The 72089-nt window shown below is 36.2% G+C and overlaps 1 non-coding gene across 1 annotated transcript; it reads right to left on the reverse strand.

The window, feature by feature from the left end:
• Window positions 1-16568: 16568 nt before the first annotated feature.
• Window positions 16569-16713, reverse strand: LOC118150038 (U4 spliceosomal RNA). The gene has a single exon (XR_004737800.2). It is a non-coding gene; the product is annotated as a U4 spliceosomal RNA (small nuclear RNA).
• Between the last annotated feature and the right edge of the window lie 55376 nt (window positions 16714-72089).

A 72089-nucleotide genomic window follows, 5' to 3' on the forward strand; every position in this document is an offset into this window, starting at 1 on the left:
TGAAATCTAAGCAGAGACCCTCAAGACTTCTTCACTTTTGTGAAGCTTAAAGTAGTAAGTTACATTTAAATAGAGCATTCTTCTCCAGAGTTCTTCTATACATTCACAAGGCATAAATCATATACGAACTGTTGTTCCAGGATATCTACTGTGCATTATATTTCACATATGTTACCTCATTCTGTCCTCACCACCATTTTTCTGGTGTTATCTTCCTATGAGACCAAGAGGTTTAGAATCTTCTCATGGTCATGCAGTTCATCACTGTGGTAGAGATGGGAATGGAACCCAGGTCTCCTGACACACAGGCTGCAATTCCTTATTCTTTGGACTATCCTACCTGCGCTTAAGCCCCAAAGTAAACAGCAAAAGGAAAATATCTTGACAACCACAACTGCCTTTGGCATTTGATAGTAAATCACATTTATCAGCTACCGTTTTTCCAGAGTCACGAGACAAAACTGTGACATTCTTTTTAGTTCTGACAGTCTAAATTTCTTCAATCTCTGTCACTGATTTCTCAGAACACTGTCTCCCTCTTCTGTGGTCATGTAAAACTCATTTGGAACACATAATGTTTATATTGACTTGTCTTTTTATTCCATTTTCCCTTTTCAGGGTAAAAATGAAGCTTTTGGGCTGGAGGGGGCTCAAAAATGTTTTTCCCTCTTTTAATGGCAACGGTTTTTTTGTTTGTTTGTTTGTTTGTTTGTTTTGAGACAGAGTCTTGCTCTTGTCACCCAGGCTGGACTGCAATGGCACGATCTCGGCACACTGCAACCTACACCTCTCGGGTTCAAATGATTCTCCTGCCTCAGCCTCCCAAGGAACTGGGATTACAGGTGCCCACAACCATACATGGATAAATTTTGTATTTTTTTTAGTAGAGACTGAGTTTCGCCATGTTGGCCAGGCTGGTCTTGAACTCCTTACCTCATGATCTACCCACCTTGGCCTCCCAAAGTGCTGGGATTACAGGCATGAGCCACCACACCCAGCTGGCAATGGTTTTTAGAAACAGAAATGATAGCAGTTTCCATATTCGAATTTCCCAATAAACATGTCATCAAAAGTTCTCAGAGAGCTCTCATTAATCAAAGTTACTTATTTCTTCCGTGCAAATGAGGAGGCCTTGAAATGATTTAAGCTGTGCTTGCAGTGAATGCAATGGCAAAATGAAAATACTATTACATTTTTTTCAGGGAATTGAAGATGTCCCTCAATAATTTCTGGGTATTGATAATACTAGGAGATCTGTCTTCTCTGAAAATGGAAAACAAAGAGAAGACATCTTATATTTGAAGAAAAAAAAATAAGGGAAAAAAGCAACATCTTTAAAACAGACTTAAGAAAATAGATAATTTAGGTTTCATAGTTTATCTTGTGCTTATTCGAATCTGGTAGATATTGTCTTGAACGTTCTACTGAAATCAGGAGATAATAAACAATGGAGAAAATCAAAATGAAAAGTTAAGTCCTTGCGTGTGTATGGATATGTGTCCCTGTGTGTGTTTTCTTCAAATGGGCAAACCAGCTTGTAGTTTCTTTCATCTGAAACCTGCTTTGGCACAGGCTGGCCCTTACAGAACTCCGGATAAACTACTTAGGTGGGATTTCTGGATTGGTTGCTGGAAATTTGATCTCAATCTGCCCCTGATTTCCTGTGTAACCTTGAGACCTTAATCTCTGTACCCTGTTTCCTCATTAGTAACTCTATTCAAATACATGTGGTTGGGGGAGGGTCACAAGGAGGCCAAGAGGCCAAAAGGGGAAATACGGGGATAATTTCTTTTAAGAATCATAATGTAGATAGCCTGAATATCTCATCAAGTCTGAATGGGCCACACACTTTTGCCAGGAGAATTCATTCTTAAAAGCAAGGAAGAGAAAAGATTTCGTAGGTACATTTGTCTGTAACTCAAAATCATTTGTAGTTCTTTAAACTTAGTCTCTGAGTAAGAAATAGAATTCAGGGTGGATAATAGATGTTTCTACATATCTGTGATCCTCTCATCAATTAAAACCACTAAACAATCAGCTTGTAAGCAGAGAAACAAGAGTGAGAATGTTATTTAAATCACATTAGCTTTCTTAAGGTGACTATGATACAGTGGTTTTCTACCCTGACTGTGTGTTAGAATCTTGTTCAGAGCTTTTAAAAAATCTAAATGCGTGAGCTCCACACTTGAACAACTGAATCAGAATTTCTGGGGATTATTAAATCTCTACAGGTAATTTTGATAAGCAGCCAAAGTTGGAAAATGTTTAGGCCTGAGTGATTTCTGATTGTTTCAGAATGTAAAACAAACAACCTAATCACTAGCTACTATTTTTCTTGCTCACTTTTAAAACATTAAGGAGACATAGTCTTAACTGACCACTTGAGCTTCTGCTGAATTTCATTGTAGGCATTTTCTTACCTCACATGGTCAAAAAAGTTATTTTATAATTCAAATCCCACCCCATCAGACATATAGTAGAATGAATATTAACCCTTGAAAATATCGTCCTCTGAGTCAAGGTTTTCCCTACTGGCAGTGTTGACATTTTGGGTTGGATAATTCTTTACTGTATGGTCTGTCCTGTGCATCATAGGATATGCAGCATCCCTGCCCTTTACCCACTAGCTGCAAATAGCATACCTCCTATCCCCAGTTGTGACAACTAAATATGTCTTCCATCATGGCCAACTGTCCAATGCAGGGCAAAATCAAAGGCAAACTCAGCTCCCATTGAAAACCATTACTCTGTTTGAAAAGAAGAATCAGATGGCAAATTTAATTACATGAAATATTTTTCACATGTGAAACGTTCCTTGATTTGGGTCTCCCAGGTCTCTGAGGGGATGGTCCTAGTGAACTAGCGTAGTATAAGTGGAAGTGAACTCTTTCTGTTGCCATCTTGTCGTACCTTCCAGTGGTCATCCCCACTCTTAACTGTCTCTGCTGTCTCTACCACCGTATTTATGGCTCTACTCTACCATCTCTAGGGCAATGACAGAGCTGCTGAAATAGCTCTGCTTCCCCAGGGCAGGTTCATCTCAGGGAATTAACAGCAAAGGCTCTCAGCCTCAAACATCATTAACTTGATCTTGACTCAGAGGTTAAGAGGACATGGAAAGAGAGCAAATGATCTTTCCTCCAAGGAAGTTTATGTTTAATTGTTTATCATCGTGGTTTTTCATTTACCATATTCCTCCCTCAAACTTTGAGTAACACCAAGAGATTTCTCTTTTGAAATCCAAGACAGATATAGTCTGAAACAATGAAGCTACTGAAAGTGTTGGATACCTTTTTACAAATCTGTAGTACAGTCAAATATCTTCAAAGTCAGGATGACACATAAACCCATCCTGGGACCCAGATCACTTCCAAGAGATAGAAGACAAATGGAAAAGAAAGAATTTGAATGATATTTAAACACAAAATTGATAAATGTAAATACAGAGTGATTATGTTAACTTTAATTGGAAAATCAAGTTTTTTCTTAGCAGAAAGGAGGCTGGAATACTTAGACTGGGATATAGAGAAGTTATATTTAAAATTACGTTTTCAGGTGGAAATTTGTAGCTGCTCTAACTGTCTAATGACAAGTCCCTACACCATTTTTCCCATGGACAGAGGCCTCTGAGCTCCCCAAATGAGCCAACGACATTTTTGTTTCCCTTCACTGGATAAACAAACTGGATTCTGTGACAATTTTTTTTTTTTTAGTTTTGTCCTCAGGATCAGTAATACTATGAAAACTTTTAAGTTCACAAAGCCATTTCTTATACATTATCTTAGTGATTATCTCCATCTTACAAAAAAGAATCAGTCAAGTAAAGATGAAATAACTTGCTCAAAGTTAATGACAGTTCTCATACTAAAGTGCAGATTTGTGGATTCCAGAGTATAATATGTACCTTATGTTGTAGCCTGGTAGCTTAGTAGTTCAAATTGCTTTTTGGTTGACAAGTGTTAGATTTATAAATGTCTTCGATTATAAAATAATTGAAGTGGAGGACCACCTCTCAATGTTGGTTAATTTGCTCTGTTGGAATATAACAGGGCAATATTGAAAGAGGCACAAATGGAAGTTAGATAATTAGAATGTTATGAGAATGTTGTGTTGGTTTCTCAACAAGTCATTTTTGTGCATGTGTAGACACTAGTTTCTCTTGTCATATACCTGGTATGACCTTTGCATTTTGTATTTTTTTAATACTGTGGTTCGCTGAAATAAGCCTCATCTTGTACAGAAAGTCTGTATTTTGGAATGGGAAATTGTTTGCCTTAGAACCCAAGTACTGACTGTGCAGCTTCCTTTATCTCTTCCTCTAAAGGTCAGTATATAATGGAATCATTACCACTCGTGCTTAGATGTGAACACCGTGTTCAATTTTATATTCCATTCTAGTAAATACGGTGAATACCTGTCATTCCCCTTCCTGTCCACACCCTTCCCAAGGACCCATAAAAACGGGAGGGGACAGGTGGGGTTTTCCCTTTTCATAAATCAAGTTTCCTGGAGTTTTCTATTGTTTTAACTGGGATTGGTCTATTAATAAGCAATTAATATTCTGAAACGATCACCTCTTTGTGGAAATTTCCATATTCTTTCTGATAAATAGAAATCATTTTCTAAATGTATTAAAGGGACGCAGGAACATCCCTACCCACTTGTCCTTGTACAAGAACATCTAGGTCATCATCTTTTATAACTCTGACTTTTAAAAAAGTCCATTCAATATAAATAGCAACTGCTTCATCTTAGCCAAGACTAGAAAATGTCTTGGACAAAATACTATTAATTTTGCATCTTATTAACTGGATATTATTCTCATGCTTTAACTGTTGCCCGTTTGTGGAAACTTAAGTATATGTTAATTATGCTAAATATAATAATTAGAAAAATGACTCTCTAAATAAACTTCTCAGCAAGCTGGGTAGAAGGAATAGAGAAAAAGAGGAGCAGCCAACAATGTGGGAGATAGAAAGTATTCTATGAACATCTGCTTCAGTACAGAAGCAAAATCATTATAGCCAAAGCTCTGGCTTCCCTTAAGCTCCAGAAGCTTGGCAAAAAAAAATAATAATAATTAAATATACAGTTTTTCTCATATAAATATATTTATACAGTACGAATTTTCATTTCTGTAAAAGCCCTTTGAGATTTTATAAAATTGTATCTTTTGCTGTTTCATAGACGATCTCATCTTGTTCCATGACTACCCCAGACTGTACTTCTCCCTTTTTTCCCCCAAAGTCAACTGGACACTTTGCTCAAGTGTTTCTGAAGTAACAGAACCTCATCTGTCTAAATTGAAGAAATTCTTCCATAAATTGAGCAAAATGGAACAGGCATCTTAAATTTCTAAATATGCAATATTTTATGCCCGTTCAAACAATAGGTTGAACAAGTGATTGCAAAAACAGGAAATGCCACCTAAAAAAATAAAATGAGCCTGGGGATATTAATACTTTAATTAATTTTATTCAAATGTTTGGTTGCTTGTTTTTCCTAAAGTCATAGGTAGTTATTAGACTTAAAAATTAATGATGGTAAATACCTTTATTACAATCAGAATGTGTTTCTATTGCATTATTTTCTCCTAAAACTTTAATGTATCTTCTTGTCTCCTTCTTCCCATCCTTATTTGCCTTATACTTTTTAAAATTTTCTTTCTTATCCAGAAGTTTTAAGGATCAATTAATTCAAAAGATATGACTAGGTATCTAAACAGATTTCATTATTATCAAAAAAATATAAACTTTTAGTCACTTAAAAATCAAAATAGCATATCAGAAAATAGGCATTTTTGCAAGTGGGCTTATTTTGCCACCTGGTTTATGATTTTACTGCTGCCAACCTAACAGTTTATAGAGACAATATTCACTTTAAGCAATTTCATAATGCTGTCAATGGTTTGCATTTTTTACACTCTATCTAACCATAATAGTATCTGTATAACATTATAAATTAGCATTGTTACTGGTTAAATTCCAAGCTAAGAATTTGATTAGAATGAGACCTCTGATTCTTGAATCAACCCTTTTCATACAGTCTATTTTTAGAACAAGTCATGTAGTGTGTGGTGTGTCCAATAGGGTGAACGTGATGAAATGTTTAAAACCTTACAAGTAAGAATGAAGCCCATTAGTCAAATTGTGCTTTTAATCTGTAAAGGCATTACATCATAAGTCATTTAGAGGAAAGGGTAGAGTTTCCTCTTGAATTCATTACAGCATGAAAAGTAACATTTAGAAGGTAGAGTTTACAAACTGAAATTGTACCTCTCAGGTAGAAGCATTTTTCCCATGAGAAAGTACACTTTCTCCTTAAAAAGAGACCAACTGTATTATTTCTCTATCCCATCATGTGTAAGTGACTGGAAACTTCTGAGCTCATTAGTGAACTCTGTAAAACTCTAGGTACAAAGAAAAAGAGGCAGTAGAAATCAAGGCTCTAGAAGAATACAGCCAAGAGAGACCATTTCATTTGAGGAAATGCTATATGTAGATTTTTTTAACTTGAGTCTAGAAAATTTTCTAGCAGTATAAATATGTAGCTAAAATATGCTTCTTAAATTCCACTGGATAACTAAAATTGATGGCTTGTTTCACATCCTTGTCTTAAAATTCACCAGCTTAATACCCAGGAACTCCTGAAATTGAAAAACTTGATTAAACATTTACACCTGAAAATTAATAATGTCATAATCTGACCTCAAACTATGCCAAAAATAAAACTGCTCCTTTTCTAAAATGATTAATTAAAAAACAGATGGCAATGAAAACTTGTAACACAAAAAGCAGGTGGGTATCAATTAACTTCTCTTTCAAACAAAGTCTTTGCCACTCAGTTTTCTCATTGCAAATGTAGAGTTTTACAGATCCTTACCTACTTCTAAAATTTAATTGGACAATAAATTGAAATGATGTATGTGAAAGTATTAAAAATATGAGCCCTATCAGTGCAATGTAATGAAGAGTTGAGGTAATTCGAAAATATTCAGCCTGGAAAAAAAGAAGACTCACACTGGATAGGATAGATGTCATTAGATACTTCAAAGGCTGAGCCATGAAAGGGATTAGAACCATTCAATATGACACACACACACACACACACACACACACCGCAATAGACAGAAGTAACAGAAAAATAGATTTGGGCTTAATAAAAGAAAACACATTTCTAATAGAGTGTTTGGAAGCTATGGGGTTTGCCACACTAGAAATGTCCCAACGGAAGTAGAAGACATTGTTACATTAATGCTGAGGAGAAAGTTCATATCTCAAATTGGAAACTGAACGATATGATCTGTAAAATCCCTTCCAGAGTCAAGAATCTAATATTTGAAACATGTAAAGTAGATGTGTTACTGGTTTTGTTGTATTGTTATTTTCAATATTCTCTGCATAAGTGTCAAAATTACCTTAAGCATCGGCTTCATATAGCTATAAGATCCTCTTATAGAGGCAAGATTCTTACACCTTTGCCATCTCTACAATTTGCAGAAAGTAAAATGCAGAAGCATCAGGAATGAACATACCAGGAAATAGAGCCAACAAAGCAAATATGCAACAGGCTGGAAGAGAGACAGGTAGGAGAGGCACGAAGATAAGGTTAAGGAGTTATCTAATGGCATTACTTTCCCTGGGACTAGTTCTGTGCCTGCACACAATGGAGAAATAGATGTTTTGTATAATTTCAATTTAGCCAAACTGATAGGATCCATGATGCTAAGATTTCTATATACAGCTGTAAGTAAATAAAATGAGCATTAAGAATTATCAAAGTAATTTATTATAATTAAGTATAGAAATATGTATCATTTAATTAATTAGATTACATATAGTCTAGTTAACTCAGGCCTTATCCCTTTCTTTTCCTCAATATCAGTATTCTTGTTGTTGTTTTGCCATGAATTACCCAGATAATTTCCTCAAAGCTCTATATCTTTGCCTTTCTGGAAACACCCTGGGTGTGCTCAGAACACAATGCTAAGTCTCAGAAAATATTCTAAAAACTTTGGCAACATCCAGCCCTTTGCCTGGGAGGCCTGGAATTGCCTGTTGTACCAAATCCTTCAGTACCAAATTTAAAGCATCCCCAATATTAAATCAAAGGGACATCAAATTTTATTTAATAAATATGATAAGGTGTTTTGTTGCTCCGAGTTGGAGCTATAAACATCCTCAATGAGATAATGTGTTCCGACAGACCTATATTCAATCTCTCTGACTCCCATTCCAAAATATGTAGGTACACTTATCTACTTGCCTCAGATGAATCCAAATACCTTATTTTAAATAAATTTCACAAATAAGGTAAATGTTAGTTCTATAACCCCATTAAATAGAGTATTATGTCGACTGATACATTTGAGTCTGGAGCACATGACAACTCTAAAAAGTTGATTAAATTGAAAGGAATATATATAATCCAATAAAGAAATTAATTTCCAGTATCATTTCTTAAATTAGCACTTAATTATACATAGCTAAAAAGTCCATTTAAAATAAATATGGCAACATAGTAAAGTTGTGGCTTGCCTAAAAAGCTGAGAATCATTAGTGTTCAGACATCTGACTAGAAATGGAAACTTTGATGAAATCCAAAGTTCTTGAAGTATTCAAAAGAAGTCATTCTATTATAAAAACATCAATGTTTCATTCCTCAAACTCTTTTTTTGTCTTTTAAGCCACTAGAACCCACTAAAATAATTATTAAGGTTATAAATCATTTCAACAGAAAGTAAAAGATCAGAAAAATCAAACATTTAGTTGGCTGGAAATGTGTATTTAATTCCTATTTACCCAAAACTGATTCGTATGAAAAGTTAAACCTTTTTGAAAAAAGTGTTCCCCAAGATTCTTTAGCTCTAGGTGTACTAAAATTTATATTTTAAAATAATTCATCAGAAAAATAAATTCATTAAAAGTATAAATTTTGTTGCCCAATAAATAAATTCCAAGATAAGCAAGCCAGAAAAATTGTACAATGAATCACAATCTCCCACCAATAAAGTTTTATAATATATTCGGTCTGCCACCAAAACTATTACCATTTGCGTTCATAAATTTATGTTGTTACTATTGCCCTTATTGCATTTTATAACTAAAACATTTTTACATGAAAAGGTTTATATTAAGTTTTAGGTACAGTTTTGCTAAGTGATAAATTCCAAAACCCTATCCTGAATTAAAAGTCTGAATGCACTGTCACACCAAACATTTGAATCAGAATCACCTGGCATTCTTATTAAATATGCAAACCCCTTGGTCTCACCCCAGACCTATTCAGTCAGAGCCCCTTGGGAAGGCAGGGATGCAAGAAGACACGTGCATTTGCCTTTTTCATGAGTTCCCAAAGTTCCTTTAACAGTAATTTATTTATTTGCTTCTTGAACAAAGGGCACTGCATGTTAACTTTGCATTTTACCCCACAAATTCTGTAGCAAGCCCCACCTGAGAGGAAGAAAACTTTGAGATCATTTTACAACTGAAAAAATTGAAATCCATGTGGGTTGAATGGCTTGGCCATGATTTCAATGCTAGCTATGGGAAGCAAATTTCTAGACTTTGAATTGAGAGGATAGAGCCTGGAGCTCATCAAAACCCCACTTAGAGCATTAGTAGAAATACCTAATGTAGATGACGGGGTGATGGATGCAGCCAACCATCATGGCACCTGTATACCTATGTAAAAAACCTGCACATTCTGCACATGTACCCCAGAACTTAAAGTATAACCAAAAAAAAGAACCCACTTACAAGCCTCCAAATTATTAGAAGACATGGATCTGCTCCTTAGAGTTAACTTTCCTGGGTAATCAAGACCACAGAGAATCAGAGAAGCAGCTAAGGGTGCACAATAACAAGCCAGAGAATAAAAAAACAAAAAAAAAGGCATGCTCTACCAGCCTGCCATGCAACAGCAAAATGAGCCATTGGACTTAGCCAGAACTGTTCTTTCTTTTTCTTTTCAGTGAAAACTTGCAAAAACAAATCTCAAGCAAGAATGAATCAAATAAACATTTTCTTTAAAAACTTTGATAGTGAGGATGTGGTGAAATTGCACTCCTTGTGCATCATTGGTGAGAATGTAAAATGCTGCAGCCACCATGGAAAACAGTTCAGAGTCTCAACATAAAATTACCATATATCCAGCATTTCTACAACTCGATATATACTATATCCAAAAGAATTAAAAACAGAGAATCAAACAGACCAGTGTTTGTAGCAGTGTTATTCACAATACCCAGGTCGAAACCTAACTGTCTATCAATAGATGAATGAATAAACAACATGTGATATATACATAAAATGAAGCATTATCTAGCCATGCACAAGAATGAAATCCTGATGCATGTTGCAATATGGATAACCTTGAAAGCATTATGCTAAATGAGATGGCAGACACAATATTGTATAATTTCATTCATATAAGGTACCTAAAATAGTGAAATTCATGGAGACAGAAAGTAGAATGGAGGTTACCCAGGCTGAAGTGGGGAGAATGGGGATTTGTTTAACGCATACAGAATTTCAGTTGCGATAATGAAAAAGCTCTGGAGAGCAGTGATAATCACACAACATGGTAAAGGTACATATCTCACTGAATTATATACTTAAAAATGGTTAAAATGGTAAATTTTATGCTTATATATATTTCCCTACAGTAAAAAAATATAAGATATAAATAATTTTTTTAAAAAAGCTTTGACCTCCTAGAAAACATATTGTCAGGGTTCCAGATTATTTTCATTTCCTTCTCAATTTAATATCTCAGAAATTAAAATCAAAATTCTAAAAAAAAAAAATCCCCAATCATTATTGACACTTGAGTGCCCGAAGAAAATGGTAAATCCAACTTATATTAGAACTAATTTGAAGAATGTTATGAACAAATGAGAAATGTAAGAACATTTAACTGTCTCAGAATCAACCGAATTTTAGGGTTAGAGAAAACATCAGATATCATCTTTTTCGGTGTTTTTCAAAATTTCACAGACCACTCATTCCACAATATACTCCATCATAAAGGGCTTCTATGCCAAGTCATTATAAAGAGACTACACTTCTTTTTTTTAGTTAATTGATTTACTTTTTTACTTACTTACTCTCTTGCCCAGGCTACAGTGCAGTGGCCCAGTCACAGCTCACTGCAGCCTTGACCTCCCTGGGCTCAGGTGATTCTCCTGCCTCAGCCTCCCAAGGAGCTGGGACCACAGGAATGCATCACTATACCTGACTAATGGCTAATTTTTGTATATTTGGAGAGAGGGGGTTTCATCACGTTAAATATCATCCCTTGGTGACTACCTATAGACATCAGTATATCAGCCCTGTGCCTTTTAAATAAACCAGACCTGTTTTGCATGCCAGTACTTCTCAGATTGTAAAGTACACAATAATCACCTGAGGATCTTGCAGAAATGCAGATTCTGGTTCAGAAGATCTGGGTGGAATCCAGGAATTAGCATTTTTAACAAGCTCCCAGAGCTGCTGCTGCTGGTCCTGGATCATATTTTGTGAGACAAGGTTAGAGAGGGCACTGCAACCTGGGACAGTGCAGGGGTGAGCGTGTGCAGGTACTTAGGGCCATACCAGTTGTGAAAATAATGACATACTTCCATGCTGACTGATAAATAACCACTGAAGGAGCATCCAGATTCCCCAAAATCCAGAAACAAATATTGGATGCCACTTGGGAGTGATATGGTTTGGCTGTGTCCCCAACCAAATCTCACCTTGAATTGTAATAATCTCCACCTGCCAAGGGCGGGGCCATGTGGAGATAATTGAATCATGGGGACAGTTTCCCCATACTCTTCTCGTGGTAGTGAATAAGTCTCACGAGATCTGTTGATTTTAGAAGTGAGAGTTCCCCTGCACAAGCCCTCCTTCCTGCCACAATGTAAGCTGTGACTTTCTGCCTCCTTCACTTCTGCCACGATTATGAGGCCTGCCCAAGTCATGTGGAACTGAGTTAATTAAACCTCTTTCTTTTATAAATTACCCAGTCTCGGATATGTCTTTATTAGCAGCATGAGAACAGACTAATACAGGGGGCCTCAGAGCCACTTTAGACTTGCAGCCATCATTCATTCTGATTGGTCAATGACAGGCTGACCAGTTGCTCACTGTTTAAAGTAGGTTACCCTGGAAAAGGTCTTACGAGATAGGCAGCTCCCAGTAAATCTGTGTTGGATGATTCTGTGGAAATTGTTTCCGAATCAATGCAGTACAGAACACTGCTTATCTTTACCTCCTTTTCCCTAAACTCACTTAATCACAGGTCCTTTTGGAGGAAACATTGATCTAATTCAACCCATTCATTGTGCTAATAAGAAAACTGGAAATCAGAAGGTTGGGATGATTCACCTAAAGTCAGATAGCTAGAGAAAAGCCAACACAAGCCCAGAAATCAGTTCTTCTCACTCTCATAGTCATTCCCAGATGAGTTTTTCTAATATATAAGATGGTTTAGTTCAGCTATTGTAGAAGGGGGGATAACCTATAAAGCTTATATTGCAAACCAGTTAAACTATCTGAATTAGCATTACTTTAAAAAAGAATCTATTTCTTTAACTCCAAACTCTCAGCTTCAAAATATACTTTTATCAGGGTTATAGAGGTAGTATATGAAAATTCTACTCTATCTAAAATCTTTAGATCGTGCTCTCCAAAACCCCTCACCAGAGATGCAGAATGGAGCTAAAGTGACTTGCTTAATGTCACCAGCACAACAGCTATTTAGTGGCAAATCCAAGACTACTACCCAGATCGCTTTACTCTCATTGTGAAGCTTGTTTCTGCAAACTGCAACTGTATCCACCTTAGTTTTCTAAAGGAAATATCTGTTTGAATGACTATTTAGCACAACCCAAGCCGCTGTGTAACTAGGTCACTGAATACAAGTTTACTTTTCTTAAGAACAAGGTGTGAACAACCACCATCTGAGCAATGAATGAGACCTGCGGTGGTGTACTATAGGCTTGAGGAAACTGCCCTCTGCTGGGATGCAGTGATGCTGCCTTTCACCATACCTTTAAAAGAAGGACTGAACTATTAAATATTCCCTGAAGTTCAATGAGGAATAAAGGAGGTATGAAGAAATATTGGTACATGGAAACAAAATATTTTGCCATATGCCTTCTTAGAAAATTATTTTCCAGCTGTAGTATTTAACAACTGCATCTGCATTTGTAACCCCTACTCAGCATCCAGGCTGCTCCAGGATGGCCTTGGGGGATATCTGTTACAGGGCTGGATGCTCTCTTATGAGAAATCTGGAAGTTGTATCCCCTGACTCTCACCCACCTCAAACCAAAAGGACGCAGTGGTTACCATTTTGTGTTACCAGATAAGGTTACAGAAGGGATCAGAGAGGTGTCTGTGATTCAGTTCAAGGCCAAGGTAATTGCTACAACTTCAGCACTGAAGCGTTTTACAAAGGAAATAGCACCATCAGGTTGCAACACTGGTTTTCCTGTTCAATCCTAAAAAGGAACTGCCCTCAATAAATCATCTTCCTAATGGAAATGACAGAATTATTCTCCCAGGAGGACAACACAAACCACACGTCCCTCTTAATAGGAAGGAAATGCAGAGCCACAGCTGCCTGAGAGGATCTAAGGCTTCCAAGGGATTTGTTTCCCCTTTCTCCCTCTGAGGTCACTTTCAGCAAAATTTCTAAGTCATTGTTTACATGTAAACATAGACCCCCCCCCATCTCCCCAAATGTGCTGTCTGTTTAGTTTTTTCTAAAAACGATCTCTATGGTTAAAGTAAGGGGGAAAAAAATCATTATATATCTAAAGCAAAAGACAAAGTTGTAAATCCATGTGTGGTATGTTTTTGTTAATAATGCCAACAAAATTAAATGCAAAAAATTGAGTGGTAGCTTTTGGAGAAGACTGTGTGATTATCTCTCCTTCTGTGTTTGTCTTATTTTTAAATTTTCTATATTTTTATAATTGGATCACAAAATTCTTATTTAAAATCATTTATTCGATCATATGTAAACTATCATAAGGGTTTCATGCATACCAATATCACTACAGCTTTTTGAAGTGGAGCAGAAATATATGGATCATATAATGGGATTTTAAACCCAGAACTAATAATTCACTTTCACATTCTCCTTCAATTACACTGCTTTTAGTAAGAATTAGTAATAAACTTTGCATATGGCCTTTGGCAAAGAAACTTCAATTCATTCCTTTAAAAATGAATTTGTTAGAACTTTAGGGTTTTTTCCAATCAAAACTTTAGGAAATGCCACTCCCAAACCAACTGAGCAGCCAGGCTTTGGGTTTCTGAGAAATTCTTGCCCAGGTCACCAGAGAATGAAAGGTCAACTTTGAGGAAGTTTCTGGAACAAGAAAGAATATCAGTGAAATTGGCAGGAATTTTTTGAGTGGTAAAAAAATATATATCCCTTGACTATGAAATAAGCTGTATGTGAGTAAGGTCACGGTTTTATCAAATTCATCCTGGGCATTTGGTCAGATCCTTTGAAAGTTTTTCCCATGATTAACATTCCCTTTTGTTGCATTTTTGGCATGATGACTAAGAGATCTGGGGCACTGGCCCAAAAATCATAGTGTGTTTTGTTGTTGTTGTTGTTGTTAAAACAAATTAATAAATTAGAGGAAATAGGTGTTCTTTTATTTAAAAAATTCACAGTGAATAGCCCACTCTGGGGAGAAAAAAAATCACAATTTTTTATATGTTCTTTTTGCATTCTCAATTTTTTTTTTTCTGAAAGGTGCCATGATAAATCTTATGGAGCTCTTATACAGATGAGTTTTCCAAATATGGTCCTTAAGACCCTTTCAGGAATTCTGCAGTTTTCTTCTTCTTCCATCTAAAGGTCCGCATGAAGCCAGTTTCTTTATATGTTTCAACCACAATAACATGTTGTAGTAGACTGAATACAGAGGCAGCTAAGAGAATTAGTCTTCTATCAAGCCAGATATAAAGATTTTCAAAAATGTAAAAAAATGACATTTTTTTCACTTTCCTTGTTTTGAAAAATATTGTTACTTTTCACAGAAATATATCATTTATGGAAAGAAGTTTGGTATTTTTCATTAACTGCTTCTGTTCCTTACTATTATTTGTAATGTATTAGTAAATAAATTTTTTAAATTTTCTCAATTTTAATTTCAAATGCAGTAAATTTCAATAGAAAAAACCTGAACAGAAACTCTTTGGGATCCTCAAACTTCTAACAATGTGAGCAAGTCCTAAGATTAAAAAGCTTGAGAACTTCTGAAATAGAGAAGTCCATTTCTTCTTCAGCTTCAGGTACACCTTTCTGGCAGGGAACAGAGCCTGTGCTATGTCTCTGCACAACTCTCAAAGATACTTCTTTGAATGTTTGAGATTTTAAACAGGCTGATAGTGTTGACCATACTGCTCTCAAACAATGTATAAGGGTATTTACAATCTGTTGCCCTGGATAAGTCATAAATAAAATGGAGCTAGTGAAAACTTTTTATCTGGGTTAAACAATAGATGGTGAATTAAATAAGACAGCAGCATTGTCCTCAGGCAAAAAAGGCAAATAAAAAAAACCCCACGCATTCCATCATGCAGGAATTTAAACACCATGTATGAGTACATTTCTATATCTTATTCGATGAATTTGTGATCTATTCTGTACAGGCATTCTGATTTATACTAAATATAAGCCAGTTCAGCCCTCTAAGCAGCTCAATCAATACATACATAATTTGTAACACATGCTGTACAACCAAAACTCTTCATTTCTATTCATCTCCTACTACAGTGGCTTCATTTATATTGTTATTCTTGCTGTAAAAATGCCCCCTATTCTTTCCTTTACATTCATAGATCAAGCTAAGTTGTACCTTCCCCTACCAAGATTTCCTTGATAAAATTCCATGAAGTAAACTGATTGCAAAAATAGCCCTAATTCTCTACATCTCCCTGTATCCACGCCCTTTCCATGTGGCTTTAACATTTCTCTCACCAAAGAGTAGAGTCTGTTTTCCTGTTCTTTGAAACTTAGCCTACCTTGTGAATCACTTTGCACAGTAAAATGTAATGGAAATAACAGTATACCAGTTTAAAGGCTGGACCTCTCTCCCCTGCCCCTCTGTCTTCTTTACAAGAAAATCACAAGAGCAGTTGGAGGATGAGAGACCACGTGGAGCACAGCCTTGTCATCCATGTTGCGGCGATTCTAGATCATCAAACTCCAGCTGGCCTACCATTTGGCTGAAGATGCATGAATCAGCCCAACCAAGAGTAGATATTTCTAGCCTCGATGCCAAGAACCACTTAGCCAAACTATAAGCTTGTGAGAATAATAATTGTTTTAAACCACTAAGCTTTCAAGTGGTTTGCTATGCAGCATTATTTTAGCAATAGATAACTAATTTGCAAATCCTCTAATTTCCCCCAGAGAATTTACCATATATTTGCAATGAGTCCTGCACATTTTTCCTTTACTATATATTGTCTTAGGTTATGAACTGATGTTTCTAAACTACTTGGAGAATACAGTATACCTTAGCTTTAATTTTTTACCTCAATAGATATTTAATTGGTACATGGACCAGTTGGGAAATTTAAATTTCTAGACATAGAAGGATTCTTTAAAATTGCTAATTTCTTGGGAAAAGTTTTCAATTAGCAATAATCGTGCCTCGGATAAACCTCATTGGCTACAATACCTCCACTGCGCAAAGCTAAAATTGCTAATTTCTTACCTGACATACATTTGTCTCTGGAAATTAAAATTTTTAAGAAATTTACCTTTTAAGGAACAAGTTTATCTTTCTTTTGCTTATTTTTCCTCCAAGACTCAATCTCAATAAGTCCCAAAACTTAACGAGTAGGCAGAATTTATAACCACACCACTACAGTTTAATCTGCCAGAAGAAAGTACTTTCAACTTAATGGCTTTCACATTTCTATCCCTGAAATTCTAGAGCTCTGTAATCTACTGTCTCCATCATTTTTATTAATATTATTTTGGAAACTCCAAAAAGAAAGTGAATCACTTTGCCTTAAAGGCGATTGGCTCCTTCTCCAGGGTGTCCTCACAGTTCTACCTCTCAAGAACACTCTGTTCAATCCCTGAAAACTTGTGCCATGAGCAGTCCATGACAAAGATGCAAATATTGTCCTCCAGAACCTCACATTCCTCTTCTGTCTTCCTTTACTCCTTTCTTTCTGGTCACCTCTCTCTCGAACATCCTAAAAAATGCAATGCTTCTTCTGAATAACATAAGTCCCACAATGTAAAAACTATTCTCCCTTCAAAATGCTCCATGACCCAAAGGTTATTTGCCTTCTTCCCTGAGTTTTTACCAAAATCATGATCCTTACCAAAGTGTCATTTATCTCACTTTGGTGTCTTGTAGAAGAATTTTATTAAAATAATTCATGTGAATAAGTGGTAGCTTAATAAACTAAGTAGAACAATCATTTGCATAAAGTGTATGATTGTTAATAAAATTATGCCAGTGGTAATAAAACTCTGTGGCAGGATCTGCTATCTGCTCACAAAATATCATGTTCTACTCTTCTTCCTGGGCACATTATTTCTCACCCACGGTTACTCAGAAATTGCATGTTGAAGACTTTCCATTTACCAGGTTTCCCAAATTACTGCGTGGAGAGACACTGCTTTTCTAACCTGTTACCTGTTATATGAACAACACAGAAACTTTAATTTTGCTTAAATTATAAAAATATTAGGGTTTATAGAAACTAGAGTTACCCTAAATAATTCACTATACTTTATTCAGTATGATTTTCCTTTTAAGGGAACTTTGTATTCATTTATTCACAAGCAACATTCACCAAAATGTCTCTATAAAAGGCCAGATAGTAAGTATTTTAGGCTTTGTAAGTCATATAGTCTCTGTTGCCACCACTCAACTCTATTGTTGTAATATGAGGCAAGCCATAATGGCACATAAAATAAATGGGCATGCCTATGTTTTAATAAAACTTTACTTACAAAAAAAGGAGGGAGGCAGGCTGGATTTGTCCCATAGGTATATTTTGCTAACTCCTTGGATAGATGGAAGGTAAGTAAAACTGGAACCACATCTTTATGATATTGGCTGGGGTCACTCCCACAACTGCATTCAACAGAGTATTTGGTGGTGTCTGAAATTTTAAGATAGTTTTATTCTTACATCTGGAGCTTTATCCATTGTGACAGAAACATCTGAAGGCTCTCTGAGCTCAAACTTCTTCACATGGAACTAGATCCCAAAAGTCAACCATGGGAGCTGCAAACCTGAAAACCTTAAAATATGTAGAAAATTTAAATAGGGCAACACCTCTTTGGCCCTGGTAAAGAATATATTGGTATAGAAGCCAAGAGTTTATGCTCTATCTCATCCATGAAGAAAGACTTGAGTTCACCTGCAAGAAGGGTAAGAATATGAACTCCCATATGACACAAAAGACTTCCCCAGACACTGTGCTCAGAGACTTGACCAAATATTAACTTGACTTCCACCTGTTATAGGTGGAAGCCATGCCCCTAACAGTTACCCCAGACTTGTATTGAATCTTCATTCAAGAATGTACAGCACTTCCAAGCCATAAAATAATTCATTGTCCTAACCCATCTTGCCAAATGATTTGCAGTAATTTTCCACCTACACTTCTGTAGTTTTTTTCACTTCCACGTGGCCCCCGAGTCCATTTTTGTTTCCCTTTTTTATTTCCCCATAAGTCCTTTGTTGTTCCCTATCTGTTCTCCCCTTAAAAACCTCAGTTATCTCTGTCTTAGTTAGAGTTGAGGAGAATTGGCAGCCTGTTTGCAGATCCTACTATAACAACTCACATCCTGTTCACAAGTATTGAGTGGTCATAGCAAACTTCTACATTCAAATTGAACAGGAAAAATGGATGGAACCTAAGTGGCTCAGTCTATACTGGAATCTCTCTTACTTACTGAAATAAGTCTAATTAAATTGTCTTGCTGCCTTTAACACGAGTCCAGCACTGTTTTTCTTTGATAAGTGTATAGAGAAATAATTAGAAGAAACTGGGGAAACGCTCCCTTATTTCCAACAAATACATCAGCCACACTTTATTTTCCCTCCTCTAAGGGGGGGGTGTCTGAAAGTAGAATCATGTTTAGATTTGGTAATTATATTAATTACCTATCGCTACATAAAAGAAATCCCAAAACTTAGTGGCTGAAAATAACGATGATTTTTTTAATGATTATCTAGGTTGGCTGGGCTCATCCACATGGTTTGTTTTCTCTTCCTGATATTGGCTACATGATATTGACTCCTAAAGCTACATTCAGCAGTATGCTTGATCAGGGCTGATCTACTAAGAATGACTTGTGCTCATATCTAGTGACTTGCTCAGCGTGACTAAAAAGTCTGGGAGTCAATGGAGCTCGAGCTTCTTTACATGGTGCTGGGCCCCCTGAGTTCAACAATGGAAGCTTCAACGGTTCTTCAAATCTACGTCTGGAATCACATGTTTTTACTTTCTGTATATTCTACTAGTCAAATCAAGACACAGGGTGGCCCCAGATTCAGTAGGAAGGGAACTGGACTCTCCCTCTTGAGGATGAAGTGGCACAGAACTGCAGACCTGGGGAGAATTGGCAGCCATGTTTGCAGATCCTACTGCAACAATTCACATCCTGTTCGCAAGTGTTTTTGAGTGGTCATAGGAGAATTCTACATTCAAATTGAACAGGAAAAAAGGATTGAACCTAAGTTGCGAGTTTGTGCGGAGGCGCCAACAGAAAACAGAAAAGAGTAAGACTGCTGCAGGCAACCTTGGAATAGTTCACATGCAAGAACATGGGTGGGTATAAGATGAGTAATGCAGGCTGTGAAACGAAGGAAGAGCTGATGGACCTATATTTATCCATGATCATCTCTTAAGTGCAGAGTGCAGAAGTAAGGTGATGGTTTCCTTTCCCTATCCTCTTGAATTACGTCACAGGACCCTGGTCTTAATATAAGGAATAGACAGTTTCCAGTAAAATCATTTTGTTTTGCAAGCTTCTGATTGAAAAAAAATTTTTAAAGATAAAGTTCAGCACCTGCTTTTCAAATAAGCAACTACACAACCTGTAATAACTGTTATAGATATTTGTTATAGCTTCAGTATCCACATTTCAAAATAATAAGGAAAATAAAATTATAGCTTTTAGCAATTTTTGTTTCATTTAGTCAGGAGATTCAATACTTTATATAATCAAATCAATTCATCATATTTTATATACATCATGCAAGGACAAGCTAGTAAGCAAGAGTCTTTCCCATTGTTATATAACAAATTACCACAAACTTAGCAACTCAAAGCAATATAAACTTACTATCTTATGTAGATGAAAAGAATCAAACTGAGTAAAACATTTGAAGAGATTTATTCTGAGCCAAATATGAGTGGCTATGGCCCATGACACAGCCCTCAGGAAGTCCTAAGAACATGTGCCAAGGTGGTCAGGGTACAGCTTGGTTTTGTATATTTTAGGGAGGCATGAGACATCAATCAAATACATTTAAGAAATATACTTGTTTGGTTCAGAAAGTCAGGATAACTTAAAGCAGAGGCTCCCAGGCTATAGGTAAATTTAAATATTTTCTGGTAGACAATCGGTTGAGTTTATCTAAAGACCTGAGATTAATGGAAACTAATGTTCAGGGTAAGATAAGGGATTGTGGAGACCAAGTTTTATTGTGCAGAGGAATCTCTCGGATGGCAGACCTCCAAGAGAAAGCAGATTGTAACTTGTTTCCTCTCAGACCTAAAAAGGTGTCTGTCTGTCCCTTAGTTGATTATCACCTGGATCTACAAAGAAAAAAGGAAAATGAAGGGGGAAGGAGGTTTTTTTACCGAATGTGGATTTTTCCCATAAGAGACTTTGCAGGACAATTTCAAGGTATGGAAAGAAAATAATATATTTTCATGTTAAATATTTTTTTCGTTGTCTCATAATGTTATGCCAGAGTCAGACTGAAAAGGAAGTCATGAATATAAGGTCAAATAAAACCCATATAATGAGAACTCATGGTTTTTAGGGCATGACTCCCTAGACTCTTTGGAAGGAATTTGGGCAAGATAAAAAATCAGAGCTTAGTCTTCACGGTATCTATGGGTCAGAAGTTTTGGCACACGTTAGCTGGATCCTGTGCTTATTAGGGTTTCACTAGGTTGAAATCAAGGAGTCAGAGGGGGCTACCGTCTTTTCTGAGAATCCTGGTCATCTTCCACATTCACTGGTTGTTGGCAGAATAGGTTACTTACCTCTACAGGAAAAACGCATTGCTTTCTTGCTGGCTCTCAGCTGGGGGCCACTCTCAGCTCAGTTTTGAGAGACCACTAGCCGGCCCAGCGCAATGGCTCACGCCTATAATCCCAGCACTTTGGGAGGACAAGATGGGTGGATCACGAGGTCAAGAGATCAAGACCATCCTGGTCAACATGGTGAAACCCCATCTCTACTAAAAATACAAAATTTAGCTGGGCATGGTGGTGCACGCTTGTTGTCCCAGCTACTCAGGAGGCTGAGACAGGAGAATTGCTTGAACCCAGGAGGCGGAGGTTGCGGTGAGCCAAGATCGCACCATCACACTCCAGCCTGGTTAACAAGAGGGAAACTCAATGTCAAAAAAAAAGAAGAGTGACCACTAGCCATTTAAGGCCAACAGAATACCCTTGTTTTAAAAGACACTATAACTATGTGCCTTTCCTGAAAATATTGGTAGAGGCTATTCTTTTTGTGCGTTACTTGTTGAGTTACAAATTTAGCCCATGCTCAATTTTTTTAAAAGAATTTTTACCAGCATTTTAAAAATGTATAGTATAAGAAATAGTGTGAGAAAATTGAAGCAAGGAGAAAATAAGTACAGGTGAAGTAATCCGCAAGGTGAAAGTTATATCCCAAACTGCATAATATAAAATTCTACTATCTGGCTGGTGGCCTACACTTAAAATCTCAGCAGGCCGTTAATAGTTAACAAAGCAGAGAAGGAAACTGATATTCTTTCAGAAAAGATTTTATTCAAATAAAGAAAACTAATAAAAATTTCTTCCATGGGTCCTCACGAAAAGGGCACCATGTCGTAGAGTGAGCAACACTGCTACTTGACCTTCCTAAATAAATCCAAAGGCATAGTTCCAACACAACACTTCCATAAAAATATTTAATAATTGTATAAGCAAATAAAAATGTGGTTTGATTTGGCATTACCTAGGCATGTAATTTTAAATCATTCAAAAACACATAGATTACAAATTCTTTAGTAAGTTATCCATGAATAACATTACTCAAACTGAGTTTTTGATAAAAATTACATGGCAAAGCATTTTAAGTTATATTATCTGGCTAAAACCTGAAGGTTATACATGGCATGTAGGGAATAGCTAGCAGATTATCATGCTTTGATAACCAAATAAGCCTGCAGGGATACTGACATCCCCTTATTAAAATGAGAAGCCTAAGACTTCAACTTGGATAGACTCTCATCCAATAACAACATGGAGTTGATCCAAGGCAGTGACCCTGGGCAAAGCCAACATTTTACTCACTTCTGGGGCTGCTGCAAATATGGGCAAATGAGTAACTTAAGGCCAAAATTCTCCATTAAAGACTATTACTGCAGGAATTTTTATATTGACAATGTTATGAACAGGTGTTACAAATAACCAAAGTGCCCATTGATAATCTTGGTAAAGTATCCATACAACAGTGACTATTAAATCCTGAAATTAAACTAAGTTTGTCTTCTGATGATTCTTTACAGTAAATCAGAAAAGCATTGGTACAGATTTTTCTCCAGCCTACTTAGAAGCCAAGGAATAGGAAAATTTGTTTAGTTACATTGGTCCAGAGTTTGAGATTGTCAAAGCGTCATGACAGATCTACCATAAATTTCATAAAACCACCAAAAGATATTAGATCTGAAGAACACAGCAGAGTTAAGAACTTGACAATTATGGTGAGGGTCGAAGGACAGGCGAAAAGGGAGCAAGATAATGGGAGTGATAAAATAAAGGGTCCCTTTGTTAAAATATGAAAATTCTGGCTTTCAGTTTCCTAAGAGAATCAAATCTAGGGGTGAGAAATTTCAAGGTATAATCACACACATGAATGGCTATTGTGAAATTAAGGAAAGTTTGTAGAGTAGAAAAGCTTAGCAATGGTGAGCCTAGAGGACTCAACGTCCAACAGCCAAAATATACTCACCTACTTCAAAAGAACTATAAGCTGAGCTTCAATTATTTGCTAGTTGTTATTTCCTCTTTACCTATGTAAGTTACTTAGTTAAACTGATTGGTTTGAAAACAATAGCCAACAAAAAATGTGCAAATTTTTAAATAACTAATAGACTTTGTCAAGCTAATTGAACTCTACATGCTAAGGACTTTGGCATCAACAATGATGACTAATAGCTGAAATGGGAGATGAAGAAACGTTAATGTGAAGGAAAATAAAAACTTGGATTTATAGTGTAGTCCAGTTGACTAAAATGTCAAAATAATATTGACATACTGATAGCAAATGGACAAAACGAATGGTGGAGAAAGCAGTTACAATTTCACACGAAACCACTTCCAAGAGAAATACCATTTTATATTGCTCATCTTCTAAATGGTTGTTTACAATAATCATTTTTAAGAGAAAGTTTTATTTCCATTGTGGTTATTAATGCATCTGAGTCACTTGTATGTTCTTCTCCAGTGTGATGTTAAAAAGGCCAATGAAGAAATAAATCACTTCAGTAAAGACCTATGTTTAACAGAAGATCTTAGGAAGGTCATCCTTAAAGACCACATGTTAAGTTGGCTGAGTAGCAATACAATTAGTATACATTGATTCACAAGAAACTTATTTCCCTAGGGCTCCACTTTCTAAGAGTGGTCCACAGTGGTAGCTTCAAGCTGAACTATGAACTTGAAATGAAATCCTATGTTATTGGCATTCTTTTTTTATTCTTCAAACTGTGAGATCTTCTTACACATTTCTGCTAACAGTTCCAAGTTTTAAAATTTGGGAAGTTAGAGACACATTATTATAACTTTTATTTCAACTTTTATTGTAGACACAGGGAGTACATGTGCAGATTTGTTACATGGGTATATTGTACCAAGTAGTGCTCATAGTACCTAATGGGTAGTTTTCCAACCCACAACCCCTTGCTCCCTCCCCGGTCTAGTGGTCTGCAGTGCCTATTGTTCCCATGTATCTGTCCATGTAGGGCTAGTACCATAATCCTAAGTGAATTAATGCAGGAACAAAGACATGTTTTTGTTTTTCTTTTTTCATTTGAAGGCTACATCTGGGGCTGGCTAAAATTGAGATTGTCTTGCAGATATGTCAGTTCCAACTTGGGCTTCTTTTGTGTGTGTGTATAAAAAAGAAATTTTATTTCTTTATTTGTTTTTAAATTATAAATTCAGAGGGTACATATGCAGGCTTGTTACATTACTGTATTGCATAATGCTGGGATTTAGGCTTTTGTGAACCCATCACCCAAACATAGTATCCAACAGGTAGTTTTTCAATTCTTGTCCCTCTTTCCACCCTCCCCACTTTCAGATTTCTCAGTATCTATGTTTTCCATCTTTATAGCCACCAACATGAGTCTTTTGATTAAACAACACATGGCTGAGGTCAACAATTTAAAACAACACTCCAATATAGATTCTCATCTATATTCATGATCCCTGAAGAAGTGTGCTTGATGTGGCTAAAACATTATCAAATGAGTAAGTCAACGCAGTAGAAGAAAAGAACAGTTCTTTATCAGATTAAATGAATGAAACAGCTAAATGTCAAGTGACAAAGCATTGGGACTGACTGTATAAAATGCTAATAACATCTAGATAATAGTTTACATTGTGCTGACCATCTTATGCATGTTATTTCTTTGATTCTTTTTAACACACTGTTGTGGGCTGAATGGTATCTCCCAAGAAGTCTTGTTGGGATCCCGTCCCGTAGTGCTTCACAACGTGACTTTGTTTGGAGTTAGGCTTGTTGAAGATGTAATTGCTTATGATGAGGTCATACTGGAGTGAGGTGGATTTCTAATCCAATGTGACTGATGTCTGTGTAAAGGGGAAATGTGGACACAAGCACAGATATAAAAAGAACACATTGCCATGTGAAGATGAAGGCAGAAATCAGAGTGATGTCTCTACAAGCCAAGGAACACCAAAGATTGACAGAAAATCACCAGAAGCCAAGTGAGGCATGAAACATTCTCCCTGAGAACCTTCAGAAGAGAGCAACCCTGCTGGCATCTTCGTCTTGGACTTTGAGCCTCCAGAACTGTGAGGCAATACGTTTCTGTTGTTTAAGCCACCCAGTTTACGGCATTCTGGTACAGAAGTACTAGAATACTAACGGATGCATAAATACTAACGTATTTATAAATGTATAATACTAATGGATGCAATACTAATGCATTGCGCACATATTTTAGGCATAGGTAGGGTAGATTAAAAACTTTCTTCATGAGGTTATACTTATGAATTAAATCAAATACTTGAACTAAATAAGGTATGGTGTATATATTCTTCAGACAGAGGCAAGAAGTAAGACACTTCCCCACTCCTCATGGATATGAAGAAAATTGCTAGCACAAGGAATGGCACTCTTGTGTGCTTCTTTTTCAGGGTCTTAGCAAGCTCAGATTTCAAGCCTCTTCATTTTCTAACTTCTCTGCACTTATTCCAAGGCCAACTAAGAGAAGAGCAACAGAAGAGTATTGCTATTCCTTTTCAGAGAGTTTTCATTCCACACAGAAAGGTAATAAGCTGTAGGCCTCTCAAGAAATAGGTTACTGTGATGTTTTAGGAGGGTTGAAAGGCAGACAGAGTTTTTAAAGCAGTGGAAATGCTCTGTATGATACTATGATGATAGATACATGTCTCCATTCATTTGTCCAAAGTCATTGAATGCACAACACCAACGGTAAACCCTAATGTTAACTATGCACTCTGGGTGATTCTGATGTATTGATAGAGGTTTATCAATTATAACAAATGTACCACTCTGGTGTGTTGTTGATAATGTGAAAGACTATGCATGTGGGGCAGGAAGATGGGAAATCTCTGCACCTGCCTCTTAATTTTTTGTGAACCGAAAATTGCTCTTAAAATAATAAAGTCTTTAGAAAATTGCTACAGTGCCCATTAGCTAAAATTCCTTTGCCTTTGTGGCCCCTCTCTTCACCGAAGGATTGCTGAAAAGAGTGGGAAATTGCCCTATAGCAGGCAGTAGAAGACGGGTGACTAACTGATATCATCATCTCCATTTGTAAATGAGAACAGCAATACTTAAAGTATTCTGCTCAAGCTCTCACAGTTAATAAAAGGCCGGTATTTAAATCCAGAAGTTACTCCAATCTCGTGTTCATAACCACTGGGCAATGCTGCTTCCCAAAAATCACTTATTAGCATGAGATAATGATAATGTTTGGAAAAGGTTTTCTACTCCGGATGGTTTTTATGTAAAAAATTATATATGCTTATTGAAATTAGTCAAATAATACTGAGTCATATAAGGAAAACTTTAATGTTATCTGCTTCCACTTTCTTGTTAGAAACTCACTCCCTTTTAGTAACCAATGGCAAGTTTGATATTTATCTTTCCATGTGTATATCTACTCTACACAAATAGATCCCAAAAAAAAGCACAGAGGGGTTTTTGTTCCTGTCTTCTTTAAAAATTGGATGATATTCTTTATATTGACCATTCCTTCAGGTATTTTAATCGATATATATTTAAGTGTGTGTGTCTGTGTGTATACAGCTAATAGATATATGTAACTATATATGACACTAATACCAATCTGTACCAAAAAAATTAAACTTATAGCAACTGCCAACTACCTCTAGAGAATTTCTTACTGTGATATTGTGAAATATATATTTAGTATCTGCACCTGGTTCCTGAGACAGAGCTCCGAATACCCTCATAGACAGGGGTGCTAAGAGAATCTCTTGTTCTAATATTTGGTCTTTGAGCCCAGTTTTGGCACAGAGCTCTGCTCATAAGACCTTCATAATTTCCTGAGCTCTAAGACTGCCTGACACAGAACTTCTAAATATCTTGGAATTTCCTAGGCGATAGAAGCATCCTCTGTTCTAATGAGGTGACTCTTGGTAGATACCTGGATAACCTCATGACTGGGGTTGGTGGCTGCCAGAAGAACAAATCAGGTGATTAGGGTGTTGGAACTTTCGATCTCAGCCCCCAATCTCTGGGGAGGGGAGAAGGGCTAAAGGTAGAGTTGACCACTAATGGCCAATGATTGAACTAATCATGCCTGTGTAATGAAGCATCCATAAAAAACTAAAGATCATGATGCAGAGAGCTTCTAGATTGCTGAATAAGTGTTAGTTCCTGGAGAATGATGCACACAGAGGTATGGAAGCTCTGTACCTCTTTCCACACACCTTTGTCTATACATCTCTTCTACCTGGCAGATCATCTGTATGCATTATAGTATTTTTTATTTAAAAATGGATAAATGTAAGTAATATGTTTCCCTGAGTTATATGAATCACTATAGCAAATTAACTGAACCCAAGAAGGAGGTTATGGAAATCCCAGTTTCTGGCTGGTCGTTCAAAAGCACAGGCCAATTTCTGGAGTATGTGATTGGCACCTGAAGTTGGGGGGAGTCTTGTGGAGCTGAGCCTTCAACCTATGAAATCGGACACTACTCCAAGTAGACAGCTGGGTGAATTAGAAGACACCCAGCTAGTGTCCACTGGAGAACTGTCTGGTGTTTGGAAAAAACTCACACCCATTTTGGTGACCAGAGGTGAAGTGCAGTGTGTTAAGCTGAGAGTAGAGAGTGGGGAAAAGTTTGCTTTTCTATCAAAGGTACCATGTCTGTTTCTCATACTACTTGAAGGAGTCTAAATCATACTACCTGGAGACTGTAAAATGTAGCATCTAAAAGTTTTCAACTTTTTTGGTGGGAGGCAGTCTATGCCTCCCACCAAAATTCATAAGGTATGAATTCATCAAACTAGAGAAAGAGGGTTTTGGTGCTAGGTGGCAGAAAAGAATAATTGATCTGTGCACCATATCTTCTTTTTGAGTTTAGCCATTCTAATGGATGAAAATGGGTTTCCTATTCTTTCTTCTATGACACCTTCCTAATATGTTTAAGATATGTTTTATTTTATCTTCCTAATTTGTACTTTTACATTTTTCAATTACTAATTTACTTTTGTGTTTTAAATTTTAACGTAATTTTTATTTTAGTAATATCTAAAGTGTCAATCACTTTATTATTCATGTACCTTAAAATGTGGCTATGGTTTGGACATTTGGATTAAGTAATGACATTGTAATTCAGCCAGAACTGGCAGTAAGCATCAGGATTTGAGATGTTTTGAGAACAAAAGTCTCAGTTCCTGGAAGGGTAGCTCTTCATATGAACTCAGAGTGCACACTCTGTGGCGTCATCCAAGACAGCTGAATGATCTGCCTGCCTAAAATATGTCTTCCACCAGGTTTTTATAAACACTGGTATTACCAGCTTGAAGGCTATTTTCTGATTTAGGGCTTAAAACCTAGGGAACATGTTAAAAGACTGAATGAACATTCACTGACTTGTTAAGTCATTAAACTTTTTTGAGTTTTTTACTTGACAAATAACAATCATGTATCTATATAGGGTACCACGTGATATTTTTGATGTATGTATACATTAGAGAAATGATTAAATCAAGCTAATTAACATGTCAGTAACCTCACATACTTATGCTGTTTCTGTGTGCTATGAACATTTAAAATCTACTCTCATAGCGATTTTGAAATACACATTACATTATTGTTAACTATTGTCACCATGCTATGTAATTGATTTTAAAACTTATTCCTTCTATTTGACCAAAACCTTGTAAATATTTTAGGAGTGTCTCCTATTAGCCTTACCCTGTTTGAGGCACTAATGGCACATAGTTGAATATCAAATTTGAACCTCTCTTCTTAGGCATATAACCATAGGCAAATTATGTCAACCCTTGCCAGTTTTCACACTTAAAATAGAGATGATAACGCTGCCCACTTAATGGGACTGTTCTAAGAATTAAATGACACTGTTCACAGTGCCCAGAAGGAAGGTAGGCCCGCTGGCAGTCAGCACACATAATGGACCAAGGGGTCTTTGAAGAAAGAGCATACTCAAGTACAGGCGATGAGCTTTTAATCAAGCACAGTGTAACAGTGTTGAATGGCAGGGTGGGGGTGCTACCTGTGATCCTACCACAGTCTGATGACAGGGCCAACACCAAAAGTTGAGATCCAATCAAGCACCTATGCAAGGATGCTGTCCAAACCAGAGACAGTCTATGGGGACTGCCAGTTAGTTTTCTAAAGGACATCCCTCCCACCCAAGTCTCTCCCCAGTCTCTGATAAGAAGAGCCACCTTGAATCTTTGGACTCCAAACATGGCTTTATGGGACAACTTTAACATAAAGGTTTATATTCAATAACCTACACATGCCATAATTATCATCACTACCATTATTTAAAAACCTAAAGTTAATTACAACAAGGTATGACAAATCTATAATAGATATAGGCTAGGCTGCTATGGTTGATGAGAGGACAGAGGAACTTCCCAAATTGGGGCAGAGGAAAGAAGGTTTTATAGAAGGCACCTAAAGGAGAAAAAACTTGAACCAAGTCTTCAAGAATGAATATGAGTTATTCTGGAGAAGAAAGTATGTGTGTTTGGCAGGAAGTACAAATGCTTGGAGAAGACATGAAATAGCATATCTATACTATGGGGATGTGAAAGAATGCGGAGTGTTGGTAGACTTATCAAAGGGTAGCATGGTCCAGGACATAATCTAAATGCGGGAGAATGGAGAGAGAGGATGTTGTTCAAATTATGAATGGCTTTGGATACCATGTTGAATTGAGACTTTGTGCTCAATATAATAAGGAGACATAAAATGACTTACAGGGTAGTGGATGTGGGGAGGTCGTGATATTTGTATTTTAGACTTCCTACTCAGAGAGTAGTGGGGAAGTTGACTGAATGAGTTTAAGATTAGTAACCAGGAGCACTCCATCATGTCAATGCAGTAATCTCATGCGGAGTGGTGATGGCTGAACAAAAGTTGTAGCAGTAGCAAGGAAGGAAACAATCAGATACACACTTAGGAGGCGGAATTGACACTTGAGACAATTGACTGGAGAACACAGAAAACTCTTCAAATATTACCAGGTCCCTGTCCTGGACAACTGAGTTGATGTGGCATTATCATCAAGTATGAGATGCAGAACTCCAGGGTTAGTTTGGTGAGTATGTGTTGCCTCTGAGATGTCTGTTGAATATTATTCTAATGAGACCTGGAGCTCCCGGTCACATATAAAACACATATAATCACATATAAAGCACAACAGCCAAGCTGGGAGAAACTAAGTGGCCAAAGAGAAAGACCATGTAGAGATATTTTGATCAAAGGCCCCAGCAGAGGTTTCAGTCAACAGCTGGTATCATCAATATAGTGACATTTTCATGATGTGACAGATGTGTATTTTGTTCCAAAGTTGCAAAAGGTCGTCTCTATGGAAAATCCTTACTGGTTCTTCTATCTGATTGAACCCTGACTGACAAAACAAATGTGATCTTTATAAACCTCTTTTTCATTTTATACAGCCTGGTATATGCAGTCTAACTCTCCAGACACTTTGTTCTTTGGGACCAAAGTTTAGCAGTTCTAGAGTTCCATCAATCTAGCACCCTGCTGTTCAGTTAGCATTTAGCCAGTGGTCCATCTCCTCAAACTCAGAAATCATGTGTACAGTAGATTGACAATCTAAAGCAGGGATTGGCAAGTATATTCCATAAAGTGCCTAATACTAAATATTTTAGGATTTGTAGCCCATCAGGTCTTTATCACAACTATTCTTCTCCCACTGTTAAATAACAAACAGCCATAGACAATATAGAAATTTTAAAATATGGCTGTGTCATGATAAAACTTTACTTACAAAAACAAACAGTACAGATTTGGCCTATAGACTATGGTTTCACAATGCCTAATTTAGACAAAATAGTATAAGTTGTTTATCATAAAAGTACATTTAAAATGGTCACAAATACATTTAATATTGAGAAAAAAAATAAATTCAAGGTCAGACTGCCTGAGAGCTAATCACAGCTCTGCTACTCTCTGATGCTTCATTTTCTCATTTTAAATAGAGGCGCGAAAGTAAGTGCTGTGTTTTAAAATATATCCACAAGTTTTTTGACATGCTTTCTTTCAAAAGGTAACGTCTAATTCCCTTCCCCCTGAATATGGACAGGACATAACGACTCCCAATAAATAGCATGTTGCAGAAGTTGTATTTGCGTAATTCCCAAGGCTAAGTTAGAATAAAAGATGATTCAGCTTCAACCTGACTCCCTCTCAGTATAATCACACATAAAACACAACAGCCAAGATGGGAGAAACCCAAGTGGCCAAACAGAAAGGCCATGTAGGGATGTTTTGACTAAAAGCCCCAGCAGAGGTTTCAGCCCACAGCTAGCATCATCTGCCAGACATACAAGTGAGTGGGTTACAGATGATTCCAGTCCCTAACCCCAACTTTTGGAGTAATACAACTGATGCCAAATAGAGCAGAAATATTTGTCTGCGCAAGCCTCACCTAGATTGCAGAAACTTGAAACTGAAGTAAAATAAATTATGTCATTATTTTAAACCACTAAGTTTTGGGGTGATTTGTTACATAGCAATAGATTGCCAGAACATAAGGATTTCCAGAGACTCTCCAGTTATTACAATAAGAGAACTTTGTGGGAATCTCCCTAATCTCTGGACCTGCTCACTTGGATATCAGTACCAAAGATAAGTATGTGTATGCACTTGACTACTGACGAGAGCTTCTCAACCACCAAAGAAAACTTTGAGAAAGTAAGCCAGAATACCATCAAAAGCCACAGAGAGGATTTAAGAGGCTGACCCTAATGATCTAACTTGAAATTTGACCAAAACTCTAGGGTTGACACTTCCAGCTCTTTTTAAAACGATGTCATGGGACTTTCAATAACCAGCCTAGATCAGGACTGGAGCTGGCCAAACCATCTTTATGTGAAATGGAACACCACTGCAGAAAAATAGGTCAATGAATTTTGAACTAGAAAGCTTTGGCTTTAATTTATTTTGACCAGAATTCTTTTGGACAGAAATGTAAATCAAATTTCTAAGTTGGCTTCTAAGAGACATGAATGGCTACAGGTCAGTTACAATTGGTTAACTTAAGGTTCATTCTGAAGTTCAATATTATAAGGTGGAGTGGGAAATAGAATGGCTTTTTGATCTGACTATTGGGATAAAAACATCTATGACTAGGATAATTATTTCATAAAGACAAAGATGATACTAAGAATAAAAGAGAAAAGAGAGAAAAAACCAAGAAACACGGGATTGTAGCTTGATGATACAATGTGTGGATGTTAGATATGAAAAGAGAAGGTGTTGGTTGTATAAGTGAGTAGGTGTGAGTGAATATAAATATTGAAATTCAAGAACAAGGTTTACAGAGAATGGAACGTCAGAAAGTCCTTCAACTTCATTTCATTGCAGCATCTTTTTCATTTCTGAAAACTACATGTCTTTAGTGACACTGACCTACTTACTCATCCTTCAGTTTGTCATTTTTTCCAAAATGACATAACTTTGCTACTCTAGGACCTTTTCCTAGAATGTTCTCACAGCAGTGTTTTGAAGTAGAAGAAACATAGAGTCATGCAACCATGGATCCAGGGGTCACATCTGCTTCTATCTAACTGTAAACTTGAGCCTTTGTTATTTATGACCATTAATTTCAAAACCTGTAAAATGGGGATAAGATATCCAGCCATCTGGAGGTCATATGGTTCAAGTAAGACAATATTCATGAAACACTGACCACAGTACCGCAAGACAACATGTAGAAAGGTTTAATAAAAGTTAATCTTCTCAGAGCCTCCAATTTACTACTCTGTGGCTTCTACTTAGGCTTTATAATCCTGTTGCAGTATCACCTCCTCCAGGCAGTCCTTGCCAAAGCCCCCAAGCAAAGTTTGGTATCTTTCTCCAAGCTGTCAAAGCATCTTAGTTATATTGTATGGTCTTAATATAATCACATATCTACCTACCCCGTGTGGATTTGGATTTTATCAATTCGTTGTATTTCGTACCTTCATCATGATAGTCTAGGGATTTTTGTTTTGTAACAAAGGCATTAATCAAGATGACATTTATAAAAATTAGTATGTACTATTTGAAAATGTTGAAATGTGGATTACTCAGTTCCTGGAAGTGTTATAGCCTGCATTGCAGAGACCATCGCCCTCCCTCCTCTGGTTCCCATTTGCCCAGATATCACCCTTATTTGATTTATGGGAGGCCCTGTTCTTCTTTATGACCCTGCCTCTCATCTTCTCTCAAGTTAGTTTCTTTTTGTAAAACTATACCTTTGTTAATGAAATATGACCAATGGACTCTATAAAGTACTCTTGAAACATGAAATACAACACGTTATGCACTGCCCCAAGGGGTAATACTAACGACAAAGGATGGAAAAACTACTACTATAAAAGTTTACTTTTAAGAATGTGTTTTTATCCTATGTTTTCATCTCAAAGATGGTTTACACTCTGATCCCTTTACTTCAATCTACATATTCTTAAACTGCTAAATTTCTAGAAATTATTATAATACAGCTAATGTTTACTTAGTATTTACTATGGCACAACACCAGAAAAGCTTTTTATGTGTCATCTCATTTTTATTGCTAAGGCAAACTCGCAGGAGGGAGATTATTATTACGTCAATTTCACAGATGAGGAAGTCCAAACATCATTAGACTAATTCTAATTTAAAAGCCTGGTTTGCACATTGTACACTATTTATACATGGACTTATATATTGACACAATTAGCCACCACCTAGGCTTATGATTTTTCATTATTTTCTTTTCTAAAATTTAGGTATATGAAGAGCCTATGTTAAGATTTTTTCTAGCTATAAGTAAAGTAGCTTTGCTTATCTGATTGCCTTCTGTCATGTTACAGGAATGCATATAAATAGGAAACCAAGTATATACATTTTATTAAAAATAGGAAGCAGACAAAAGAAAACTCAGAAAAAGTTCAAGATGGATGCTTCTTAGTACGGGCACTGAAGGGGAGGAACCATGGCAGTCAGGGGGTTACACAAGCACATACAACTTCCTGAGCAGCTGAAATAATCAAAAAGAAACAGAAGCTATCCTAACAGTGACATTGATTTATTTTACCCAAGTAGTAGGTGTCTGAGATCTACAGAAAGTTACTGATTTTTGCATTTACTCTACTGACTTCCTTGAAATAAGCAGAAAACAAATCAAAGGTAGCCTTCTCAAATTACTTACATTTATTATAAGATTATTCTACCATAACAAACAAAACTCTAAAATAGAATAATTTGATTTTTGTGGACCAAATGTTGTTATTTATACACATTCGTTCAATAAAATAGATAGACTGCTAGCAAAACTAATACAGAAAAGAGAGAAGATTCAAACAAACACAATCAGAAACGATAAAGGGGATGTAACCACTGACCCCACAGAAATACAAATAACCGTCGGAAGATAGTATAAACACCTCTATGCAAATAAACTGGAAAACCTGGAAGAAATGGATAAATTTCTGGACACATACACCCTCCCAAGATTGGACCAGGAAGAACTTGAATCCCGTAATAGACCAATAACAAGTTCTGAAATTGAGGCAGTAATAAACTGCCTACCAACTAAAATAAAATCCCAGATCCAGATGGATTTACAGCTGAATTTTACCAGAGGTACAAAAAAGAGCCGGTACCATTCCTTCTGAAACTATTCCAAACAATAGAAAAAGAGGGACTCCTCCCTTACTCATTTTATGAGGCCAGCATCATTCTGATACCAAAACCTGGCAGAGATACAACAAAAATAGACAACTTCAGGCTAATATCTCTGAGGAAAATTGATGCAAAATTCTCAATAAAATACTGGCAAACCAAATCCAGCAGCATGCATATGTTCATTGCAGCACTATTCACAATAACAACGACATGGAATCAACCAAAATGCCTATCAATGATAGACTGGATAAAGAAAATATGGTACATATACATCATGGAATACTATGCAGCTATAAAAAGGAATAAGATGATGTCATTTGCAGGAAGCTAGATGAAGCTGGAAGCAATTATCCTCAGCAAAATAATGCAGGAACAGAAAACCACATACCACATGTTCTCACTTACAAATGCAAGCTGAACAATGAGTATACATGGACACAGGGAGGGGAACAACACTTGCTTGGCCTATCAAAGGAGGGTGGTGGGGAGGAAAACATTTAGGGAAAAGAGCTAATGCATGCTGGGCTTAATGGCTATGTGATGGGTTGATAGGTGTAGCAAACCACCGTGGCACACGTTTTTCTATGTAACAAACCTACACATCCTGCACATGTACCATGGAATTTAAAAAATAAAATAAAATATTTATTTTTTAAAAAAAGACAGAGTTGCCAGTGGGATTTTAAAAAAAGAAAAAAGAGTTATCCATCTGCTATCTTCAAGAGCCCCACTTTACATGTAATGACACACATAGGCTCAAGGTAAAGGGTTGCAGAAAGATCTACCATGCAAAGGGCAAACAGAAAACAGCAGGGGATGCTATTTTTATATCTGATACAGGAGATTTTAAACTTACAACAGTAAAAAAGAACAAAGAACGACATTACATAATGATAAGGGGTTTAATTCAACAATACTTAATTATCCTAAATATATATGCAACCAACACTGGAGCACCTAGATTCATAAAATGAATTATTGGAGACTTATGAAGAGATCCCAATAACCATACGATAATACTAGGACATTTCAACACACCACTACAATTTTAGTATTCTGCCAGATCACCAAGGCAGAATACTAACAAAGATATTCAGACCTAAACTTCACACTTGACCCAATGAAAACAGAGTATATATTCTTCTCATGCACACATGGCACATACTCTAAAACTGACCACATTCTCAGCCATAAAGTAATTCTTAAAAAAGTCAAAAAACTTTCAAAATCATACCAACCACACTCTTGAACCACAGCACAATAAAAACAGAAACCAATACCAAAATGACTTCTTAGAACCATACAACTATATGAAAATTAAACGATCTGTTCCTGAATGACCTTTGGGTAAATAGTGAAATTATGACAGAAATCAAGAAATAATGAAACTAAAGAAAACAATACAACATGCCAGCATCTCTGAGACACCACTAAAGTAATGATAAGGGGACAGTTTAGAGTGCTAAATGCCTACATCGAAAAGTTGAAAAGATCTTAAATTAACAACCTAACATGACACCTAGAGGAAAAAGAATAAAATGAGCAAACCCACTCCAAAGCTAGCAGGAAAAAAGATAACTAAAATCAGAGCTGAACTGAATGAAATGAAGATGAGAAAAACATAATATTCCAAAGATCAGAATGAAACCAAAAGTTAATTTTTAAAGAATAAGATTTAAAAACTTGTAACTAGACAAAGAAAAAAAGGAGAAGATTCAAATAAACACAATCAGAAATAACAAAGTGGATGTTACCATTGAGTCCACAAAAATACAAAATAAAAACCTAAGAGACCATTAGAAACACTTTCATACACACAAACTAGAAAATCTAGAAGAAATAGATAAATTCCTGGAAATATACAACCTCTTAAGATTAAACCAGGAAGAAATTGAATACCTGAACAGACCAATAACAAATTCTGAAATTGAATCAGTAATAAGCAGCCTATGAACCAAAAAAAAAAAAAAGCCCTAGAGCAGAATGATTCACAGCCAAATTCTACCAGATGTATACAGAAGAACTAGTACCAGTCCTATTCAAACTATAAAATATTGAAAAGGAGAGACTCCTCTCTAACGCATTCTATGAGACCAGAATCATTCTGATACCAAAACCCGGCAGAGACACCAAAAAAAAAAATTTATGCCAATATCCCTAATGAACATAGATGCACAAATCCTTAACAAAATACTAGCAAACTAAATTCAGCAGCATATCAAAAAGCTAATCCACCAACATCAAGTAGGCCTTATTCCTTGGGTGCAAGGTTGGTTCAATATATGCAAATCAATAAATGTTGTTCATTACACGAAAACAACAGAAAACAAAAGCCAATGACTGCCTGAAATTGACACAGAAAAGGCTTTTTATAAACTCATCCCTTCATGTTAAAAGCTCTGAACAAACTAGGCATTGAAAGTACATACCTCAAAATAATAAAAGATACCTATGACAAATTCACAGCAAACATCATATTGAACAGGCAAAAGGCTGGAAACGTTCCCTTGAGAACCTGAACAAGACAAAGATGTCCACTCTCACCACTCCTATTCAATGTACTACTGGAAGTTCTAGCCAGAGAAGTGAGGCAGGAGAAAGAAATAAAAAGCATGAAAATAGGAAGAGAAAGTCAAGCTATCCCTCTTCATAGGCACTATAATTCTATGCCTAGAAAATCCAAAGGCTCCAAGATTTGATAATAAACTTCAGCAAAGTTTTAGAATACAAAATCAATATACAAAATCGGTAGCATTTCTATACAGCAATAATGTCAAAGCTGAGAGTCAAATCAAAAACACAATCCCATTCACAACAGCCACAAGAAGAATAAAATGACTAGGAATACAGCTAATCGGGGAGGTGAAAGGTCTCTGTAATAAAAACTACAAAACACTACTCAAAGAAATCAGAGATTATACAAACAAATGGAAAAACATTTTATGCTTATGGATAGAAATAATCAATATTGTTAAAATGACCATACTGCCCAAAGCAAATTATAGATTCAATGCTATTCCTATCAAACTCCCAATGATATTTTTCATAGAATTAGAAAAAAAAATTCTAAAATTTACTTGAAACCAAAACAAGAGACCAAATAGTCAAAGCAATCCTAAGAAAAAAAGAACAGAGCTGGAGACATCACATTGCCCAACTTCAAACTATAATACAAGGCCATAGTAACTAAAACAGCATGATACTGGTACTAAAACAGACACATCAACCAATGCAACAGGCTAGACAACCCAGAAATAAAGCCACACATCCACAACCATCTGATGTTCAACAAAGCAGACAATAACAAGCAATAGGGAAAGACTCCCTGTTCAATAATGTTGCTGGGATAACTGGCTACCCATACACAGAATATTAAAATTGAACAATTACATTTCACCATATATAAAAGCCAACTCAAGATGCATTAAAGGCTTAAATGTTAAACCTAAAACAATAAAATCCTGAGTAGAAAACTTAAAAAGTACCATTCTGGGCATCAGCCCTGGCAAGACTTCAAGAAGAAAACTTCAAAAGCAGTTGCAACAAAAACAAAAATGACAAGTGGATTAAAGTAAGGAGCTTCTGCACAGCAAAAGAAACTACCAACAGAGTCAACAGACAACATATAGAATAGGAAAATATATTTACAAAATATACATTCGATAAAGGTCTAATATCCAGAATCTATAAGGAACTTAAACAATTGAACAAGGAAATGCAAAAATAACCCCTTTAAATAGACAGTAGATATAAACAGACACTTCTCAAAGGAAAACATCCATGTGGCCAACTAACATATGGAGAAAAAAATGCTCCACATCACGAATAATCAGAGAAGTATAAGTCAAAACCATAATGAGATACCATCTTACATCAATCAGAATGGCTACTACTAAAAACTTAAAAAAAAAAAAAAAACATGCTGGTGGGGCTATGGAGAGAAGGAAATGCTTGTACACTTTTTCTTCCAGCCACTGTGAAAAGCAGTCTGGAGATTTCTCAAAGAACATAAAACAGAACTACCACTGGAAACAGCAACCCCATTACTAGGTATATACCCAAAAGAAAACAAATTGTTCTGCCAAAAAGACAAAGGAACTCTGGAACTCACATATTTATCCCAGCACTATTCACAATAGCAAAGACATGTAATTAACCTACGTATGCCTCAACAGTGGATCGGATAAAGAAAATATGGTACGTATATACCATGCAATTCTATGCAGGCATAAAAAGAGTACAGTCATTTTCTTTGCCACAGCATGGATACAGGTAAAAGCCATTATCCTAAGCAAATTATGCAGGAACATAAAACCCAATATTGCATGTTCTCACTTATAAGTGGGAGCTAATCATTGGGTACTCATGGACATAAAGACAACAACAATAGAACTGGGTAATACTAGAGGGGAAAGGAGGGATGGTCACAACAGTTAACAAACTAGCTATTAGGTATCATGCTCACTACCTGGGTGATGGGATCACTGATAACCCAAGTCCAGTCATCTCTCAATATACCCAGATAGCAAACTTGCACATGCACCCTCTGTAAAATAAAAGTTTAAAAAGAGAGAAAAACAATAAAACAAAAATTGACTTAAAAAATAAAGATGTTGTGTTTTAGTGGACACAGAAAGGGGAGCATCACACACAGGGGTCAGTTGGATATGTTATTGATATAAATGTTCCAAATTATGTAAAATTCTTAAGAATCTGATATGACATCAGAAATAATTCTGGTTATTATTTTGTATCCATAAAAATAACCAAAGTCCCCTATCAATTGCTAATTAGAGTAAACTTTCATCAGATTTTTAACCATTGCTATTTAAGTCTCTGTTACCCCATAGTTATTGCTTTCCCTTTTCACTAAAAGCATTTGCACTCACATTGATGGAAAAAAACTCTAACAAGAGTACGCTTAAATATAAATTTCTAATAATGTTAAGATTTATCAACTTAAAAATTCTCCAGAACTCTAAGGAAGAAATTGATGGGTTCCTACAACTACAAATTAAGACCAAACAAAATTTTTAAATTAATTGTATGATATAAAATAACATCCAAAGACAATATTTGTATAAATTTTATTTGAAACATTGGTTCTTCAGTGTTCTGTTTTTCACATTGAGGGAAATTTTCTCTCTTAAGCTATGAATTGTTTACATCAGTTTGGTAAAGTACCTTTTTATGAACAAAACTGGAAACATCTGCTTTTTTTCTCCTTACTTGATTCTTCCAAAATTCAAAAGTTATTTATGTGTATTATTTGGTGGGGGGGACAAAAATCATTATTTTATAAGTTTAATTAGAATCTGATAACAAGATACAATTGGAAACATTGGGTATATTACCAAGGCTTGGATTAAAATGTTATATTTGCAAATGTGCATTGAATGTCTAACTTCAAGAATTCATAACCCCACAGTAAGCAAATAAAAATTATCAATTCCTGGAAGACCCAGAAACCTTAAGACTGTGGGTAGAATCTAAAGTCTGTTTTGCTTTGGCTTTCTAACCTCAAGAGGTTTTTAAATCTGAGATCCCTATGTGATCGGTGTAGAGAGAAAAAGTTGTTTCTAAACGGAAGATTATAATATACCTGTTATTAGGTTGTAGCCCTGTACACTCCCTGCAAACCTCCCTTATTGCTCAAAGATGACTAAAAGGATTTCTACACTGCTTCTAACTGTCATTCACTCTGTCCAACATGGAACCAGACCAGTAACCAGAGACAGGTTCATCCCAGCACTGAAGAACAATTGAAAACTAACCACAGGATAATTTGCTTTTGGGGAAAATTTTGATCAAAAGAAGAAATATTAAAGTTGTCAGAATCAAAATAGAGTTGCCTGTCTCACACACACACGCACACAAGAGCTGGGGAATGCCATGAAAGGAGATTTCTCATGCATAAATGACTGACAAGAATTATCACAAAGACTATGCAAAAATTACAACCTTGCAAAAAGGCTATCACAAACTTACACACACACACACAAATACTTCTGTAAGGTTATCTGCTCAGCAACTGCTTTTCCAGCCTTGGACTGGAGCCACTCTTATTGATCCTTGTTGCCATGGATAATTATCCCAAAGCAGTAATGTAATCCTTCCTATTTTTCCTTTAAAGTACTGTCTTCCTTTAACTCTCTGCATATATGCTTAGTTTACTATGGCACACATATTCCCATTGCAAATCTCTATTTTATATAAAATAATTTTTTTTCAGAGAGCCTCTCTTTTATTTAGGTTGAAAATTCAGCAAGCCCCATAGTAAATTGCAAGAAAATCCTTGAACAAAGAGAATCGGTGTGCTTTTATTGAAGGCAACAAAGAAGCAGGGATTTCGGGAAAATATTTCTCACACTGAAGTCAAGGGACAGAGAAAAGAACTGGAGAATTTCTCAAGCAGAAATGATCAACAGGCTGAGTTCTGGCACCTGTTTTATGCTTCAAGAAAGAAAAAGAAGGAATTGGTTCAGATACAGGAACCCAAATGCCATGCAGTTGAAAGTAGGTAGATAGGTACAGATGCCTCATATATGTGACAGAGGAAAAATGACTTGCATAGTTACATAGAGCACTGTCTCTGTCCCCCCATTTATGGCTTATGTTGTGCTTCTTAATAAACTTACAGCATGGGCCGGGTGCGGTGGCTCACGCCTGTAATCCCAGCACTTTGGGAGGCCCAGGCGGGCAGATCACGAGGTCAAGAGATCGAGACTATCCTGGTCAACAAGGTGAAACCCCGTCTCTACTAAAAATACAAAAATTAGCTGGACATGGTGGTGCGCACCTGTAGTCCCAGCTACTCAGGAGGCAGAGGCAGAAGAATTGCTTGAACCCAGAACGCGGAGGTTGCGGTGAGCTGAGATCATGCCATTGCACTCCAGTCTGGGTAACAAGAGCGAAACTCTGTCATAAAAAATTAATTAATTAATTAATTAATTAATTTTAAAAAACTTACAGCCTGGAAAAGCCGGAGCGTCAGGTGATGAGGCTGCAGCCACTACAAAAGGTCTTATCAGAAATTACCAAATACAAATAACAATGGTTACTTCAGTAGGTATAACTGGAAAGTTATGGAGGATATAGTTTCACTTCTTTCTTTGTATAATTTCATAGGGATGAACGTAATGCAACTGAAGTCATTTTTACTTTGTGTGTGTGTGTATTCTTCTGTATTTTTAGAAGACAGTGATTAAATTAGTATCATCAGAGTCAGCAAAATAGAACATAAAAAGGGCAATAAAGTATGTCATTTCTACCTTACTGCCATTTCACAATATAAGGGACTCTTCTGAGCTCAATTAATATTTGAGACATCAAACTCTGTTACTTTGCTCTGTTTCTATAAGTATTTCCATTATTATATTTATTATTTGTATTACTATAATATATAATACATATTATACGATGTATATTTCTAATTTTTTATTTGATAACTATAGTACAAACAGTATTATATTACAAATTAATTATTCTATTTTATTATTGTATTTTATTCAGTCACTTTCCCTTGCTTTGATCCATAATAGCTCTTGCATATTTCAATATCTTATACCCAAAATAGATAAATGCATTTTGGATGAGTTAGATAATTAAGTCCATTTATATAGGAAATAAAATTTTAGTTTATAAGAACTGAAAAGCTGCTCCCTCCCATATGAGTAGAAACTCACTTCAGGAAAAAAAAAAATGCAACTCACCCTAAAATGTTGCAAGACTTGCCTTTGGCAGTGACCTTTTTTGTGCTGTGTATTCACTAAATTCTTTGAAGCCCTGTGGTGTGGGCCAGAACACTTGAATATGTTTTGATAAGTCAGGTTCACTGTGACCTTTAAGTTCTCAATTCTTAAGAAGATTACTAGCTTAAAATGTCTAGGAATATTTTGTAGAAAGGAAGACAAATGGCTGTAAGCAACAAGATAAATAATTACTATTCCAAAACTGAAACTAGACAAATCGGGTTGGAAAAGTTGGTTTATTGCTCCAAAAATTTCAAAAAGAGATCACATCAACATAGATTTATGAAAGTGTTATCAAATAACTGAAATATCGTGCATGTGACCATTATTTGGGACATACTGATCGTTTTCAATATGATTTCTTCATATTAGCTATCAATGTGTTAATTTTTTTCCTTAAATGAAAATTAGTTGTGAAGAGAATCCAGAACATTATTAGTCATTGATTAGTCAAAAAAAACCAGTGCTCTTTTTGTCATATAAACAAAATTCGGTTCTGGATGGTCACGGAAGTAGGCAGGCTAAAGCACATAGAATTTAATGCTGAAGAGACTGGAAAAGTTAGAGCCTTCTTCCTGAAACTGTGTATGTTGAGTTGATTTTTGAGGAAGTCATGAAATTTGGGGAACTTTACTGGGGAAATTTAGAGGAGACCCAGAGAAAAGGTTTAAATACATTTTTATAACTTAGAGAAAAACAATCAAATTATGTTTTATACTGTATATAAAAGCAAAGGCTTAAAGCCAGACAACAGTGGATTTAAAACCAAGCTTCCAGGTAAAGCATGTGTAGCTTACTAATATATTCGCTCTAAGCCTCAGTTCACTTATGTGCAAACTGGGGATTAAATAGCTAGTGGCTTCTCATTTTTTAATCTCATTTATTACACATGCCAATTTAATGGAGTTGGAATGTCCCCGTCCAATTTAATGGTGTGTGCAATAAATGAGAGAGAAATGAGAATCAACTAGCTATTAATTTTTATTGTTTTTACATAAACATGAATTTCTGTTGTTATATAAACATAATAGTGATAATTTTTATTATGATAATTGAAAGTAAAGAGTAAAAAAGAAACTGCTATTCACTTATCTGATTATGGTTTTTATTAAGTCTACATTTAATAATATATTTTCCTCCTAAGGACAAAAACTTAACATTTTACTGCTTCTTTTAACCTTCTCTTTGTTTCTTCTACTCTTAACAAGATAACTTTATTCTTTTCCCTAAAAGTGATTAACCTATGCAAGATAAATGAGAGAAAGTTTAGCACCTGTTTTGCAACTTCTAAGAGAAAGGAGTACAGAAATACTTGTCCTGGTCACTCCCTATATTTCCCATGACTGAGATAGCTTCCATTCTTAATTACGTTTCTTAAACTTAGGATAAAAACTGATATTTAATATGAAAATAAATATGCATACATGTATAAATAAAATAAAGGCATGGCTAATGATGAGATTAAAACATTAATCTTATTAAATTCAGCAAAAGGCAAAGATGCCTATACTTTTTATTATTATTTAACATTTTCCTACAAATGCTAGACAATGAAACATAATATTAAAAATAGAAGAAATATAAAAATATAAATAGCAGAAGGAAGCACCAATGCAATTGTCAATGATACATTACATATCTAGAAGCCCCAACTGAAAATCAATGAAAAATTCTAAGCTCAGAATGGTGACAGAGAGTCAACTTAAAATAGCCTTAAATCAACAGTCGGTTGGAGTGTGCTAGTCTCTTGAAATTCAGTTATTATGAGCCATTTTATGCACTGTTGAAGTTCAAAGCTTACCTCGATTGCTTTTTAACTTCCAAGAGGTTTATGTTACCATCCTCACATTTGACCCTGGGCTTTTGTGTTTATATATACTGTGTTTCTCTCCTTACTATATCACTTTACTTGAGTTTGAAGATTATAGGAAATATTGAATATATAGGCTTTAAAACAGAAGTATGCACAGAAACATAATTTATGAATTTACCCATTTTTTATCCATGCAAAAATCAGATAACATTTAATTAAGCTGTTAAATAAAAGAGCAAAACATAGTCTTTCTGCAATATTTGTCCATTTATTGCAGGATAAATGATATAATATTTAAAATTGAAATCGATGTCTCCTATTCCTCATTTGGTAGAGTACTTATTTTATAAGTGTTAAATTTACTGAAGTGAAGGAAACTGTCAACTCTATTAAAGAAATATTTATGCCATTAGAATCTTTGTAAAACAAGATTTCTCTTTTATACCTCTTGGAAATTCTCATTACAGATATGAGAAGAGAGATATTTGAATTCAATCTTTAAGCTGTAAATAATATAATCATCATTTCATGAACATATTAACATTAACTCAATGTTAATATGTACTTTTTCTTCACTTCTGTTATCTTAATAAACTGATATACCTAGCTTAGCATTCCTAGACAAGCTATGAATATTCTAAATTACTAAAACTATACTTAAAATACTTTCTACAGAATACAGTGCAGAGATTCTTGGGAAGAATATCCTGAGGGAAAAATGTTGCTTAAAGTAGTCCTTTTTTTTAATCATGGTTAACAAAGTTAAGTATAGTTTTAATTAGTGCTTCGAAGTGCAAGCTTCCTTTTTTCTTTTTATTATACTTTATTTCTTTTATTATACTTAAATTTATTGTACTTTAAGTACAGAACATGCAGGTTTGCTACAAAGGTATACATGTGCAATGGTGGTTTGCTGTACCCATAAACCCGTCATCTACATTTGATCTCTCTCCTAATGCTATCCTTCTCCTTGCCCCCCGTGCCCCACCCAACAGGCCCCAGTTTGTTATGTCCACTCCCTGTGTCCGTATGTTTTCATTGCTCAACTCTCACTTATGAGTTGGAACATGCAGTGTTTGGTTTCCTGAGACCATCACTGATCCCACAGAAATACAAGCTACCATCAGAGAATACTATAAACACCTCTATGCAAATAAACTAGAAAATCTAGAAGAACTGGATAAATTCCTGGACAAATACACTCTCCCAAGTCTAAACCAGGAACAAGTTGAATTCCTGAATAGACCAATAACAAATTCTGAAATTGAGGCAGGAAATAATAGCTTACCAACTAAGAAAACCCCAGGACCAGACAGACTCACAACCAAATTCTTTCAGAGGTACAAAGAGGAGCTGGTACCATTCCTTCTGAAATGATTCCAAATAACAGAAAAAGAAGGATTCCTCCCTAACACATTTTATGAGGCCAGCATCATCATGATACCAAAACCTGGTGGAGACATAACAAAAACAGAAAATTTCAGGCCAATATCCATGATGACCATCAATGTAAAAATCTTCAATAAAATACTGACAAACCAAATCCAGCAGCACATCAAAAAGCTTATCCACCACGATCAAGTGGCTTCATCCCTGGGATGCAAATAGTCAGTATAGAAGAAATACTTTTGAGTAGACCTCTTAAAAGATTTTAATTAACTTAAAATCCAGTAATTAACCAGAAAAATATTTGAAAATGATGCAACATAAGTTTTAAGCCCAAAGCTCTTTAAAAACATTTAAATTTTCTTCCAAGACTTTCTCTTTTTGTTACTATTGGGTTGATTCTCTGTGCCTGATATCAACCCTGTGTGCTTTGATCTGGACAAATTCTTCAAGCTGCTTAGCTGGTCACTATTCAGGACAGTAACACAAGGAGGAAGATAAAATAACTGATATTTACTGAGTACCTACTTAACACTTGGGCTTCTACCAAGCACCTTTACATATATTTTTTTATCCACATGTTCATAGAGCACTGAGCTTAAGAAACCTGGATAAGATTAAGTGAAGCCAGAGTACAAAATAAATATCAATAGATATAAGGAGATTTATTATAAGGTATGGGCTCACATGACTATGGAGGCAGAGAAGAACCATGATCTCCATTCCACAAGCTGGAGATCCACAAAATCCTGTGGTGTAACCTGAAGGCCTGAGAGTTGAAGAGCAGAGAGCAAAAGACCAATGACCCAGTTCACACAGTCAGGCAGAGAGTGAATTTAACCTTCCTCCTCCCCCTTTGTTCCATTCAGGCCCTCAGCCATATGGATGATGCCAATGGTGAACTGAGTAAGGCAGATGGCTCTGTTTTACTCTGCTTTTACCCAGTCCACCAATTCAAATACTACTCAGATTCAAAAAGACCTTTATAGATACACCCAGAAATACTGCTTAATCAGCTATCTGGGCATCCTGTGGCCTAGTCAAGTTGATACATAATATTAACCATCACAATCACTCTAAATTTTTTTGTCTTTTAATTAATGTATTATTTACATCCAATAAAATACATGGTTCTTTAGTATACACTCCAATAAATTTTGACAAATGTATATCCCCACATAACTACCACCCAATGAAGATACAGAACATTTCCATCACTCTAGAGTTTCCTTCCTTCCTTTTTCCAATCGATCTCACTTCATACTGCCTCAGAGGTGGTTGCCTCTGTTTTTATTTCTGTAATGTCTTATAAAGAGAAGCACATAGTATGTTCTCTGTGTCTGTTCTTTTACTCGACATAAAATTTCTGAAACATATCCATGTTGTCTCACATATAGGCAGCTTGTTCCTTTTATCATTGAGTGGTACCCTTTGCATGATCATACCACACATTGTTTAATTATTCACCAGTTGATGGATACTTGGATTTTTTTTTCTCTTTGGGGTTATCATGAACCAAATTGTAATGAGCATTCTTGTACAAATTTTTTATGAGCATATGTTTTCATGGCTCTCATATAAATACATAGGAAAAGAATCTGTGGGTCATATTGTAAATATATGTTTAATGTTATAAGAAACTGCCAAACTCTTGCTCCAAGTGTTTGTACCATTTTATTCCCCAGCCAGCATATATGAGTTCCAGTTCCCTCAGGACTCTGCCAATAGAACTGTCAGTCCTTTTAATTTCAGGCTTTCTTGTGGGTAAGTGCTATATTATTGTAGCCTTCGGGAAAATACATTTCCTCAAACACTAATGATATTGACATCCTTTCCATGAATTTATTGGCCATTCATATATTTCTTTTGTGAAGTATCTTTCAGTTTTTGTCTATTTTAAATTATTTTTGTCTTTCCTTATTGAGATTTGAAGTTTTAAATATATTCCTAATACAAGTTATTTGTCAGATATATGTCTTTTTAATATTTTTCTCAATCTCTGCCTTATCCTCAATTTCTTAACAATGTCTTTGATAAATAGAATTCTAATTTGTATAAAATTCAACTTATAACTTTTTTCTTTTATGCTCTTTCTGCATCCTATTTAAGAAATTTTTATCTGTGCCATGTTTATGAAGATGCACTCTAATGTTTTCTCCCAAAATCTCTGTAAGTTTAGCTTTTACTTCTTTTTTTGAAATTGAGTCTTGCTCTGTTACTCAGGCTGGAGTACAATGGGGCAATCTCAGCTCACTGCAACCTCCACCTCCTGGGTGCAAGCAATTCCCTTGCCTTAGCCTTCCAAGTAGCTGGGATTGCAGGCACCTGACACCATGCCTGGCTAATTTTCATATTTTTAATAGAGATGGGATTTCACCATTTTAGCCAGGCTGGTCTCAAACTCCTGACCTCAAGTGAGCTGCCCTCCTCAGCCATTCAAAGTGCTGTGATTACAGGTGTGAGCCACCACACCCAGCCCTAGCCTTTACTTTTTGGTCTATGATTCCTTCCAAATTAATTTCTGTGAACCATTATCTTAAAATGCTGAGATTTAGTGTCCAGATTCTCACTTGTTCACCTTTGAAAATTAAGAAACCCTGGCACAGTGTTGAGTAGAGCTACTTCCCTTAATAGAAAGTAAAGCTCACATATATCCATAATGAAAAGCAGAGACGAGCATAACCATAGTCACTTGACAGTTTAAACATCCAAGGCCAGGATCTTCTCAACTCAGGCCCCACTCACTTACTCCACAACAAACTTCTGTTCCTCAGCATCTACTGCTTGTGCTGGGACCTTGGTCCTCCCATCACTCACTTCATTCTTTTCCCCACAGTTCCCTTTCTTTTCTCCCTGAGATAAAGAAACTTCAAAATATACCATGTCTCATAAAGAGGACAAAATTATAAAATTGTCTTCAGGAAGATATGTTTTGATATGCTTTATTTATCCATAAGAAACTGATAGATTTGCAATAAGCGTTGATATTCTGGGAAATAAAAAACCCTTGTTTTGCCCCCTGACAACTTCTTATTTCCAAAACACAGAACCCATCCTCAACTCTTTCATTTTCCTCAACCACATATCTAGGGCTGCCAGATAAAATGCAGGTTTCCCAGCTACATTTGAGTTTCAGTTAAGCAATGAATAATTTTTCATATCTATCCTAAATATTGCCCTCATTTTTTTAAAGTGGTTTACCTGAAATTCAAATGTAACTGTACATCCTGTAGTTTTATGTGATAAATCTAGCTCCCCTACTCACATCCAATTCTTTATTAAACCCTCTAAATCCTACTTCCTCAATATTACCCATCAGTCCATTTATTTCTATCCCTAGTGCCCTTGCTTTTGAAGATGACACCATGTTTATATCCTTTGATGATCTTTTAATTGGCTCCCAAACTCCAATCAAAACAGCCTTTACTCTCTATTAAAGCTAAAACAGTTTTTTTCAAAACAAATCTGATTGTATCACACCCCTTCAATTGTTTCTATTGCATTTAAGATCAAGTTTAAGCTCCTAAACTCAGCTATCATTGCTGTATCCTACCTCTAAACAATCAGTCTTGCACTCTGCATATACTACAGCCATTTTCTAAAATTTTTCAGACTCTGGAAAAAGCTGAACTCTGCCCTTTGATTCTAATATTTACATAGAAAATTTTCTCTATCTAAAGCATTCTTTCAGCCAATAACGTAAATCTCATTACCCCTTTCTGCTGAACCTAGATCTTTTTGCTCTCAGATAGACCATTTTCCCTTCCCATGCTCTGCTCTGATTCAGTTCTCCATAATAAGTTAATCACCTCCTATTCACCCTTCTGGAGAAGGAAGGATTTCTACCCTCAGGTGATGGGGATTGTTGAATGTCCAACACTGACACAGGACAGATGGTATTGACAATTGCATACACTCACAGACCAGTGGAAACAGGCAAAACACACAGGGCCACCGGGGGTTGCATGGAGGAACAGAGTGAACAATCAGGAGGTGTGGGAGGCAGGCTTTGTAGTTTAAAGAGGTAGGTGCCCCCCAGATAGGCTCATTTAAATTATCACATGGGCTACAGGGAACTGAAATCTTCCACTCAGGGATAAGCAGGAACTGTCCCTGGTTTCCTTGACACAAGGGTTGTTTGACTAGGGGACCTTATCCATGGAGCAGAGTGGACCTTATCCATGGGAGCAGGTATTTGTGAACTTGTGGTTAAGCCATTCAAGGCCCTCCCAGTTTTACCAGATGTTACCAGCACTTAATATTGGGACTTAATTTTAGGCATGACACACAACTAATAAATTTGTAAGTATGTGCAACGGTTCATGCTTGCTTCCAGAAAGACACCTAAAAAAAAACGATTTATCTCTCCCCAGATTCAGATGTGGAATTCAATGTGATGTCAGAAAAACTGTCCAAGAGTTGGAAATGGAAAAAGACGTTCCTTCAGTGGAGTTATGGACTCCAGAGGTTATCAGACTCTATTGAATGACACATTTTTTATTGTATTTGTAACAATTAGGCTATTTGTGAACTTGATAGGGGTAGAAGTCGAGTTGTAGAAAGTGGATATAATAGATATAATGAAAGTGATTTTTGTCTGTATCAATGAAAATAAATTCTGTTGGTAGAAATATTTATTTCCACCCTATAGATACCCTAAACATATGTCATTACATTATATTTTATTGCCTTATAGACTATTAACCAATTTTGGATTATATAGTAGCAAGTTTATTTCAGCATTCTTGCATGTGTGTGTTTATATATACATATGCATATGTATTTAAGACATATAATTTTTTATTCTTCAAATTCTTCTTTGAACAGTTTTGAACATCTTATTATTTCTCTCATTAAAGAGTTTACTAACACCTTTAATGCATGTCTATATTTTCATGAGAGTCATGATTTTACCTTTCTGGAAGTAATACTTCAGCAACCATGCTTTAAATAAGCCATAATTTAAAATAGCTGTCTTAGAAAAAGAAAATAAAAGTATACTTAAATGTAAATGTTGTCTATTTTTAATAACGTTTTTAATAATTTGTAAATTTAAAATAATAAATAAGAGAGCTAGGTAAACGTATCATAATACAAATAGAATGGAACAGGACTGACCCATGTTAAGGCAGTGTGGCAATTTTTACTTATTCAAAATTGTGCATATTTGTTAGTCCAATTTAACACTAAGAGCATTAGATCAGATCCAATTCTTTGCTCAGTGATGTTGAAAGTGATACCCTTGAGGCATGCAAAGGGCCCCAGTTTTGCTTCCCTTCATATTCAAAGGTTGACTGCTCACTCTGGTGACTAAAGTTTCTGTGTAAAGAGCTTAATTCCCAAGTTCTCTTCATCCTGTAAGTAGCTTACATCATGACTAAAAATTTCAAGCATCAATTTAACTGACAAAGCATAAAAGAAGGGAAGCGGTGAGTTCTTGTGCAAACAGAGTTGCTAGTTCACAATTCTGAATCTCTAAGAGATCATTAAGAAATCTGACAGTAGGCAAAAACTGAGATTTTCTTGTCAAAAGTGAACACCATCAATTTCTGAATATAGTTGATATGTGACTTGGCTTCTATCACTTTGTACACTTCTTATGTACACGAACTGGTGAGAAGCAGTATCTGTAGGCAGCAGATGGGTGAAGCTCCTCTAAGAGAAGCAAGCCATTATCCCCCTCCAGCACAAACAGAAGAAAGAGGACCCTGGAAATATACTCATTTCACAGTCTCTTGGCCTGTTCCCATCATGATTGGGACCGAGAGAGTTGTATTTTTCCACCTTAGGGCAGGGGGCAGTTCTCTACAGAGCCCAGCAAGGTCACATGGTTTGGAAAAAGAATGCAACCAAGGGGAACGGCTAGCAAGGGCAGGGTAGAGCTCTCCAACACGTGGCTCCCTAGATCCCATTTAGCCTCCCACCCTACTCCCCACCCATTTGAGCAAAACAATATTCCCTGGCTTCTGGTGCACCATCTCAGTCATTTTTACCAAGTTTAACTGGCTTGGCTAAAAGGAGAAAAGTGTAATGCATTAAAAAGCAGCAGCAGCAACAGCTTTAGTATGCACAGTGAAAGTGCCTGCCCTGTTCCCTGCAAAATCAATGAAAAGAAAATATCACTGAAATTCACCACACATTCAGCCTCCTCCATGAAACTCCCTCCAACCCAATAGTCAACAACTATCCTCTCAAACCTGGATATCTAAAACACCTACTGTCTCCTCTGCCCTCTTTCTGCTGTGTGAATATCCCATTCCTATTGTGATTCACAAGTTTCTCTATAGATGTTTCGCAACTAGACAGCAAAGTACAAAAACATCCTGATAAATCATGGGTTGTGCCTCTTATATCCCCAGTTCCTAGTATGGCCTTGATCAGGATCCATACATAAGCAAATAAGGATTTGATAATGATGAATTTACTCACACCCTCATCCCCAATGTGAATAATGGCTTTTGTTCTGGTACCTGGGAATCTTACTTTTTTAACTTCACAAAAAAGATAATGAGTAAATATCTTGTCCCTTAATATCAAAAATAAAGTCCTTTTGTCAAGCAGTTTCACTGTGCACTGGTTACTACCTTGTATGAATCTGGTGAGACAGAACATACTTATTCACACATGAGTTACATGGAGTGGATCTATTATTAGGTTGGTGCAAAAAGTAATGGCTTTTTTTTTTACACCTAGGCAGCAAAGAAGAAAAGCAGCCCAGGATTCATTATGAGCAAGTCCCCTAAGACTCAAGAAAGGTGCCCAGGGCAGAGGGAGTCTGGACTGGGCATGCTGCAATTACACCACAACTGAGGAGCCTAAACAGCAGCCTACCCTGGGTTATATACCTCAAGGGCAATGTCACTCACTGCACTAAAGCTTTTTTTTTTTTTTAAAGAAAGAAAGAAAAAAAGGAATGAAGGAGAGGAAGAAAGAGGAAGAGGAAGAAGGAGAGAAAAGGGGAGTGCTGCTTTATTCTAAAAATGGGTATTGAAAACCTCTTTTATGCCAATAATTGTTCTTAATAATAGCCAAACAATATTTCATTTAAACCTGTGAGTAGGTGTGATGTGATGCTGATAAGAGTGTATATTCTGTGTATTTAAAGTGGAGAGTTCTATAAATGTTTATTAAGTTTACTTGTTCCAGATCTGAGTTCAAGTCCTGAATATCCTTATTTATTTTCTGTGTCGTTGATCTACCTAATACTGATGTTGAAGTCTCCCACTATTATTGTGTGGGAGTCTAAGTCTCTTTATAGGTCTTATGTATCTGGGTGTTCCTGTTTTGGGTACATATATATTTAGGATTTTAGCTCTTCTTGTTGCATTGATCCTTTTACCATTATATCTTTGTTGCTTTAAAATCTATTTTATCAGAGGCAAGAATTGCAACTCCTACTTTTTATTTATCCATTTGGTTGTTAAATCTTTTTCCATCCCTTTGTTTTGAGTCTTTGTGTATCCTTGCATGTGAGATGGGTCTGGATGTAGCATACCAATGGGTTTTGGCTGTGTCTTTTGATTGGGGGATTTAGTTAATTTAAATTTAGGGTTACTGCCATTTGATGTTAGCTAGCTGTTTTGCCCATTAGTTGATATAAATTCTTCATTATGTTGATGCCCTTTACTTTTTGGTATATTTTTGAAAAGGCTAATACTGGTTGTTCCTTTCTATGTGTAATGCTTCTTTCAAAAGCTCTTGTAAAGCAGGCCTGGTGGTAATGAAATCTCTGAGTACTTGCTTGTTTATAAAATATTTTATTTTTCCTTTGCTTGTAAAGCTTAGTTTGGCTGGATATGAAATTCTGGGCTGAAAGTTCTGTTCTTTAAGGATGTTGAATATTGGCCCCCACTCTCTTCTGGCTTGTAGGGTTTCTGCTGAGAGATCTGCTATAAGTCTGATAGGCTCCCCTTTATGGGTAACCTGACCTTTCTCTCTAGCTGCCCTTAGTATTTTGTCCTTCATTTCAACCCTGGTGAATCTAATGATTATGTGCCTTGGGGTTGCTCTTCTTGAGGAATATCTTTGTGGTGTTCTCTGTATTACCTGGAGTTGAGTATTGTCCTGCCTTACTAGGTTAGGAAAGTTTTCCTGAATAATGTCCTGAAGAATATTTTCCAGCTTGGATTCATTCTCTTCATGACATTCAGGTACACCTATCAAACGTAAACTAGGTCTTTTCACATAGTCTTATATTTCTTGGAGACTTTGCTCATTCCTTTTAACTCTTTATTCTCTAATCTCGTCTTCTCATTTCATTTCATTAAGTTAGTCTTCAACCTCTGATATCCTTTCTTCTGCTTGATCATTTTGACTGTTAAAACCTGTGCATACTTCATGGAGTTCTCATATTGTATTCTTCAGTTCCATTAATTCACTTATATTCCTCTCTAAATTGTCTATTGTTGTTAGGATTTTATCAAACCTTTTTTCAAGATTCTTAGTTTCTTTACATTGGGCTACAACATGTTCTTTTAACTCAGAGAAGTTTCTTATTATTCACCTTCTGAAGCCTAACTCTGTTAATAGAACACACTTGTTCTCCATCAGGCCTTGTTCCCTTGTTTATGAGGAACTGTGATCCCCTGTAGAGGGAGAGGCATTCTGATTTTGGGTATTCTCAGCCTTTTTATGCTGTTTTCTTCCCATCATTGTAAATTTATCCACCTGTCAACTTTGTAATTACTGACTTTCAAATTAGGTCTCTGAGTGGACGTCCAACTTGTTGATTCCCAGTGCCAGAATCTGAGCAACCCACTGTGCTGGCTAAAACAGTGGTGTTAAGATTCATGGTGCTTTTTCTGCCAGGAAATCTCTGGTCTGGCTTCCTTCTGGAGTCCGTCCTTCAATCAGCTGAATAGGTGACTCTGCCTTCCCAGAGCTCCAACCGTCGGTCAAAATGGGACCCAACGCTGTCTATTCTGCACCAAGAACTGCCATGCCAAGGCCCCAGCAAACCGCCGTGTTGGCCACAAGGGTCACACTGGCGACCTGTAGGGCTCCTCCACTGGAAATCTCCTGGTCCGCATGCAACAAAAATTCATCTGAAAGTGTGGTGTCCTCTGGTTCTCTGCACTTTCACTGGGAGCTACAATCCTGAGCTGTTAGCGATCAGCCATCTTGGATCATCTAAAGCTTTGAAGGATATACTGCTTCCAGGGAAAGAGGAACAAAGCCTGTTCTTTTGAGCCATTTCTCCCTAATTCAAGATGTGATATTCCCTGGGAGAGACAAGGACAAGGCCTAGATTGGTCCAGGCAGCTGCTTTCTATCTCAGGGTCTTGTATTCCCAGCACGTTCTGTAGTTATTCTTGAGAACTACAAGAAAGAAAGGGGTAAAAACTAAGTTGGTTTAAAGCCACCTAGAGAACTGCCCTGTACTTTTGTTATTGCAGGCAAATTAAAAAAGAAAATTGAATCCAGTGATCTTAGTGAATTCTGGAATCAATATGAAGCTTGCAATGGCTGATACTTTTTAAAAAGGGGGGAAATGTTTAAAACACCCTAACAATCATTACTGTCAATGCAGATATAATCGTTCACTATGTTCCCAAAGACTAGAGAAAGTATTTACAACATGCAAACTGTATTGGCCTTATTTTTATGCTTTTCTTATTATATTATAACCAGCAGAGTGTGATCCAAATTAACTGAAAAGGAGCCACAAACACTGAAGTGGTTTTTCACCGACTGGGATTACTTTATTGCTGAGTGTAATGGAAACTGGAATGGCAAAGGACTGAGCTATTCAGTTTTCTGTTTGGGGACCACTCAGTTCACGCAGTTTAAACTGAAGCTGACACTTTAAATGAATTTATTAGTCTCACTTTGTTCCAGGACAAGACGGTAGTCCAGCTCCCACCCATAGACACCTCTGGTCTAAATAATTTAATCCAGAAAGGACATATTAATATCATTTCTTTTCCTCTGATGGTAAGCTTTCCAAGGCCAGCTCTTTGATTTGATGTCATGTTGTCACTTGGAATTGAAACTTCCATTTAAACCACCTGGGGAATCAAGTATGTTTTACCAGTAACATATTTTTCTGAAAACTGCATATCACAGCCTTCAGAGTGAGACTTTTATAAGACAGAGGAGTCGCCCTCTAAAGTTCTGCAGATGGTCTGCCAAGGTTCTCAGTCTTAGACCTAAACAGTTAAAGTAAGAATGAAGCTCTCCCAGAGGACTAAGAAAATCAAGTTAAGAGTACATAGTGGAGAATAAATTAGAAAAGATTGAGAGGAAATACTATAATCAGTAGCTTTTTTCATCCAAAATATTTTATTTCATAGACTCCAAGATACACAATTAATGGTATCTTATAAACAGTAGTAGCCAGGCTGTTGTCACAATGTTGTTGCTATTGTCTACATATAGATAAATTTGGTTATTTTCCCTGCTGTTATAAAAAAATCAGCCAGAAGACCACTTAAGGACTATTTGAGAAAGAAATATGGATCCTGGTTGTTATCAGAAAACCTCTTCTTTTATGCTAGTTGATAATATCAAGACAGTACAACAATCAAAGTTTACAGAATGGAAGTCACTGGAAGAGAATTTCACAGACAATAGAGAAACATTCTCAAGAAATGTGGTACTATCAATGCTCTTGATGACACAGAGTTATTATTGGAAAAACAATAATAATGAGACTGAGTCCAAAGGTATTTCTGAAAAGTTGCTATCTGAATGTGAAAGCATTTTTAGAATACTTTTTTTTTTAAAGAAAAAAGAGAAAAAGAAAGGGGGAGAGAGAACAGAAGTCTTGCTCTATTGCCCAGGCTGGAATGCAATCTAAAAATAGGCATTAAAAACCTCTTTTATGCCAATAATTGTACTTATCAGCAGAGACAGGAAAGGATAAGGGAAGAAAATAACTAACAAACAAACAGCCAACCAATATTTCATTTAAGTCTGTGAAATGTGGTCACTTTCAAAATAAGTGTAATGTGATACTGAGAAAAATGTATGTTCTGTGGACCTGGGGTGATATGTTCTGTGGGCCCAGGTCCATAGAATACTTTTTTTTTTCTTATTTTTTTTATTGCATTTTAGGTTTTGGGGTACATGTGCAGAGGATGCAATACTTTTAAGAATTTATTTTATTTTTACATAGCTAAATAATTATATAAGATGAAAATATATCTCTAAATATGAAAGAGATATTTTAGTGATTACAAAATAAAAATTGTAGGGGAAAACAGAGCATTATTACATGATTCAATTTGGAGTGTTTGTTAATAGTACATAAAATAATGGGGCTTCTTCCAATGGTTGCTGTCTTAATTTAACAACATACAATGGCTGTAGATTATTGAGCCAAATGGCAAGACCCAGCTGGAAACCGTTTTAAGAATTCTTTTCTCTTTTTATCCAAAGCCTGCAGCCCTTATGAAAAGTCTTCCCCCTGCCCTCTGGTGACCCCTGAATGAGAAAGTTTGAGGTTATTAAGGGGATCACAGAAGAACACAGGCCTTGAAATAGGGCTATGGCATCAAAATGAACATCTGAATAAAATCATTTCCTGAACACATCATTTCAAATTTTGCATAAATCATAGTGCTCAAGAATGTCTCATCATTTTAGTTCTATTAAATAATTTCAGAGAACCCTTCTATCTTTATACCAAAATTAGAAAGTACCACAGCCGTATTTTGCCCAGATTGTGCAGCACTGCATGGTCCTATGAATGATTTCCCTTTGTTATCATTAAGTTATCATAAACAGCTGCCATTTTATGCCAAAAACAGAAAGCAGAGCACCTATATCCATACAGCTTAGTATTTACATTAACAGGACTTTATTCTTTCACTATCTTCATTAATATAACTTTACTATTTCAGGAGTGTTAAAGTTGCTAATCATTTTATTTTTCATGCTAGGATCATTTTGAATGGCCCTTCAAATTTTCAATAAAAAGAATAAAAAGAAAATGTACAGGAGTCTCTGAAACATATATGCCAAAATCATCATAGTGCACACAAGTCCTACACAAGTAGATCACAGTCCTTACCCAGTCCTAAACTGTACCAAAAAACTCACCTTAAACCAGACTTCAAAACTCATAAATATTCCAATTTTACTTTTTCCAATCTAAGATATTATTAAAATTCTCTCAAAGTGGTGCTTTTCTGACCCCAGTAAGAATAAACTCAATTTTGACTTATCAACAGTTAATTTTGGTGATATTTTGGTGGAGCTGCCATTCAACACAAAAGATTATTTTGTATGAATTAACAACAAATTAAAGAGTCAGGAACTTGAATTTAAGTTGTAAAGATTTTGTTTACAAAAGCAAATCAGTAATAACGGAATCAATACTTACTAGTACATTGAAGACAGTTACAGTTTGGCTCATAGCTTCTGGGTGTGATTGAGGGAGATAAATAATTAAATTAATTCATTATTTCTAAAGCCAGTCAGTAGAAGAATTTCTGTCTATAATAGTTTAGATCGAAGTGTTTCTAAAACATATCTCAAAAATGTCAGGAAAGTAAAGCATTTTAATTTAGGGGAAGAGCATATAAGAAAGTAAGCAGGGTCACATCTCATTAAAGTGAAACCACCACTCCAGAAAGTAAAGTTCCTCACACTCTCAGGACTTCAAAAGGGCCTGGTGGGATGGTAATCAGCTGGCCTGGGGGAGCACGGTACTGTGGACTAAGTCTTGGACTTGGGCAGAATAGGAAAGCAAATTGGAGACAACCCTACATAAAGCTTGAGCTAAGAAAGAGCTCCACTATAAGGCAGGGAGTGAAATGAATGAAAAGGGGCACAACAGAGATAGGAAGCAAAGAAAATCATCTGTCTCTGCAAAACAAGGGAACGAAGTCATCCACCATGACACAAATGTTTGCTATGTACCAAAGAAAAAGCCAAAGCTGAGAAGTTTAGATAAAAGTGGAGACTAGCTGATAGCAGCCATGAGTACTTGGCAGAAACAAAGGCAATTCTTTTACAGATAAAAATATCTTCCACCCAAGCCTCACAGGACTTAGAGGTGATTGCCACTATATGCTCACAACTTTTTTAAAAATCCGAAGTAATCCAATAAGCATATCACCTTCAGTGAAAATCAGCTTAAAAAACAAACCAAACCCATGAAGGCTTCAGATATTGGAATTATCAGATAAAGAACATAGAGTACCTATGTTAACATGCGTAAGGAAATCAGAGAAAGATCAAAGCAAACCTATAACAAATGACAAGCCAGACTTTTTAAAATAAAGAATTTCTAGAAATAAAATTATAATAACTAAAATGGGAAACTCAATGGAAACATAAAGCAGCAGATTAGACAACCCAGAAGAGGGAATTAGTGAGTTGGATGACAGATCTAAAAGGTGTGTATGGACAATATGAGAGAAACGTTCAGACACATGGAGGAAAGAGTAAGAAAGCCCAATATTTGTCTATTCTGAGTTCTAGAGGTAAATTATAGGGAGAGTGAGGAAGGGGAAACATAAAAAAGATAATGGCTGAAAATTTTACCAAATTATTGAAAGACAGAAATCCTCAGCTAAATGAAGTCCAATAAATCTTGAATAAAACAAATTATGATATAACCATATTGAAAGGAAGGAAGAAATCATAAGGTACAATATCAGATAGTTCAGTCCTCAGCCTCAATAACATCCATTAAGTATATATGCCCTTAAATTCATGAATGATAAGATGGCAGGATGCACGTGTTATTTACAATGCCAGTGATGCACAACTGTTTGGCAAAACAACTGAACAATGTGTTTAAAAGGTTGCCCCTCAGAAAGATTTGGGAGCAAGAAAGTGGTGGGATAGAGAAATGGTGCATTTGCAATAAGCATCTTTGTGATGTTTGAATTTCTAAACTATGAGCCTGAATTAAAAATTAACTTAAAAAATAAACAAATTAGTGGAGCTAAACATTATGCATATGTTTGTGAATAAAAAATGGACTAAAAATTTCTATCACAGTTTTCAAAGAAAAAATCTTATACTGCATTAAAAAGATTACAAATTAATCCACATCCCCCTATCCAGGCTGCTACAACAATATCTTAAACTGGTGTTAAAGCAAAATGAGAACAACAAAATAACCACTATTTCTTGCAAATACCTCTGATAATCATAAATAAAGCTTAAGTTGTCTTCCAAAAATAGTATAACATGATTTCTTGCTACCGATACTCTGCCATCATGAAACCCCCATGGTAACAACCAATCACTGCAAAGGCTAAACAGCTACCTCATTTGCATTTCATAAGCCATCCTATAATGCCATCACTTTCATCTAAGGATTCCTGGTTTGCAAACTATTCTTTTATATCCACAATAAACTTTTAAAACTTTCAATTGTATCTGATTTTAATTTTGATGCTGAATAGATTATAAATAACAGAAATCCATTGCTCATAGTTTTAACACTGGACAGTTCAAGACACAGTCTCTGGTAGAGTCTGTGTCTGGTGAGAGCCCACTTTCTGATTCATAGAATTGTGTTTTCTCACTGTGTTCTCACATGGGGGTGGTTATGAACTCCCTTGGGCCTATTTTATAAGGACATGAATCCCACCTATGAGGGCTCTGCCCTATGGCTTAATCACCTCCCAAAAGGTTCCACCTTCTAATACCTTGGGGTTAGAATTTCAACATATGAAATGTGAGAGGATGCAAGCATTTAGACAATAGCAGCATCTGCATATTTTGTGTAAAAATAAAATATTTATGGTTACATAAAAAATAAATTCAAGAAAACCCAATGGAAGATAGTTTAGCCATAAAAGATAAATTAGCAATCTTAAAATTGCAAGCCATCCTGTTTTATAGCAATACATGGTAGATGGAGTAGCCATATCAGACAAGGAAATAAACAAAAAAATACTTCAAACCCAGGCTTTATGATTCCACAACTCTTGCTCTAAAGTACTCATGCCAATTTTTACCAAGCCTACTGTTTCCTTTAGAAGATTCATTCACCCAAAGTGGGTTGTGGGCTGTATTCAATTGATTTTTTATTATTTTACTCCAATCCTTATAATAGTTGTGATATATTTATATGATAAATTATAAATATAATAGATTAATTGGTTGGTTTTTAATCAAATAGATTAGCTGACTGATGTACTCCTGGTGGTACAGAAAGTATATGAAATTACTGTTACAAATTGCTAAGACACTCATTAGTAGTAGGCAAACTAATTTACTACATGTGTAAGCCAGCTTTTCCTTCTGGCATAGGTTATTTGTCCTTTTGTTCCACAAGTTTCCAATTGTGGTTTTTAATGGGTGTGTCCAGCCCATTTCTTAATAATTTACTGTTATCCCACTAAGTGGCATTTTCAACTATCTACAAATGCCAATGGGTTTGGATTTTTTAATTTAAGAAGTTGATCTACAGTCTCTCATCTCTTTACTTACTATATAATGAAGATTCCAGAAATCAAACTGCAAACTGTTCAGAAACTCTTCTAAGCCCAAACAGATAAATAAATGATCACGTTTTATTGACCATCATAGTCCCTTAGAGGTGGCTCATTTGCTTGCAGAGATTATAATAGTATACTTTGGTATTCTCCACATGCAGAATATATGCAGAGAGCATTCTGGTCAAAAGACAAGGAAAAGTGTGATGTTGCAAGACAACTTGCATGCCAACCCCAGCTGTGGCTGGCAAAAAAGATCAGTTATTAAATGCAGGGTGTTCTCTCTTCCTCCCCAGTGAGCGTCTGAGACTAATATAAGCTCTTGAATAGCTAAACGTTCATAGATTTTGAAAGACAGCCACTTAGGTCTTTTAAAGGTAGACATAAATTATGAGGCAAATAAAATTCACACATAGTAAAAAGAGACTCTCCACATTCTTGAAGTAATATCTAGGCAAAGTGGAAAAAAAAGTGTCGTAAGAAAGCTGATTTGGGGCACCAAAAAGGCCTATTAAGCTTCGTGCTCTACCCATTACTTCATTTAGTGGAAACTGTCACCCTCACACTACGGCTTTGCCCCAGGAGAACTTTAGGCAGTTCCTTACACATCGATGCTTTATTCTGTAACAGCTACACATCTTTTCTGTGACCCAACACACCTGATTGATCCAGGACAGCTAAGGACTGAAAATCTTAAAGTTTGTCATCCCACTCAGTAGGTGACCAGGACTTAAACAGAAATCTGCCCAATCAGAGATGACGATAATCAATTTACCTGATCAGATTGTTGGGGTGGAGAATTCAAACCAGAAACAAAAGAGGAAAGTTAGTCGATTGATAAAAGGTACAAAAGTTGAAAAATATACAAAGAGCAACATAGATGTAACAATGCAATAGAAGCCACAGATAAGACAGAAAAAAGAGCTAAAAAAGGGAAAAAATAAGAATACATGGGAGATACATGAAATTTGCTAGCAATGAGAGTAGTAGAAAGAGAGCACAATGTGGATGTGTGCAGTGGCTCAGCCTGTAATCCCAGCACTTTGGGAGGCCGAGGCAGGTGGATCATGAGGTCAAAAGATTGAGACCATCCTATCTATATGGTGAAATCCCATCTCTACTAAAAATACAAAAATTAGCTGGGCATGGTGGTGCGTGCCTATAGTCCCAGCTACTCGGGAGGCTGAGGCAGTAGAATTGCTTGAGCCCAGGAGGCAGAGCTGCAGTGAGTGGAGACTGAGCCATTGCACTCCAGCCTTGTGACAGAATGAAACTGCATCAGAAAGAAAGAAAAGAAAAGAAGAGAGAACGAGAAAAGAAAAGAGCATCAGGTCCCTGTTGCTAAAGAAATAAGACCCATTGTCTGTTAGAGGCATCGTGTTAGGCACTTCCACTTCCTCAACTAGGGGCAGTCACCATAAGGGCAGACTCTACATCTACTCCCAGGATCCCACACACCAGTTTGTGAAGGGATCTTGGGAACAGAGATTTCTGCCTTCTCTATCTCCACGTAATTCCTTATTTGTTTGTTTAATGACTTGAGATAATCTGAGAAAGTTATCATTGCCACCACAAGAGATGAACACTCTCTGCCTCACTGGTATATAGAACTAATTTATTCTATAATCACACAAATAAACACCAGTTGTCCCTGTCTACTTTAACTTCTTCAAGAAGAAAATTTGTTATAATTTTTAAATTTAGGAAAAAATATTTTATAATGTTTAATAACATGTAATAATATACCAATTATTTTATAATGTTTTTACTTTTCACTCAAAGTTTTATTTTGCAATTCTCCAAACCATTGGAAAAGACGAATGGCTCATACAATAAACACCACATATTTCTCACCTAGATTCATCAATTGTTCAAATTCTGCTCACTGGAAAATAAGTTACGGACAGTATGATACTCCAATTGAAAATGCTCCAGCAAGTATCTCCTACAGAATCTTCTACATAACCACAATGTCATTACTATACCTAAGGACACAACAAAAGCAGTTATCTCATGTATATGAGATCTCATGTGTGTGTAAAATCTGATACACATACCATATTCTAACAAACATAACTTTTTCTTTTTTCATTAATCCAGGTTATAATCAAGAGGCACACATTAAACATAGTTGGTATATCTTTTGTTATGTAGAACAGTCCCCAAAGAGTCTAAGTTATTCATCTTATAAAATATTCCGGCTGGGTGTGATGGCTCATGCCTGTAATCCCAGCACATTGGGAGTCCAAGGCGGGTGGATCACCTGAGGTCCGGAGGTAAAGACCAGCCTGGCCAACATGGCGAAACCCTGTCTCTACTAAAAGTGCAAAAATTAGCCAGGTGTGGTGGCAGGTGCCTGTGATCCCAGCTACTCAGGAGGCTGAGACAGGAGAATTGCCTGAACCCAGGAAGCGGAAGTTGCAGTGAGCCAAGATTGTGCCACTGCACTCCAGCCTGGGTGACAAAAGTGAGACTCCATCTCAAAAAAATAAGATTTCCACATTTTTGATTTGTCTTATTACTTCCTTTTGGAGTCATTTCACCTACACCCCTATTTCCTGTAACCAGGAAGTTAGGTTTAGAGTCTTGATTAAATGCAGGCAAACATTTTTTGAAATAGAGTGGTACTGTGTGCTCCATGCTAAATCATACCAGGAGACATACAATATCGGGTTATCCCACTATTAATGATACTGAATTTTATCACTTAAATCTCAATATTTTCACTTGTCCACCATTACATGGGTACATATTTTTCTTTGTAATTGTGAGGTGATAGTTTTATACTGTGTCTCATGATCTTTTTAACCCGATGATTATAATAGCATCTATAATGACATGGACCAAATATATTATTTCATTGATATCAAATTTTACCCTACATGTGATAACTAGAATATTTTATTTATTTAAAAATAAATACTTTCTTGCCCCCACTTTTTTCTCTCTTTTATTATACTTAAGTATTAATGGATCTTTTAAAAATTCAATGTATTATGATAAAGTACTGTCTAATTTTTTGTGTGTGCTTTAATTTTCCCAAAACAGGCTAATGGCTGACTTTCTGAAATGACTCCCTCTGGCAAAACCCCATCTTCTTCACTCATCCCAGAACTAAAATCAGTAACTTCTTTATGGTTATTTTCTGTTTATGTTTAGAAACAATAGTATTAATTCTGTAATACCACTTTAGATTTTTTGCTGGCAAACTGGAAGCAATTATAAGTACTACCATCTTTATGACAACCACAAAACGCTAGTTTTCCCATAATACCTCATCTCATCCTCTTAGGTGAGATAACTAATTTATTTATTTTACAAATAAGAAGATAGAGGCTTGGGAAAATTAAAGAACTTGCTTGAGGTCACAGAAAGATGTTCAGATCCAATGTCCACATTCTCCCTTTAACTTTGCCAAGGTATTTCTCAGAGATAAACAAAGAAGGACCCATCACAGAAGTTTGCCTAATCTGAAAAGTCCATCAGGGTGATAATTCAATGTCATTATTGAGTAGGCCAGATACTAAAACAACCACACTTAGTATTCAGTATTAAAGTCTTAAAGTCTATTTTAAAAAATCATCTGCTTAAAGACCTAAAGGCCCAGTGTATTATCCCCTAATAATGTATGTTTCTCCTTTAAAAAATGCAATGCCTCCATAAATACAAAAGAAACTCCTTTCAGAAGGATCTAACCAGTATTCAATTTATATTGGAGTAAATCTATACTGGTGAGAAAAGTGTCTCATGCCTCATCTGAATTGAATAGTTAGTACTTTTGGCCATAATTAGAGGAGTTAAAAATTATAGTATAAATTATACTGCATAATTTTCTTAAAAGATTTCAAAAAACATAATCAATGACCACATTATCCTGATTAGGATATCATTTTTCAGGCATAAAAAGCCACCTAATGTATATTCCTATAATTAGAATTATTTACTTAACCACCAAAGCCTGATTCTTTGAAAACCATAACCACAGTAACCACCTCTGGTCAATTTCTGTAAATAAAGACCAATATGACCATTCCAGAAAAACAGAAGTCAAAACGTCTCCGTGGCATTCATCACTTGGCTGTCACTGTAGAGTTACTTCTCCCACAAGCCTGTGTCTTTTATGTCATATCTCTACATACAGCAATTGCTTTGCACTTAATACGTGATTTTAAGAATATTTACTAGCCTAGGTAACATGACAAAACCCTGTCTCTACAAAAAAAAAAATGTGTGTGTGTATAGATATGTGTGTGTGTGTGTGTGTGTGTGTGTGTGTGTGTGTGTGTGTGTGTGTGTGGAGATATACCCTGTAGTTCCAGCTACTCAGGAGGCTGAAGTGGGAGGATCACTTGAGCCCAGGAAGTAGAGGCTTCAGTGAGCCATGTTTGCACCACTGCACCACAACGTGTGCAGGAGAATAAGACCTGTCTCAAAAAGAAAAAAAGAAGAACATTTATAAAATGATAGAAATCAGAAGTCTAAGACTTTGGCAATATTTTAATCAGGTTATTTGGCTTTTCTTGCCATTTAATGGTAGGAGTTCCTCACAGATTTTCAATATTAACTGCTTATCAAAAAAATGGCTTGCATTTTCTTGTTTTCTTTGCTGTGCAGAATCTTTTTTATTTGATACAGACACATTTCTTTATTTTTGCTTTTTTTGCTTTTACTTTTAGTGTCATGTTTAAGAAATTGTTGCCAGAACTAATGTCATGAAGATTTTTCACTATTTCCTTCTAGAACTTTTACAGTTTTGAGTTTTAAATTTAATTTTGAGTTAGTTTTTCATATGGTGTAGAGTAAGTGCCCAATTTCATTCTTTTGCATGTGAACATCTAGTTTTACCCAAAATCAGACCATTTGTTGAAGAGACTGTTCTTTCCCCATTGTGTATTCTTGGTATCCTTGTCAAAGATCAGTTGATCATATATGCATGATTTTATTTCTGCGATCTCTACTGTATTGCATTCATCTTTATATCTCTTTTTATGCCAGCACCATGCTGGTTTAATTACTATAGCTTTATAATATATTTGAAAATCAGGAATGCAATGCCTCCAGTTTTTGTCCTTTCTCAAGATTGGGTAGTCAGAGTCTTTGACTATTCAGAGTCTTTCATGACTCTATATAAATTTTAGAATTTCTTTTTCAATTTTTGTAAAAATGTATCATTATAATTTTGATAGATTACATTGAATCTATAGATTACTTTGTGGAGTATGGACATTGTAACCATATGAATTCTTTCTAGCCATGAACACAGAATGTCCTTCCACTTATTAGTCTTCTTTAATTTCCTTCATCAATGTTTTGTAGGATCTCAGTGTGCAAGTCTTTCATTTCTTTAAGTTCATTCACAATTATTTTATTATTTTTGATGTTATTAGAAATGGGGTTATTTTCTTCGTTTTCTTTTCAGATGGTTCATTGTTCATGTATAGAAATGTGACTGATTTTTGTATGTTAATTTTGTATACTTCAACTTTGCTGAATTTGTTTAGTAGTTGGTAAAGTTTTCCTGTGTGTGTGTGGAGACTGCAGGATTTTCTACATAGAAGATTATGTCATCTACCAAATATAATTTTGCTTTTCCTCTCCAATTTTGATGCTTTTTATTTATTTTTCTTACTCAATTGCTCTGGTTGGTACTTTCAGTACTATGTTGAAAACAAGTGGCAAGAGTCAGCATCTCTGTTTTTCCTAATCTTAGAGAAAAAAAAAAACCTTTAGTTTTTCAAAGTTAAGTTTAATCCTAGCTGTGGGCTTTTCATATATGGCCTTTGTTTTACTGAAGTAAATTCCTTCTGTACCTATTTTCTTGAGAGTTTTTATTATAAGTGTTGAATTTTATCATATGTTTTTTCCTGCATAATTTTCTGACCATGTAATTTTCATTCTTCATTCTGTGGAGGAAATAAACATTTCTCCAAAGTAGACATACAGATGGTCATGAGCATATGAAAATAAGTTCAACATCACTAATCATCAAGGAAATGCAAATCAAACCATGGACGATGACTTCAGACTTGTTACAATAAATACTGTCGAAAACACAAACTATAAGTAATGGCAAGAATGTGGAGCAACGATGCAAGGTTAATGAGTTTTAGAGATCTGCACAACATTGTATCCATGTTTACAATATCATACTAGGTGCTTAAAAATTTAAGAGGGTAGATCTCATATTGTGTTCTTACAACAATTTTTTAAAAGACAACAACATTTCAAATACCAATATTGTAAATAGAACATATGATATTATTCAATAATTCCATTAATCAGACAATACTTATGAAAGTACTCTGGGACATACCAAGCCATTAAGAATCAGCCTATAGCTTTAAAACCTTGGGGTCTCATAGAGAATTTCAAACAGAAAGAGATCTCAACCAGCTAGAGACATCAAGAAAGAGTTATTTGGGTAAAATGAAAAAGTTATTTGGGTCTCTTTCATCCAAACTGGCTTAAATCTTGACATATTATCTGAGTTTGAAATAAACTCAGATTTATGCAGTTTATTTCAAACTCAGATAATATGTCAAGATTTAAGCCAGTTTGAATGAAAACTGGCTTAAATCTCGAAAGGCAAAGATGTGAAAAGTAATATAGATTACAGTAATTAGAAACTGAAAGTTAGTTTATATGAGAAGGCATCCGTATTAGTCCATTTTCTTGCTGCTGATATAGACATACCCAAAACTGGGAACTAAAAGAGGTTTAATTGGACTAACAGTTCCACATGGTTGAGGAGGCCTCGGAATCATGGTGGGAGGTGAAAGGCACTTCTTACATGGTAGCAGCAAGAGAAAATGAGGGAGAAACAAAAGCAGAAACTCTGATAAATCCATCAGATCTCATGAGACTTATTCACTATCTCAAGAATAGCACAGGAAAGACCAGCCCCCATGATTCAGTTACCTCCCCCAGGGTCTTTCCCACAACATGTGGGAATTCTGGGAGATACAGTTCAAATTGAGATTTAGGTGGGGACATGGCCAAACCATATCATTCCACCCTGGCCCCTCCAAATCTCATGTCCTCACATTTCAAAATCAGTCATGCTTTCCCAACAGCCCCCCAGTCTGAACTCATTTCAGCATTAATCCAAAAGTCCATAGTTTTAAGTCTCATCTGAGACAAGGCAAGTCCCTTCTGCCTATGAGCCTGTAAAAGCAAAAGCAAGCTAGTTACTTCCTAGTTACAATGGGGTACAGGTACTGGGTAAATATAGCCATTCCAAATGGGAGAAATTAGCCAAAACAAAGGGGTTACAGGGCCCACGCAAGTCCAAAATTCAGCAGGGAAGTTGAATTTTAAAGCTCCAAAATAACCTCTGTTGACTCCAGGTCTCACATCCAGGTCACCCTGATGCAAGAGGTGGGGTCCCATGGTCTTGGGCATCTCTGCTCCTGTGGCTTTGCAAGGTAGAGCCTCCCTCCCGGCTGCTTTCCTGGGTGGCATTAATTGTCTGCAGCCTTTCCAAGTGCACAGTGCAAGTTGTCGATGTATCTACCATTCTGCAGTTTGGATGACGGCATCTCTTTTCTAACAGCTCCACTAAGCAGTGTCCCAGTAGGGACTCTGTGTGGGGGCTCTGACCTCACATTTCCCTTCTGCACTAACCTAGCAGAGGTTCTCCATGAGGGCCCTGCCCTTCCAGCAAACTTTTGTATAGGTATCCAGTAGTTTCCATACATCTTCTGAAATCTAGGCAGAGGTTCCCAAAGTTCAATTCCTGACTTCTGTGCACTTGCAGGCTCAACACCACATCAAAGCTGCCAAGGCTTGGGGCTTCCACCCTCTGAAGCCACAGCCTGACCTCTACATTGGCCCCATTCAGCCACAGCTGGAGCTGCTGGGACACAAGGCATCAAATCCATAGGTTGCATACAATACAGGGACCCTGGGTCTAGCCCATAAAACCACGTTTTCCTCCTTGGCCCCCAGGCCTCTGATGGGAGAGGCTGCCATGAAGGTGTCCGATATGGCCTGGAGACATTTTCACCATGGTCCTGGGGATTAACATTAGGCTCTTTGCTACTTATGCGTATTTCTACAGCCAGCATGGGCTTGAATTTCTCCCCAGAAAGTTGGTTTTTCTTTTCTATTGCATAGTCAGGCTGCAAATTGTCCAATTGTTTATGCTCTGCTTCCCTAGTAAAACTGAATGCCTTTAAGAGTACCCAAGTCACCCCTTAAATGCTTTGCTGTTTAGAAATTTCTTCAATGATATACCTTAAATCATCTCTCTCTAATTAAAGTTCCACAAGTCTCTAGGGCAGGGGCAAAATGCTGCCAGTCTCTTTGCTACAACATGGCAAGAGTCATCTTTGCTATAGTTCCTAAAAAGTTCCTCATCTCTATCTAAGACCTAGATTTTATTGTGCATATCTCTATCAGCATTTTGAGCAAAGCCATTCAACAAGTCTCTAGGAGGTTCCAAACTTTCCCACATTTTCCTGTCTTCTTCTGAGCCCTCCAGACATTTCAACTACTGCCTGTTACCCAGTTCCAAAGTCACTTCCACATTTACAGGTATCTTTTCAGCAACGTCCCACTCCACTGGTACCAATTTACTGTATTAGTCTGTTTTCATGCTGCTGATAAAGACATACCTGAGACTGGGAACAAAAGAGGTTTTATTGGACTTACAGTTTTTCCACATGGCTGGAGAGACCTCAGAATCACAGTGGGAGGTGAAAGGCACTTATTACATGGTGGCATCAAAAGAAAATGAGAAAGAAGCAAAAGCAGAAACCCCTGGTAAACCCACCAGATCTCGTGAGACTTATTTGCTATCACAAGAATAGCACAGGAAAGCCCAACTCCCATGATTCAGTTACCTTCCCCCAAGGGTCTCTCCCACAACATGTGGGAATTCTGGGAAACACAGTTCAAGTTGAGATTTCAGTGGGGATATAGCCAAACTACATCAGGATCACAATCTTACTGGAGAAAAAGAAGGAGTATTATATACAGCAAAATTTCTGAGAACTATTGTAAAATGCAAAGAGCATAATTTTGACACATTTAGGGGGACGGGTGAATTTAGAAGGGTTTAAAATGAATAGCTAATTTCATTTAGCCTCAGATCATTGTATGCTTTTATTTAGTAATTTCCTGTGTCTGAAGCGAGACAAGATTTACTGAGCAATTAATACATGCAAGTACTATACATACACCACTAACCACCACTGTCCAACAACCATCCAGATCAGTATTATTATTATTATCATCACTACTTAAGGTAAGGCTTAGAGAGGCTATGTAATTTGAACAATCATACACAGCTAGCAATTATTCAGGGATTTAAAACCAGAAAGTAAGTTACCACTACACATTTATTAAAATGGCTAAAATTCAAAAAATTGACAGTACCATTTACAGACAAAGATGTGGAGCAACAGAAACTCACACATATTGCTGTTGAGAATAAAAACGGTACAGCCACTTTGGAAGACAGTTTGAAAGTTTTTTACAAAGCTACACATAGTCTCACCATATAAGCCAGCAATTACGCTCCTAGATATTTACTCATAAGTGAAAACTTATGTTCACACAAAATCCTGCACATGAACATGTATAGCAATTTTGTTTATAATCACCAAAACTGGAAGTAACCAACATGTCTTTCAATACGCAAACAAATAAGCAAACTGGGCACATCCATACAATGGAGTACTATGCAGTGATAACAAGGAATGAGCTATTGAGCCATATACAATCATCTCAAATTAATATCCCTACGTGAAAAAAACCAGTCTGAAAAGCTTCCGTGCTATATATTTTCATTTATGCACTTCATTCAACTTACTGATGGACCCTGAAAATATAGTTTGCATATGTAAGGAGGTCATGCATCATTTTTTTCTCACTTGATATAACAAAATTCTTCAAAGTCATCACCTTGTTCATCATTATTCCTGAACATATTCACAGACCAGAGGTTGTACCAGGCATGCAACAGCTATGTCTGTAGTCACTATGGTCCAAGCATTGGCAACAGCATATATATGGCATTCTTCATGCTAACTTTCTTTTGAAAACCTTCCACACCTAAGTGTCTGTTCACTGCTGCTAACCTGTTGCTCAAGAAAGTGTTTTTATATTTAATCTTCATTGATCTGGTTACACTGGCTGAATTAATGCAGTCATATTTGGGAAAAAGTACATGGCATAGACATTATTTTTTATGGGAATTTCAGCTGCAGGATCAGCCAAATCATTGCGAAGGAATAATAAATTCTTGCCATCCAATCGTTATCCAATCCAGCTTTCCTGTAGTCAGCAGAAGGTGCCGGCACAAAATGTTTGTGAAACTAATCAGAAAAGATGTCATTGGTGATCCATGACTTCTTGTTAGCACAATAATAAACTGGTAAGAAATTCATTCCTTGAAAAGAGAGAGGATGCAAGCTTTTGTCCAAGCAAAGTTTACACTTAACACATATTTGCTGCATTAGCACATCCCAGCACAGTTACTCTGTCCTCAGCATCCTTAATTCCTGGAGGGACTGTCTCATCAGCTGTAGCAAGTGTGTTTTTGGAGCAATAACGCTCAAGCATTCATGTTTTGTGAGCATTATAGATAGACTTGTTCCGTGCCAAATTTTATCAGTGATGACTTTGGCAAACTCATCAATTAATAAATTTCCCTGCTGCTTCATGATTGGCAGATGCTTTATGACCACAAATCTTTAAAAATTTAATGCTGTCTCTTTTCTTAAATTTATGTAACCAGCTTGTTACATATATTTTCAGTTCCCTACAAACTTCAGTTCACCGTGATAGAGCTTTGCTTGTTTCATGATCAGTATACCATTAAGTGGTGTCTTCTCACTGCATTGCTAATGGATC

Source organism: Callithrix jacchus, chromosome 21 (genome assembly GCF_049354715.1).
Source record: "Callithrix jacchus isolate 240 chromosome 21, calJac240_pri, whole genome shotgun sequence".
NCBI lineage: Eukaryota > Metazoa > Chordata > Mammalia > Primates > Cebidae > Callithrix > Callithrix jacchus.